Raw genomic sequence first — 72,089 nt, 5'->3', positions numbered from 1 at the left:
TAAATATCCCTACTAAGATACCCTATAACTGTTACTACCTCTCCGTGTTTGTACCTAAAGTATAAACGATAAATGGCGCCTCTGTTCAACGGTGGCTGTTCCTAAATCACCCTAGTTCCCCCTATGTTTAACAAAACACCCTGTTGTGGGTCCATTGGTATAGTTAAAGCGCAGAGAGCAGAAACAGGTGTCCGGTATGAACAGCCAAGGTTAAAGGTAGTAATTAGTGATGAGCGAGCACTAAAATGCTCGGGTACTCGTTGCTCGGGTCGAGCAAATTGGAATACTCGGGTGCTCGACCCGAGCAACGAGCCCAATGTAAGACTAGGGGAAACTCGAGCATTTTTCAGGAGGCTCCCCCGGCGGTCTGCAGAGGACCTAAAAATTGCCCAAATCGATGGGAACAGTGCTCAAATGACCCCTGGAAGCATCTCTGACTCCCAGATCACTGCTGTCAGCAAAGTAGTCAGAGTATTATGCCAGTTTTACGGACGCACAATAAAACGAAACCATAATGGATTTTCCTGGGAAATATGTTAAGGAACATCCTTTTCAGGGTAATGACTTGTATATAAGGCAAAATAAATAACCAAAAACAAAAATACTCCTCCACAACTTGGGCTATTTTCACACGTAGCGTTTTTGATGCGTTTTTGCACTTTTGAATTGCTTTCAACCAAGACAAATGCATTCACCAGGAAATGTCATTTTAACATTGTACAACTTTATCCGGCCATGTGCTGTGTGTGACACATCATCAGACACATGCATACAGTGCTGAAAAGACATGGGAACAGCATGCGGAAGACCTTTGGAAGCATCTCTGATTCCCAGGTCACTGCCTAAAAGTGTGCCCATCATAAGTGATCCTTGGCGCATGCGAAGATGCCTCCCGCCATGCACCTGTCATTGCAGACTTGCAACAATCACCGTCCACGTCCTTGTCCCACTGCAGCGTTCAGTTGTCCCTACCCCATTCCTTGGAATGCAAGCGCAAGTATGCAGGCACCCACCGACCCACAGGCTGCAATACTATACTGCCAAATTTTTGACAGCTGCTTGCACTTGAAATGTGGCCTTTTAGGCTCGTGGAGGTGGCAGCTTTTCACAACCTCATGCCGGCGGCGGCCGGGTGTCCATACTCGGTCCCCAGCCGCCACTATATTTCCCGGTATCGCCTCCGCCTTCCACAAGCACAGGTCCCACAACATTACCCGTGCCCTCCCCAGTGCACTTACTGGGAAGGACCGCCTAACCACAAACACGTGGACAGGTGAATGTGGCCAGGGACGGTATGGAGCCAGTCCACAACTTTTTTTGCTGAGAGTTGTATTTAGCTCAGTGAAAGGACTGGCATAAAGAGAAACAGTATCTACCCAGCGTGTCATTTCTTCCAGGAAGTTCTGTAACTGAACTTGTTGCAGAAGCAATGGCAGCCCGTCCAACATCAAGTCGCACTTGTCGGTGGTGCTTTGACACACACACATCTTTCTTTGCGCATTTAATTTATTGAGTTGGACAATGGCCTGATCTGTAATGCGTTTGAGAAATAACATGCAAAAGCATGGCCGATCCACATTAAAAAAGCAGCCATAGTGTTCGGGAACCTTCCCCCACACTTTTCTTAGCCAGGGCTGCTTTTCGGCAGGGTTGGACGGGCCCACCAGAGAACCAGAGACTCCTCCAGCGGGCCCTGGCTTCTCCTTCAGGAGAGTTCATAGTGCCGAGGTGAGGCCATGATGATGACACCATCTGCTTAGTTTTCTGTTACTTGGAATGCAAGTGCAAGTATGCAGCCAGCCACCCACCCACAGGCCGCAACACTAAAATGCCAGACTTTTGGGCAGCTCTTTGCACTTGAAATATGGCCTTTTAAGCTCGTGAAGGCAGAAGTTTTTCAAAACCTCATACCGGCAGCGGCAGGATGTCCATACTCGGTTCCCAGCCGCCACTATATTTCCCGGTATCGCCTCCGCCTTCCACAAGCACAGGTCTCACAACATTACCCGTGCCCTCCCCAGTGCACTTACTGGGAAAGACAGCCTAACCACAAACACGTGGACAGGTGAATGTGGCCATGGACGGTACGGAGCCAGTCCACAACTTTTTTGGCTGACAGTTGTATTTAGCTCATTGAAAGGACTGGCATAGAGGGAAACCGTATCTGCCCTGTGTGTCATTTCTCCCAGGAAGTCCTCTAAAGCTGCTTGCAGTTGAAATGTGGCCTGAACATTACTGCTGCTACTTTTCTGTGGGAATTTGCTTGCCTCCTACCAGCCTGGAATATTTCCAGCAAACTATGGTATGACACCATGGTATTAGTACTGCCCCCAGTACCAGTAGCTAAGCCATCCCCAATTTCCTTCTCAGAAATTTTATTTGGTAGACTGAGTGGCTGCCCAAATACATTTTCTCACAAAGGAGCTGAAGATAAAGTGGCAGTAGGTGCAAGTTTCTCCAGCCTATTAGATATTAGAGGGTGAAGGGCAGCACATTGGATCAGTGGTTAGCACTGAAGCCTTGCAGCACTGGGATCGTGGGTTCAAATCCCAGCAACGACAACATCTGCAAAGACTTTGTATGTTCTCCCCGTGTTTGCGTGTTTTTCCTCCTCAGTAAAAAAGCAGCCATAGAGTGTCCGGGAACCTTCCCACACACTTTTCTTAGCCAGGACTGCTTCTCGTCAGGGTTGGACGGTCCCACCAGAGAATCCTCTGGTATGCCTTGGCTTCTACCTCAGGAGAGTTCATGATAGCGCTAACTTTGCAGTTGCTATGGGGCTCATGAGCGAGTGAGAAAAGTTGTCCATCAGAATCAAATCCTCTGGTGGGCACAATGTTTTTCAATCTGAAACAGCTTCTCAATGGGAGTTGTATTTCACCACAGCCATATTCTTTAGCTCGGTGAAAGGACTGGCATAGAGGGAAACTGTATCTACCCCGGCTGTCATTTTTCCGTCACTAGGTTCCGCCCATTGTCACACACGACCATGCCTGGCTGCATGTTCAGCGGGGAGAGCCACAGATCAGGCTGCTGTGTTACAGCTTTCAACAACTTTGCAGCGCTGGGCGGTTTGTCAATTAAGCATTAAGCATGTTATCTTCAGCACAGCCTGTTGCCGCTTGGCCAAGGCAGTGCTGCAGTGCTGTCAGCTTGTGGCTGATGCGGTCATTTCGGAGATGGAGGAGGAGGTGCATGAGCTGAACAATGGGATTACATTGAGGTTAAATTGGTGACGCTGTTTTTTATTCTAAAGAAAGATCCTATTGTTTTGTTTTTTTTATGTTATTTTTTAGGACAAATGCATTCACCTGGAAATGTCATTTTAACATTTTACTACCATATCTGGCAATGTGGTGTGTGACACATAATCAGACACATCCTTTTTTATTTATGATGGAGGGACTCTGAAAGTCATAAAGCCTATTTTTATAGGGACATCAGATGGCCCTTACTATTCTTAAAAGGCCAGCAATTGGCCATAGCTATTGTTAGAGAGCCATCAGCCGGCTATGCTTTGTTGTTCCCATTATTAACAAGTGGGTCTCCTATACTATTATTGCGTATCCAGTGACTGCAAGGGCTGCCAAAAATTTGGACGCAACCCAATACCCCTTTGAAGAGACATAGAGGAGGGTCTCAGTAAAAAAAAATGTTCCTATTATAAAGGAGCGGGTCTCCTATAGTGGTAATGCCCATGCTGTGACTGCAAGGGCTGCCAAACTTTGGGAAAAACCCCATTAAGAATTTAAAGACACATGGAGCAGGGCCACAGTAACAAGGTACGACATGTTCCCATTATAAAGGAGTGGGCCTCCTATACTTGTAATGCCCATGCACTAAATGTATGGGCTGACAAATATTTACCCCTGGGGGGTATACATGAACATACTGTATGAAAATTTTTTTTAACGGGCATCATAAATACCCTTTAAAAAAATTATGTGGGCGTTGCATCACGGACCACGGTCACCCTGGTGATATGGTGGTGGAGGATGAGGAGAAGGAAGAGGACAAGAGCAAATAGACAAAATCAGGAAGCGTATACCCATGTGTGGGTGTGAACAGGTGCATGGGAATATACCTCCCAAGAAAAGACACTGGATTTGAGTTTATGTTACGCTGCTATCATTCGGTGGTGTTGAGAAGTCTGGCCCAATCCAACCCTTGTTCATTTTTATAAGAGTCAGCCTTTCAGCATTTTCAGTTGACAGGCGGATGCGCTTATCAGTTATAATTCCACCAGTGGCACTAAAAACCCGCTCTGATAAAACGCTGGCGGCAGGTCAGGCCAGGACCTCCAAGGCATAGAGAGCCAGTTCATTCCACTTATCCAGCTTGGATATCCAATAATAATAAAGCACAGAGCAATCACGGAGGACGTTGGTACGGTCGGCAAGGTACTCCCTCAGCATCTTCCCAAACTTTGCACTCCTTGTGAGAGTACCCCGTGTCTCAGGGCCTGTGCGATGGGAGGGTCTGTGAAAACTCTCCCAGAACTTAGACAGTGTTCCCCTGCCTCTACTGGATTGAAGTTGTGTCTCTCTCGCCTGTACTCCTTGGTTGTCCAGCGAAGTGTGCCCTCTGCCGCCAGCGTTGTCAGATGGGAATTTTTTTAATAGTTCCGCAACAAGGGCCTTCTGGTACTGCCCCATTTTTGTAGACCTGTCCGCCTCAGGAATAAGAGATATAAAGTTCTTGTAGCATGGGTCTAGAAGTGTCACCAACCAGTAATGACTGTCACCCAAAATTTTGAGACCGCGAGGGTCATGGGAAAGGCAGCGTAACATAAACTCAGCCATGCGTGCCAGACTGCTAACAGTCAAGACTTCCGTGTCCTCAACAAGAGGATGACTGACTATGCTGTCCTCCTCCTCCTCTCTGTCCTCTGGCCATCCACGCTGAACAGACAGTATGACAGCTGTGTAGGTAGTACCGTCTATAGCGCATGAAACTAGCTCCTGTCCTTCCTCCTCCTCCTCCTCCTCTTCCTCATTGTCACCCAATCCACGTTGGGATGAGATGAGGCTTGGCTGTGTGTAATCACCTGTATGGTTCCTTGCTCCATCTCATCGTGCTCTGCCTGCAATGCATCCTCTGATTGTGAGCAGAGAGCATTTCAGAAGACAGAGAAGCGGGATGGTGACGCTAATTATGGCATCATCGCCGCTCACCATCTTGGTGGAGTCCTCAAAGTTTTGGAGGATGGTACATATGTCTGACATCCATGTCCACTCCTGAGGTCTTATGTGTGGAGTCTGAACTGAATACCGACGGCCTTGTTGATGCTGGTACTCAACAACTGCCCTCTTCTGCTCACAAATCCTTCCCAACATCTGCAGTGTAGAGTTCCAACGCGTGGGGACATCACACACCAGTCTGTGAGCCGGAAGCTGCAAACGCTGCTGAAACACTGCAAAGGCGGCGGAAGCTGAAGCTGACTTTCTAAAATGGGCACACAGGCGGCGTAATTTATCAAGCAGATCCGGCAACTCCGGGTAGGATTTGAGAAATCGCTGAACCACGAGTTTAAGCACATGGGCCAGGTGTGAGCTCGCCTCACCTCAGAGCCACCACCAGGTTCCGGCCATTGTCACACATGACCATGCCTGGCTGTAGGTTTAGCGGTATGAGCCACAGATCTGCATGCTCTTTCAGAGCTGTCCACAACTCTTCAGCATTGTGCGGTTTTTCACCTAAGCATATTAGCTTCAGCACAGCCTGTTGCCGCTTGGCCGAGGCAGTGCTGCAGTGCTTCCAGCTTGTGACTGATGTGGTCATTTCGGAGATGGAGGCTGAAGAGGAGGCTGAGGAGGATGAGGTGCAGGAGTTATAGACGTGGGGGCAACCCTGATTAACCTAGGGCCCGTAGTCCTTGGCGCCGGATGGGGGTGTTCCATCCCAAGGTCAGACTTGGTCCCAGTTTCCACTATGTTAACCCAGTGTGCCGTCAGCGAGATGTACCATCCCTGCCCACAAGCACTTGTCCATGTGTCCGTGGTTAGGCGGACTTTACCGGTAAATGCATTGTTGAGAGCACGGCTAATGTTTTGGGACACGTGCTTGTGTAATGCGGGGATGGCACACCGGGAGAAATAGTGGTGGCTGGGGACCGAGTACCGAGGGACAGCCGCCGCCATCAGGTTGCGGAATGCTTCCGTCTCCACGAGCCTAAAAGGCAACATTTCGAGCGCAAGCAGTCGTGAAATGTGAGAATTTAGTGGTGTGGACTGTGGGGAGTTGGCTGCATATTTGGGCTTGCGTTCCCAGGACTGGGGTATGGACAACTGAACGCTGCGCTGGGACAAGGGCATGGACATGCTTCCTGATGCTGCTACATGAGAGTGTGCAACGACTGGTGCAGGGCAGGAGGCATCTTCACATGCACCATGGACAGGGGATTGGCTTGCAAGCACAACAGCTGAAGAAGCAATGGTGCCACCTGCAGACACTGTTCCTGGACCCTGGGGTTCGGCGCACAAAGTCGGGTGCTTCGCTGCCATGTGCCTGATCATGCTAGTGGTGGTCAGGCTGGTTGTTTTGCCACCCCTGCTGATACTGGCCTGGGAGGTGGTGCAAATGGCCTTTTTGGGGTTATCGGCAGAGTCTTTAAAAAACAACCAGATTCGGGAAGACCTAACAGTTGTACTGGCAACTTCCTTCATGTTGGTGTTACGGGGAACGATTGCCTGCCTTCTGTCTGCGGCCACCACACTGCTTCTTCCTACCTGTTGGGGTGCTCTGCCTCCCTCCCCCTGTGTGCTGCTGTCCTCGCTGCCAGATTGGGTCAGTTACTATATCATCCACCACCTCGTCTTCCACTAACGCACCCTGGTCCTCCTCCTGACTTTCTGGCAATTGTGTCTCATCATCGTCCACATCTTATGACACTTTCCCACCGTCGCCTTCATGTGACCGTGGCTGCTCAAATATTTGGGCATCGCTACACGCGATCTCCTTTTGCCCCGCTTCAAGTGGACTGGGCGAGAGGCCCGAATCTATAAATGGAAAAGTGAACAGCTCTTCATAGTGTCTAAGTGTGGGATCAGTTGTCTCTGGGTACTCGGCATGGTGGGAGGAAGGAGGATCAGGGTGAGGAATATGCGGTCCAGACTCACGGCTGCTGAGACTTGACCGTGTGGAAGACAGGGTGGTGGTGATGGTGGCTAAGTGACTGGAAGCATTATCTGCTATCCAACCAACAACCTTTTGACACTGCTCTGGGTTCAATAGTGGTGTGCTGTGGTCCCTTAGAAATTGGGACAGAAAGGTCAGGCGAGAAGATGTGGGTGTTTGTTGTGGCACAATTTCGGCTTGCCCATGACCTTGTCCTGGGGCTCGGCATGCACCATTACCATCACGTCCAGTTCCCCGTCCCTTGCCACGTGCCTTGCCCATTTTAAATGGAGGACAGTATCTTCCCCGCTCACTACAAATGACTGAGTTTGGAGCGAACTTATATGTGATCCATGTGATAGAGAAAACAGAGTTTTAAATACCTGGCCTGTAGGTAAGTAGTTTGAACAGCAAACTGTGGTGAATTACTTCAATGACACACTAAAGGAAATTTTTAATGGAGGCCAGAAATGGCAGTATTTTCTGACAACATATATGTGATCTGTTTGACGGAGAAAACAGTTTTGAATAGCTGGATTTCTACCGCTCTAATATGGAAAGTGTAACGGGTCCGGGAGGCGGAACCTCTGAGCTACTATACAAGGGGGCGGCCCTAGTAAGGGAGCGGGTGGCAGTCTCTGGGTGAACGGACAGGGAGTTACGGCAAGTGATCAGGGCAGTCTCTGGGTAAGGGGTAGGTACGACCTGTGATGGCAGAGCCTCCGGGTAGGCTAGCAGGCAGATGGTAGATGTGTGCTCCCAGGTGAGCAAGCGAGAGTCTCTGGAATAGCAGGTGGTCACGGCACGTGACGGCGGAACCTCCGGGCTGGCAGGCAGGTAGGTAACGGAGAAGCGCTCCCAGGTGAGCGGGCAAGAGTCTCAGGAATAGCTGGTGGTCACCGCACGTGACAACGGGACCTCCGGGCTGGCAAGCAGGCAGGTAACGGAGATGCGCTCCCAGGTGAGCGGGCAAGAGTCTCTGAGATAGCTGGTGGTCACAGCACGTGACAACGGAGCCTCCGGGCTGGCAAGCAGGCAGATAACGGAGAAGCGCTCCCAGGTGAGCGGGCAAGCTGGTCCATAGACAGACTGACCGGAGTAGTAAGGCAGACCGTCGGACCTCAGGCAAGCAGGCAGGTAGCTGATATGCGCTCCCAGGTGAGCGGGCAGGCTGGTCCTTTAGACAGACTGACAGGAGTAGTAAGGCAGACCGTCGGACCTCAGACTGGCAGACAGGTAACAGGTATTCAGGCAGGAATCAGGCAGGTAACTGGCAGGTAACTGGCAGGAAACTGGCAGGAAACTGGCAACGGGACCTGAGGGCTGAAGCACAGGTGAGACACAGGTGCAAACAACATTGCTCGGGCACCTCCATTTTGGAGGAGGTGCCTTATATATGATGAAGTCCTCCGGCCATTGGCCGGGGACTCTTTAGGGCGGCGCGCGCGGCCCCTTTAAGAGGAGGGGAGCGCGCGCGCGCGCGCCCTAAGCACAGGGGCCGGGAAGGAGCGCGCGCTGAGAGCAGAGCAGGAGGAGGACGCCGGGACGGAGCGCGCGCTGACAGCAGAGCGGGGGGAGGATGCCGGGCACGGAGCAGAGCGGTGAGGGGAGCAGCGTCCCTGCCTAGCAGAGGGCAGGGACGCCGGCACTACAGTACCCCCCCCTTTAGGCCCCCCCTTTTTTAGGCCAGACAGAAATTTAGCTAGGATGAGAGGGGCATGGATGTTCTCCCGGGGCTCCCACGTTCTCTCCTCAGGACCAAACCCCTTCCAATCTACCAGGAAAAAGGTCTTTCCTCTTACCCTTTTGGTGGCAAGAATGTTCTCTACCTCAAACTCGTCCTCAGCAGAAACCGGAGCAGGAGGCGTACCTGTAGACTTGGAAAAAGAGTTAAGCACCACAGGTTTGAGGAGAGACACATGGAAGGAGTTAGGGATCCGTAAGTTGGCCGGGAGTTTCAATTTATAGGCCACCGGGTTGATCTGACTGATGACCTCCAGTGGGCCGATGAACCGAGGCCCTAACTTATAGGAAGGGATCTTGAGCCGGACATATTTGGACGAGAGCCAGACTTTATCCCCAGGGCGGAATTGAGGAGGGTCCAGACGTTTTTTGTCAGCGTGTCTTTTCATACGCTCGGATGACAGAAGGAGTGCGGACCGGGTACTCTCCCATATGGAGGAAAATTTGTTAACAAGAGATTCCGCAGCCGGATTGTCCGCCGAGGTGGAGACGGGAAACGGGATCCGAGGATGCTGACCGTAGACTACAAAAAACGGGGATTTGGAGGAAGACTCGCTCTCGTGATTGTTGTACGAGAATTCGGCCCATGGCAGGAGATCCACCCAGTCAGAATGGTGGGCATTAACGAAGTGCCGAAGGTAACTGGTCAGGTTCTGATTGATCCGCTCCACTTGACCATTAGACTGTGGGTGGTAAGCGGAGGAGAAGTCCAGGGTGACGTCCAGCAATTTACAAGTGGCTCTCCAGAAACGGGAAGTGAACTGTACCCCACGATCCGACACGATGTGACGGGGCAGGCCATGAAGACGGAAGATGTGGCGGATAAAGTCTTTAGCCAGCTCGGGTGCAGACGGAAGACCTGGCAGTGGAATGAAGTGAGCCATCTTGGAGAAGCGGTCAGCGTCCACCCAAATGACCGTACAACCGGCAGAGACGGGCAGATCAGTAATGAAGTCCATCGCTATATGCTGCCAGGGGGCAGCAGGTACTGGCAGAGGTAGGAGGCGGCCGGCCGGCAGGTGTCTCGGAACTTTGTTGCGGGCGCAGGACACACAGGCAGAAACAAAGTCTATTACATCCTTGTGTAGGTTAGGCCACCAGTAGTGCCGGGTAATAAGCTGGAGGGTCTTTTTCTGACCGGCGTGGCCAGCTAGTTTAGACGAATGACCCCAGTGTAGGATCTTCTCCCGATCAGGTACTGGTACGAACGTCTTACCAGGAGGAAGACGATTTAGACTCACGGGAGCCACCTGCATTACTCTGGCGGGATCGATGATATGTTTCGGATCCTCCTCGAGATCAGACACCAGAAAGGATCGAGACAAGGCGTCCGCCTTGACGTTTTTGTCAGCCGGGCGAAAATGAAGGACAAAATCAAAACGAGCAAAAAACAAGGACCACCGGGCTTGGCGCGGGTTAAGTCTCTGGGCATGCTGGAGGTAAGCCAAGTTCTTGTGGTCAGTGTAAATTATTACCGGGTGAAGAGCCCCCTCGAGCAGGTAACGCCACTCCTCCAATGCCAGTTTGATGGCCAATAACTCTCGGTCTCCTATGGAATAGTTGCGCTCAGAGGAGGAGAAGAGTTTAGAGAAGAAGCCACAAGTTACCATCCTCCCGGAAGATGATTTTTGAGTAAGTACCGCTCCGGCTCCAGAGGAGGAGGCGTCAACTTCCAGGAAGAACTGCTTGTTGCCATCTGGGCGATGCAGCACCGGGGCGGAAGAGAAGGCCTGTTTAAGGGAAAGAAAGGCCTCCTCTGCTTCGGGTGGCCACTCTTTGGGATTAGTACCTTTACGGGTGAGCGCAGAAATTGGGGCCGTCCGGGAAGAGAAGTGTGGTATGAAGAGGCGGTAGTAGTTGGCGAAGCCCAGGAATCGCTGAATGGCCTTCAACCCCTCCGGTCGGGGCCATTTCTCGATGGCAGACAGTTTCTCAGGATCCATTTGTAGGCCGGTTTGAGAGATAATGTAGCCCAGAAACGGAAGCGAGGTCTGCTCAAAGTGGCACTTCTCAAATTTAGCGTAGAGATGGTTCTGCCTTAGCCTGAGCAGGACCTGACGAACGTCCCTCCGGTGAGTCTGGAGATCCGGAGAGAAGACCAAGATGTCGTCCAGGTACACCACTATGCAGGAGTAGAGAAGGTCCCGGAAGATGTCATTGACCAACTCTTGAAAGACGGCAGGAGCGTTACAGAGACCAAAGGGCATTACCAGGTATTCATAGTGGCCGTCCCGGGTGTTGAATGCCGTCTTCCATTCATCCCCCTGACAAATACGAACCAGGTTGTACGCCCCACGAAGGTCCAGTTTGGTGAAGATCCTAGCCCCCCTCAGACGATCAAATAATTCTGGAATGAGCGGAAGGGGGTACTTATTCTTCACCGTGATCAGGTTTAGGCCTCTATAGTCTATACAGGGACGGAGAGAGCCGTCCTTCTTTTTGACGAAAAAGAAGCCTGCTCCCGCCGGGGAGGTAGATTTCCGGATGAATCCTCTGGCCAGATTCTCCTCAATATATTCGGACATTGACCGGGTCTCAGCAGCGGATAAAGGATAGATACGCCCACGGGGAGGAGTAGTACCGGGTAACAGATCGATGGGACAGTCGTATGGTCTATGTGGTGATAATGTCTCTGCCTCCTTTTTATTAAAGACATCTGCATAAGACCAATAAGGAATCGGAAGTCCAGGTAGATTAGCTGGGGTAGGAGAGGGACGGACGGGATGGACGGGAACCAGGCAGGTTTTATGACAGTCTTGTCCCCAGCGAAGGACTTCTCCGGTTTGCCAGTCAAGCACGGGTGCATGTCTCTGGAGCCAAGGCAGACCTAGCAAGAGGGCGTGAGAGAGTCCAGGCAGAACATGAAAGGAGATACTCTCAGAATGCAGCATTCCCACCTGCAGAGTAATGGATTCGGTGATGAGTTGGATGGGGCGTGGTAAGAGCCCCCCATCCACGGCAGCCACAGACAAGGGTACAGCCAGAGGTTTGGTGGGGATGCGGTATTTCTCTACCAGGGACTGTGAAATAAGATTCCCGGCTGCTCCAGAGTCCAGTTGGGCTAGTTCGAAATAACGGTTCTCCCCGCAGACGATTGAAACTGACAACAGCAGGGATGGAGAGGATTTATTCTTGTCTAGGTGGACCTCTCTGAGCGAACCTAGACACAGGCGTTTCCCGACCTTTCCGGGCAGGCACGGATCTGGTGCTCCTTACTGCCACAGTAGAAGCAGGTCCCCTCGGCACGGCGTAAGTCCTGACGGGTCTTGACCATCTTGGTCTGGTCGACCTGCATAGGCTCAGGAGGGTGTACCTGGTTAGAGACAGAAGGAGTGACGGGTTTCTGAAAAGTAGGAGCTAGACGTGGTAACCTCCTCTCACGGGTGACCTCTCTGGCACGCTCCTGGAACCGTAGGTCAATCCGGGTGGCAAGAGTTATTAAGTCATCGAGAGTGGTAGGAGTGTCCCGACCGGCAAGTTCATCTTTAATACGGCCGGACAGACCCTCCCAGAAGACGGAAACCAGAGCGTCGTTATCCCAGGTCAGCTCCGAGGCAAGGGTACGGAACCGTATGGCATATTGGCCCACGGTGAGACTCCCCTGACGGAGGCGTAGCAACGATGATGCAGATGAGGTCTTCCGTCCGGGTTCGTCGAAGACTTTCCGGAAAGCCGTGAGAAAAGCAGGCAAGTTGGACACCAGGGGGTCTCCTCTCTCCCATAGAGGATTTAGCCAGGCCAGGGCCTCCCCGGTGAGATGGGACATGATGAAGGCAATTTTGGCCCGGTCGGAGTTAAACTGGTAGGACAAAAGTTCAAAATGCAGGGTGCACTGATTTAAGAAGCCCCGAGCCTGGACGGAGTCGCCTCCGAAGCGAGGAGGTGCAGAAAGCCGGGGTCCGGGGTAGGATACCATGGTATTAGTGGGCAGCGGAGCTGCCGGATTGCAAGATATGGCACTGGCGGAGGTTGTTGGTGGATCAGACAGAGTGTTCAGGCGAGTATTAACATTCCGCAGGTGACCCAGGATGGCCTCCTGTTGGGACCTCTGACGGGACAGTTCAAGACAGAGGTCCGAGAGCGAGGGAGCTTGGGTGCCACCGGGTTCCAGGGCCCGAGCAAACTGTAACGGGTCCGGGAGGCGGAACCTCTGAGCTACTATACAAGGGGGCGGCCCTAGTAAGGGAGCGGGTGGCAGTCTCTGGGTGAACGGACAGGGAGTTACGGCAAGTGATCAGGGCAGTCTCTGGGTAAGGGGTAGGTACGACCTGTGATGGCAGAGCCTCCGGGTAGGCTAGCAGGCAGATGGTAGATGTGTGCTCCCAGGTGAGCAAGCGAGAGTCTCTGGAATAGCAGGTGGTCACGGCACGTGACGGCGGAACCTCCGGGCTGGCAGGCAGGTAGGTAACGGAGAAGCGCTCCCAGGTGAGCGGGCAAGAGTCTCAGGAATAGCTGGTGGTCACCGCACGTGACAACGGGACCTCCGGGCTGGCAAGCAGGCAGGTAACGGAGATGCGCTCCCAGGTGAGCGGGCAAGAGTCTCTGAGATAGCTGGTGGTCACAGCACGTGACAACGGAGCCTCCGGGCTGGCAAGCAGGCAGATAACGGAGAAGCGCTCCCAGGTGAGCGGGCAAGCTGGTCCATAGACAGACTGACCGGAGTAGTAAGGCAGACCGTCGGACCTCAGGCAAGCAGGCAGGTAGCTGATATGCGCTCCCAGGTGAGCGGGCAGGCTGGTCCTTTAGACAGACTGACAGGAGTAGTAAGGCAGACCGTCGGACCTCAGACTGGCAGACAGGTAACAGGTATTCAGGCAGGAATCAGGCAGGTAACTGGCAGGTAACTGGCAGGAAACTGGCAGGAAACTGGCAGGAAACTGGCAACGGGACCTGAGGGCTGAAGCACAGGTGAGACACAGGTGCAAACAACATTGCTCGGGCACCTCCATTTTGGAGGAGGTGCCTTATATATGATGAAGTCCTCCGGCCATTGGCCGGGGACTCTTTAGGGCGGCGCGCGCGGCCCCTTTAAGAGGAGGGGAGCGCGCGCGCGCGCGCCCTAAGCACAGGGGCCGGGAAGGAGCGCGCGCTGAGAGCAGAGCAGGAGGAGGACGCCGGGACGGAGCGCGCGCTGACAGCAGAGCGGGGGGAGGATGCCGGGCACGGAGCAGAGCGGTGAGGGGAGCAGCGTCCCTGCCTAGCAGAGGGCAGGGACGCCGGCACTACAGTACCCCCCCCTTTAGGCCCCCCCTTTTTTAGGCCAGACAGAAATTTAGCTAGGATGAGAGGGGCATGGATGTTCTCCCGGGGCTCCCACGTTCTCTCCTCAGGACCAAACCCCTTCCAATCTACCAGGAAAAAGGTCTTTCCTCTTACCCTTTTGGTGGCAAGAATGTTCTCTACCTCAAACTCGTCCTCAGCAGAAACCGGAGCAGGAGGCGTACCTGTAGACTTGGAAAAAGAGTTAAGCACCACAGGTTTGAGGAGAGACACATGGAAGGAGTTAGGGATCCGTAAGTTGGCCGGGAGTTTCAATTTATAGGCCACCGGGTTGATCTGACTGATGACCTCCAGTGGGCCGATGAACCGAGGCCCTAACTTATAGGAAGGGATCTTGAGCCGGACATATTTGGACGAGAGCCAGACTTTATCCCCAGGGCGGAATTGAGGAGGGTCCAGACGTTTTTTGTCAGCGTGTCTTTTCATACGCTCGGATGACAGAAGGAGTGCGGACCGGGTACTCTCCCATATGGAGGAAAATTTGTTAACAAGAGATTCCGCAGCCGGATTGTCCGCCGAGGTGGAGACGGGAAACGGGATCCGAGGATGCTGACCGTAGACTACAAAAAACGGGGATTTGGAGGAAGACTCGCTCTCGTGATTGTTGTACGAGAATTCGGCCCATGGCAGGAGATCCACCCAGTCAGAATGGTGGGCATTAACGAAGTGCCGAAGGTAACTGGTCAGGTTCTGATTGACCCGCTCCACTTGACCATTAGACTGTGGGTGGTAAGCGGAGGAGAAGTCCAGGGTGACGTCCAGCAATTTACAAGTGGCTCTCCAGAAACGGGAAGTGAACTGTACCCCACGATCCGACACGATGTGACGGGGCAGGCCATGAAGACGGAAGATGTGGCGGATAAAGTCTTTAGCCAGCTCGGGTGCAGACGGAAGACCTGGCAGTGGAATGAAGTGAGCCATCTTGGAGAAGCGGTCAGCGACCACCCAAATGACCGTACAACCGGCAGAGACGGGCAGATCAGTAATGAAGTCCATCGCTATATGCTGCCAGGGGGCAGCAGGTACTGGCAGAGGTAGGAGGCGGCCGGCCGGCAGGTGTCTCGGAACTTTGTTGCGGGCGCAGGACACACAGGCAGAAACAAAGTCTATTACATCCTTGTGTAGGTTAGGCCACCAGTAGTGCCGGGTAATAAGCTGGAGGGTCTTTTTCTGACCGGCGTGGCCAGCTAGTTTAGACGAATGACCCCAGTGTAGGATCTTCTCCCGATCAGGTACTGGTACGAACGTCTTACCAGGAGGAAGACGATTTAGACTCACGGGAGCCACCTGCATTACTCTGGCGGGATCGATGATATGTTTCGGATCCTCCTCGAGATCAGACACCAGAAAGGATCGAGACAAGGCGTCCGCCTTGACGTTTTTGTCAGCCGGGCGAAAATGAAGGACAAAATCAAAACGAGCAAAAAACAAGGACCACCGGGCTTGGCGCGGGTTAAGTCTCTGGGCATGCTGGAGGTAAGCCAAGTTCTTGTGGTCAGTGTAAATTATTACCGGGTGAAGAGCCCCCTCGAGCAGGTAACGCCACTCCTCCAATGCCAGTTTGATGGCCAATAACTCTCGGTCTCCTATGGAATAGTTGCGCTCAGAGGAGGAGAAGAGTTTAGAGAAGAAGCCACAAGTTACCATCCTCCCGGAAGATGATTTTTGAGTAAGTACCGCTCCGGCTCCAGAGGAGGAGGCGTCAACTTCCAGGAAGAACTGCTTGTTGCCATCTGGGCGATGCAGCACCGGGGCGGAAGAGAAGGCCTGTTTAAGGGAAAGAAAGGCCTCCTCTGCTTCGGGTGGCCACTCTTTGGGATTAGTACCTTTACGGGTGAGCGCAGAAATTGGGGCCGTCCGGGAAGAGAAGTGTGGTATGAAGAGGCGGTAGTAGTTGGCGAAGCCCAGGAATCGCTGAATGGCCTTCAACCCCTCCGGTCGGGGCCATTTCTCGATGGCAGACAGTTTCTCAGGATCCATTTGTAGGCCGGTTTGAGAGATAATGTAGCCCAGAAACGGAAGCGAGGTCTGCTCAAAGAGGCACTTCTCAAATTTAGCGTAGAGATGGTTCTGCCTTAGCCTGAGCAGGACCTGACGAACGTCCCTCCGGTGAGTCTGGAGATCCGGAGAGAAGACCAAGATGTCGTCCAGGTACACCACTACGCAGGAGTAGAGAAGGTCCCGGAAGATGTCATTGACCAACTCTTGAAAGACGGCAGGAGCGTTACAGAGACCAAAGGGCATTACCAGGTATTCATAGTGGCCGTCCCGGGTGTTGAATGCCGTCTTCCATTCATCCCCCTGACGAATACGAACCAGGTTGTACGCCCCACGAAGGTCCAGTTTGGTGAAGATCCTAGCCCCCCTCAGACGATCAAATAATTCTGGAATGAGCGGAAGGGGGTACTTATTCTTCACCGTGATCAGGTTTAGGCCTCTATAGTCTATACAGGGACGGAGAGAGCCGTCCTTCTTTTTGACGAAAAAGAAGCCTGCTCCCGCCGGGGAGGTAGATTTCCGGATGAATCCTCTGGCCAGATTCTCCTCAATATATTCGGACATTGACCGGGTCTCAGCAGCGGATAAAGGATAGATACGCCCACGGGGAGGAGTAGTACCGGGTAACAGATCGATGGGACAGTCGTATGGTCTATGTGGTGGTAATGTCTCTGCCTCCTTTTTATTAAAGACATCTGCATAAGACCAATAAGGAATCGGAAGTCCAGGTAGATTAGCTGGGGTAGGAGAGGGACGGACGGGATGGACGGGAACCAGGCAGGTTTTATGACAGTCTTGTCCCCAGCGAAGGACTTCTCCGGTTTGCCAGTCAAGCACGGGTGCATGTCTCTGGAGCCAAGGCAGACCTAGCAAGAGGGCGTGAGAGAGTCCAGGCAGAACATGAAAGGAGATACTCTCAGAATGCAGCATTCCCACCTGCAGAGTAATGGATTCGGTGATGAGTTGGATGGGGCGTGGTAAGAGCCCCCCATCCACGGCAGCCACAGACAAGGGTACAGCCAGAGGTTTGGTGGGGATGCGGTATTTCTCTACCAGGGACTGTGAAATAAGATTCCCGGCTGCTCCAGAGTCCAGTTGGGCTAGTTCGAAATAACGGTTCTCCCCGCAGACGATTGAAACTGACAACAGCAGGGATGGAGAGGATTTATTCTTGTCTAGGTGGACCTCTCTGAGCGAACCTAGACACAGGCGTTTCCCGACCTTTCCGGGCAGGCACGGATCTGGTGCTCCTTACTGCCACAGTAGAAGCAGGTCCCCTCGGCACGGCGTAAGTCCTGACGGGTCTTGACCATCTTGGTCTGGTCGACCTGCATAGGCTCAGGAGGGTGTACCTGGTTAGAGACAGAAGGAGTGACGGGTTTCTGAAAAGTAGGAGCTAGACGTGGTAACCTCCTCTCACGGGTGACCTCTCTGGCACGCTCCTGGAACCGTAGGTCAATCCGGGTGGCAAGAGTTATTAAGTCATCGAGAGTGGTAGGAGTGTCCCGACCGGCAAGTTCATCTTTAATACGGCCGGACAGACCCTCCCAGAAGACGGAAACCAGAGCGTCGTTATCCCAGGTCAGCTCCGAGGCAAGGGTACGGAACCGTATGGCATATTGGCCCACGGTGAGACTCCCCTGACGGAGGCGTAGCAACGATGATGCAGATGAGGTCTTCCGTCCGGGTTCGTCGAAGACTTTCCGGAAAGCCGTGAGAAAAGCAGGCAAGTTGGACACCAGGGGGTCTCCTCTCTCCCATAGAGGATTTAGCCAGGCCAGGGCCTCCCCGGTGAGATGGGACATGATGAAGGCAATTTTGGCCCGGTCGGAGTTAAACTGGTAGGACAAAAGTTCAAAATGCAGGGTGCACTGATTTAAGAAGCCCCGAGCCTGGACGGAGTCGCCTCCGAAGCGAGGAGGTGCAGAAAGCCGGGGTCCGGGGTAGGATACCATGGTATTAGTGGGCAGCGGAGCTGCCGGATTGCAAGATATGGCACTGGCGGAGGTTGTTGGTGGATCAGACAGAGTGTTCAGGCGAGTATTAACATTCCGCAGGTGACCCAGGATGGCCTCCTGTTGGGACCTCTGACGGGACAGTTCAAGACAGAGGTCCGAGAGCGAGGGAGCTTGGGTGCCACCGGGTTCCAGGGCCCGAGCAAACTGTAACGGGTCCGGGAGGCGGAACCTCTGAGCTACTATACAAGGGGGCGGCCCTAGTAAGGGAGCGGGTGGCAGTCTCTGGGTGAACGGACAGGGAGTTACGGCAAGTGATCAGGGCAGTCTCTGGGTAAGGGGTAGGTACGACCTGTGATGGCAGAGCCTCCGGGTAGGCTAGCAGGCAGATGGTAGATGTGTGCTCCCAGGTGAGCAAGCGAGAGTCTCTGGAATAGCAGGTGGTCACGGCACGTGACGGCGGAACCTCCGGGCTGGCAGGCAGGTAGGTAACGGAGAAGCGCTCCCAGGTGAGCGGGCAAGAGTCTCAGGAATAGCTGGTGGTCACCGCACGTGACAACGGGACCTCCGGGCTGGCAAGCAGGCAGGTAACGGAGATGCGCTCCCAGGTGAGCGGGCAAGAGTCTCTGAGATAGCTGGTGGTCACAGCACGTGACAACGGAGCCTCCGGGCTGGCAAGCAGGCAGATAACGGAGAAGCGCTCCCAGGTGAGCGGGCAAGCTGGTCCATAGACAGACTGACCGGAGTAGTAAGGCAGACCGTCGGACCTCAGGCAAGCAGGCAGGTAGCTGATATGCGCTCCCAGGTGAGCGGGCAGGCTGGTCCTTTAGACAGACTGACAGGAGTAGTAAGGCAGACCGTCGGACCTCAGACTGGCAGACAGGTAACAGGTATTCAGGCAGGAATCAGGCAGGTAACTGGCAGGAAACTGGCAGGAAACTGGCAGGAAACTGGCAGGAAACTGGCAGGAAACTGGCAACGGGACCTGAGGGCTGAAGCACAGGTGAGACACAGGTGCAAACAACATTGCTCGGGCACCTCCATTTTGGAGGAGGTGCCTTATATATGATGAAGTCCTCCGGCCATTGGCCGGGGACTCTTTAGGGCGGCGCGCGCGGCCCCTTTAAGAGGAGGGGAGCGCGCGCGCGCGCGCGCCCTAAGCACAGGGGCCGGGAAGGAGCGCGCGCTGAGAGCAGAGCAGGAGGAGGACGCCGGGACGGAGCGCGCGCTGACAGCAGAGCGGGGGGAGGATGCCGGGCACGGAGCAGAGCGGTGAGGGGAGCAGCGTCCCTGCCTAGCAGAGGGCAGGGACGCCGGCACTACAGAAAGGACATAGCTGTATTCTGCAGTGCGAACAAGCAAATGGCGCAGAAAAAAATGGTGTTCTCTGGATTGCTTTTTAAGCAAGTAATGAGGATTAAGATCCAAAGAAAAGTATTCCTGGCCCCTGAGACCTGGGCCTTTGTATAGAAATATCTAACAGCAGCAGACGGCAGAATTGGAATGGAGCTGCTTGTGCTATATGCACTGCAGTCTGCTGTATACATTGCCTGCCTATGCACCCTGCCTACCTGATATCTCTGCAGATGGGTTAGTCCTCAGAAGGACTGTTTGTTAAGATGGATATGTGTAATGTACGTTTTTTCTCCCTACACTACCTAATACATAAGCAAATCTGTCCCTGACGCAGCAGCACCTCTCCCAAAACAAGCAAATGGCGCAGAAAAACGGTGTTCTCTGGATTGCTTTTTAAGCAAATAATGAGGATTAAGATCCAAAGAAAAGTATTCCTGGCCCCTGAGACCTGGGCCTTTGTATAGAAATATCTAACAGCAGCAGAAGGCAGAACTGGAATGGAGCCTCTTGTGCTATATGCACTGCAGTCTGCTATATACACCGCCTGCCTAAACACCCTGCCTGCCTGATATCTGTGCAGATGGATTAGTCCTCAGAAGGACTGTTTGTTAAGATGGATATGTGTAATGTATGGTTTTTCTCCCTACACTACCTAATACACTATCAAATCTCTCCCTGACACAGCAGCTGCTCTCCCTGCACTGTCTGATCCGGAGTGACTGTGACGAACATGGCGGCGCGAGGTCTGATATAGACCTGATGACGCTGTGCGGCCAGCCAATCACTGTAATGCCCACAACCAACATGGCTACGGCATTACAGTGCATGGCAGGCAATCCCTGCATGTTCATTGTTTCTCTAAAGAGCGCCAAACATGTAGTGAGGGGACCAGAGTTCCCGCCCGAGCAACCCGGAAATACTCGGTGAGTGCCGATCATCTCGAGCAGTGAGATGCTTGGGCGAGCACTGAGCAGTAGCAAGCATGCTCGCTCATCACTAGTAGTAATACAAAAAGTTCCTCTGTAAATTCAGAATAGGATAAATCATGGTTACTTATCGTTAACCAATATGCCTTGACACGTTTCATCTGTTCCTCCACCAATCATTTCGCCTCCTGATGAACCTTCATGGGGAAACATGTCGAAGGCATTTGTTTTAAGGGTTCGTTATGATTTTCACCAAAATCCCCAAGCGTTTCATGCACAAGCAATGTCATGTTGCGTGCAGTGATGTCATGATGCTGTGACCTTTCATACACTTGGTCAGAATCCTCCCAGGCCTCATCAAAGACAGAGATTTCAGCATGAGCTTTAATAATTTGGAGATGTGTCAAGGGCCAGATGGGTGAGGCAGGGCTGGAGAGATGAGCGGTAAAATGAGTATACAGATTTTATTTTTAATTTTAACATTAACCTGCAAATGATTGTAAATAATGACGACCTACATACATGACACACACATCACTCATATATTATATACATGACACACAAGCCTTTCACATATAACATGCATGACACACAAACATTATTCACATATTACATATATGATGCACACATATGCCTCACACATTGTATACGTACGTCACACATACATTTCACTCATACATCACATAAATGACACGCACGTCACTCCCACTATATAAATAATGCATACATATCACTCACACATTACATACATGATACACACATTACCTACATGATGCACACACATCCTTGAGACATTAAATACATGACACACATCATTCACACATTACATACATGACAAGCACACACCATTCACTCACGACACACACGTTATTCACACATTACATACATGATACACAGAACACTCACACATTACATACATGATGCACATGTTACATATCATATACAAGACATATACTGTATATGTCCCTCACTAATTAACCCCTTTCCGACCTTGTCAGTAATAGTACGTAGCTGCGCCCTGGGCCTTATGGACCAGCTACGTACGATTACGCATAATGCCATCATGCTCGCACACAAGCGGTGCTGGGCGATCGCTGCCGTGTGTCAGCTGATTGTCACAGCTGACACCCGGTGCTATGTGCCAGGAGTGGGAAAAATGTGAAAATTTTATTTTTACGGGTCAATGTTATAAATTTCTGTGAAGCACCAGGGGGCTCAGGGTGCTCACCACACATCTAGATAAGTTCCCTGAGGGGTCTAGTTTCCAAAATGGTGTCACTTGTGGGGAGTTTACACTGTTTAGGCACATCAGGGGCTGCCCAAATGCAACATGGCGCCCGCCAATTATTTAAGCAAATTTTACATTCAAAAAGTCCATCCCTTCCGAGCCCTGCCGTGCGCCTAAACAGTGGTTTTCCCCCACATATGGGGTATCTGCTTACTCAGGAGGAATTGCACAACAATTTTTTTAATGATACCCTTGCGAAAATAAAAAAATTGGGTTCTAAAGTAACATATTTGTGAAAAAAAAATAAATGTTCATTTTTTTCTTCCACATTCCAAAAGTTGCTGTGAAGCACCTGAAGGGTTAAAAACCTTCTTGAATGTGGTTTTGAGCACCTTGAGGGGTGCACTTTGTAGAATGGTGTTACTTTTGGGTATTTTCTGTCATAAAGGCCCCTCAAAGTCACTTTAAATGTTATGTGGTCCCTAAAAAAAAAAAAAACTGTTTTGTAAATTTTGTTGTAAAAATGAGAAATCGCTGGTCAACTTTTCACCCTTATAGCTCCCTAACAAAAAAAAAATTTGGTTCCAAAATTGTGCTGATGTAAAGTAGACATGTGGGAAATGTTATTTATTAACTATTTTGTGTGACATATCTCTCTGATTTAAGGGCATGAAAATTCAAAGTTTGAAAATTGCAAAATTTTCTAAATTTTCGCCAAATTTCCATTTTTTGCACAAATAAACGCAAGTGATATCGAAGAAATTTTACCACAATCATGAAGTACAATATGTCACAAAAAAACAATCTCAGAATCTCATAATCCGTGGGGTCCGTTGAAGCGTTCCAGAGTAATTACCTCATAAAGTGACAGTGGTCAGAATTGTAAAAATTGGCCAGTTCATTAACATGCAAACCACCTTGGCGGATAAAGGGGTTAAATACATGACACACATTACCCACACATTATATAAATAATACACAACGGTCACTCAGCTTACATGACACACACATCACTGACACAGTAGACTCATATCACACCCACATCATTCGCACATCACATACATGATGCACACATGTCCCTCACACATTCTATACATGAAAAACACACATCACTCACACATAACATGCATGTCACACAAATGTCTCACACATTACATACATGTGTGTACGGCATGTATGTAACATATGAGGAATGTGTGTGCAACATGTATACAATGTGTGATTAATGTGTGTGCATTATGAATATAATGTGTGAAGCACGTGTCATGTATCTAATGTGTGAAGGATGGGTGTCCGTCATGTATGTAATGTGTGAACGATGTGTGAGTCATATGTGTGATGTATGAGGGATGTGGGTTTGTCATGTATGTAATGTGTAAGTGATGTCTTTGTGATATGTATGTAATGTATGAAGGATGTATGTGCGTCATCACACAGTGCAATGGATTTGCCTAATAAGAGCCACATAGTAGTGCCCCCCAACAAATACACGCTTAACAACTATTCTGAAATCTCAGGGAGGCTTCTGGAAAAATAGAGACATCCTGGATTCCTGAAGGCATTGGCAATTCACCTAGGTGCTTGCCATCATCTTACAAAATCAAGAGATTCTGGAGGTCTCTTTGTATATGATGCGGGGATGCTCTGTTATTAGATGGAGCCTCAGCATTTAATTATGTATTTGGGCGTCATGTGACATGGCTGTATATGTCTCAAGAGGCTGGGTGTTGGAAATTATGACTAAATAGTAGCAATAATTTAGCAGTGTCTATTGTCCACTAGTAACAATGTGGTAGTGCCAGTCACTGCTGGACTATATTTTTGGATAATGTTTTTTTCACTGCTGAATTATATTTAAGCCACAGAAGGACAAATTTAAATTTGGGTTGGATTGGACTATAACTTATTGGCTTCCTACTTCTAAATCACACGTGTCAAACTCTGGCCCGTGGGCCAAATCTGGCCCGCAGGGTGGTTTCATTAGGCCCTCGACACCAGAACCACCGTCCCTATGTGGGGCCCATTATTCTGTATGGAGGAGTATGTGGGGCCCATTATTCTGTATGGAGGACTATGTGGGGGCCCATTATTCTGTATGGAGGACTATGTGGGGCCCATTATTCTGTATGGAGGACTATGTGGGGGCCCATTATTCTGTATGGAGGACTATGTGGGGCCCATTATTCTGTATACTGGTTGGTCCGCGGCTTTGTCCAAGTTTTTCATTTTGGCCCTCTGTGTGTTTGAGTTTGGCATTCCTGTTCTAAAAGGAGGCACTAAGCAAGCGAGTGTTATTTTTTTCATTGGAAATTTGCAAACATTACTACTTAATCTCAATAGCTCCATAACTAATCCAGGAGTGCACTTGTGCTTTACTCGCTAAATCAACAAGCATGATTGCTGCTGAGTTTTACCATAGCCCAGAAGCCATCAATGTCCACCTGTACTACAACAGCCATTCTCCCATTAGCAGATGTCTTTCTCTGTGGTTACCTTTCTGCATGCAACCTGGAGGTGGGCAACACGTATTTTGATTCCCCATCCGATTCCCATTGGTCACAGAACTGTGTTTCACAGCAGATGCAAATAGGAGACTTGCACTATAAAAATCCCGATATAGATGGTTTGAGGAGTAGTTTATCTTTAAAGCACCACTCCAGCGTTTTTTCTATTGCACCACTGGAGTGGTACTTTAAATGTAAGTACCCTGCTCTATGTCGGATACTCACCTTCCGGGATTTTCATCTGTTTGTCTCTGTTGAAAATATACCGCCTGCAGGTCCAGTGTTTCATGGAGCTACGCGGAGGTCACTTTTAAATACAAGTCGATAAGACCTCGTTCTGGCCCTCATAAATGTTCAATGAGCGCTTTTAACGTAGCTTCTAACTTCCGGCCTGTCAGAAGCTGCGCTCACAAGGTGGCGCCACGAGACTGGAGCGGTGCCGAAAAACAGAGAAGATGCTGGATGGTGAGTATATGACCGGGGGCACGGTGCTTAAATTTATAGCGCCACTCCAGTGTTGAAAAAAAAACAAAACCCTGGAATCATGCTTTGATGAAGGTTTTGACTTATATCATCAGCTGGGTTGTAATCCTCATGTATGCAGAGATGAAGGAATGCCCTGCAATAGTTAATATTTTAGCCAGGCTATAGAACTGGTCTAGAATAAACTTGAGAAATTACCCAGATGTATAAAAACTAATTATCACAAGGCAGATCGTCAGAGGCAATCCAGCCTCAATTAATTGAACTCACCATTTATCACTCCAAGCTTAAAACATATTTTGATTCGCCTGCCAATATCTGGAAGCCTGAAAATAAAAACGCTCACAATGCAAATTCCCCTGCAGACCGAGTCAATGAATAGTTTTGTGGAGTGCTGTATTGTACACAGAAGGCCTATAAAAAGGAAACTCGATTGATTTACCACATTAGGAACCTGATGGGTTTCAAAGCACTCACAATAAAGAGAGTCTAAGTGATAGAATCAAACCTTTACTGACCTCAGAGGACTTCACTACAGATACCAGGTTTATTGCTTGTTACTCCAAGGCCATGCAGTACACATCTTGGAAATTTACTTAAAATTGGATTAGAATAGTTTTATCTCATCTATTTCTTCAAATAAAACTTCTTCATACTTCCAAGAAACCTCCGACAGTAATCAGTTTTCAGCTGGAGAAATTTCCACCTTCAAAGTGGTTTGTAAGAAAATGGTTTCACTGTGGTCTCTCACTGAAAAGAAACAAAGATTTTACTCGTTCTTAGGTCTTGGCAAAAAAAACAACATAGGATTTAGAAATCTCTCCTTGGTTGGCAATGCCATGAACCATGCATCTAGAATCTAGTTGGAAACCTTCAAAAGGAGCCTGAAGTCCCACCTCTTCTGACAAGTCCACAACCTGCAGTAACCCTCGCTCCACCACACCGCTGCATGATCAGCTCTACCCTCACCTACTGTATCCTCACCCAGATAGATTGTGAGCCCTATCGGGCAGAGTCCACGCTCCTCCTGTACCAGTCGCTATCACATTGTGTTCAAGATTATTGTAATTGTTTTTGCTATGTATAGCCCTTTTTCACATGTAAAGCACCATGGAATAAATGGCGCTATAATAATAAATAATAATAATAGTTGGCAGACTCTAGCATTACCTGGTTTTATTAATTATGATGATAGCTGGGATCAACACATGCCAGGTGCCAATAACGCCATCTCTTCGGTCCATTATGGTCTACCAAGAAAGATCCAAGTAATGGGAAAAAAATATATAATTTTGCTTTGACAATTTTAGGTTGACAATTCTTAAAGGCGTACTTCCACGGGCTAGGTTATAAATGCATCATCACTGGCTGTTCCTAAATCCAGTGGTTCCAAGTGCCTTGTGTGAATGGAGCTGTGGGGCATTTTTTCAACCACCACACCATTTGCTTCTATATGACTGATCACCATTCCATCAGGCTTATAGATGTAAATAGAGTGGTGGTAGATCTTGTGCACCAAAGCTTCATGTACGTAGGAGACTTTGTATTCCCTATTCTTGGGATAATTTGAGTCAGAAAAAGATTTGTAGGGAATTATTGGGACTATGTAGTGGGTACACATTAGGTTTCTAGAGGGGGTTTCTAGTTTTTTCACGCTGAACTTTTAATCAGTATAATACAATGTATGTGTAGCACCCTGAGGATTCGGCTGCTACAGGGGTATTGCACCTCAACCCAGAGGTGTGATATTCCACTCCCGGGTAAGGATGGAGTGTGGGACTGAGCTCAGATAGACTGCATGCACTACATACATCCCATTCCAGAGGAGCAGGCCGACGGTACTCCCACTTGGAAATGTGCAGGTACAACCGAGCCTGTTCCTGGCTGGAGTGGGAGGGGGGTGGTACATCCCATGTAGTGTAGGGGCAGATAGGGGGAGCAGTCTGGGTAGTGTTAGGAGCTCATTGGGTGCTGGTCACCTGAGCTCACACAGAGGGATATATAAGGAGGGCACCAACTTAGAATCAGGGTCAGACGCAGAGAGTCAGTCAGCTGCAGAGGACAAGTCTGATGCAGAGAGCAGGAAACAGCAGCCCTGGAGAGAGAGAGAGTGGAGCAGAGAAAGACCCAGAGGGGGAAGACTGAAGGGACCCAAGAACCCAAATTAGAGCACCGGGTGAGGAGTCAGCATCAGGGTACCGGAACCCAAGCTGGTGGGGGCAAAAACAATCCCCAGCCAGAGACCGGAGACCGTGGGCAGTGTCTGTCACGGTCACCCACCACATTCACCCCGAAGGCACACCACATGCAGGGTCAGGGAACCCAGGGCCAAGGGTGTCCCAAAAGAAGGCCCGAGGGAGCTGGACCTAGGTGAATCCCTGGTGGGGACGGCTGAAGAAAGGACAGAGGGAGAGCTCAGGGCCACGCTCCGGACTTGTTTGGGGGTTGGCTGGATCCAGGACCTGGTGGACGCAGCACGGCTCGGGTGGTCACTAGCAGCTGGAGTGACCGAAACATCAGCAGTAAGTAAACTCCCTTAACTGCACAACCCGAGTCTGTCTTCATTGCCGGCTGCACCACACCACCACAACCCCCATCCTCTGCGCCTGTCCCCTCTGAGGCTATACCCCTCCCGTTGGGGGTTATCCCACCAAGCTGCGCATCCACCATCAGCCTCAGCGGACCCTGCTGCAGCGGCGGCCACAGTGACCGCATCACAACGGGTGGCGTAGTCGACACAAAAGAACTTTAGTAACATCTGTAAAGCTGCCACATAACACTGAGCTTGACGCCCTGGGCACGGGGCCGGGTCACAGCCGCTCGGAGACTACAACCCCCCATCTGATCCGGTGCCGGGTATTCCCCTCAAAAAGGAATATGTCCCAGGGGGCGCGTCAACTTTGGCGTAGTCGGCAGGATTACGTGCCCGCAACACCCGGGTACTGCGTGCCTGAAGAAAAGTGCAAGTTTACCTCAGAAAGAAGTCTCCCGCCAGTTCCGGAGGGTCCACGCCATCGGACTCCATCACCAGTCGTTTCCCGCCGATTGTCCGCCATTTCCAACTTGTTCCCGCCATCTGCAGAGCTTCCCGCCACTGGGCGACGCTTCCCGCCAAAACCGCAGATTTCCCGCCTTGGAAGAGCAGCGGACGCCATTATGGGCGTGCCAAAGGAGGGCAAGAGGCCACCTCCCATCGTGGGCCAGGACAGAAAATGGCGCCAAAAGTGGAAACCGCCCCCACCAACAGAGACTGTGATGCTGGAGGTGTCTGTCAGCGTGAAAGAACTCCCCCTGGAGCTGACAGTCACCGAGTTGCCCCGGGACCGCCCTCGAAGTGGGAGGAGACGAAAGAAAAGAGCGAAGATGGGTGCCGCCTGGAGCAGTCTGGAGCGAGCGCACCCGGAGGCAAGAGGTCTAACAAGGAGCAGCGGAGGAGCTCACCCGGAGATGGAGAAAGAGCAGAACAGCACCGGCCCGCTGGCCAGGAGTCTGCTAGAGACCGAGGAAGGAGGGCAGAGCAGCACCGGCCCGCTGGCCAGGAGCCTGCCGGAAGCAGAGCAGAGCAGCACCGACCCGATGGTCAGGAGCCTGCTAGAGTCCACAACCCCGCTAGGTCTAGCGGAGATCCTAGCGCAGCTCCCCCGAGACCGGGAGTGTGCACAAACTGCCCTGGAGGGCCTCGCAAGGAGGATGGCCCGGGTACAGCGCGAGGTACTGGCGGAGTGGAGCCGGGAGATGGCCCAGCAACCAGAGACCAGTCAACGGAGCACGCTACCCTGGAAGAGGAAGCAGACCGCCTCTGAGGATGGCGCAGGAGGACCCAAGGCCGGAGACGGCGCCGAGGAGGGAGCCGAACGCATGGAGGCAGGTAAAGGGGACGCCTATACCCCAAGCCGTGACACCGCTTACCTGCCCCAGCTCCCCGTCGCAGAGCCCGAAAGTCCCCCTGCTGTGCCCGTAGCCGCCAGGTCACCGCCATGGACTAGGCCCCGACCGGAAGCCGCCGCCGCGACCCCTGTGACGTCACGCGCCTCGACCCGGAGCGTGACAAAACAGGAATTACCACCAGCCTGGTCGCAAGGCCTAGTACCCCCGGGCGCCGCATCACCAACAGCGCCCCCTACCTCCGCGGAGCCTCCGGCCTGGCCGCAAGGCCAGGTAGCCCAGGGCGCCGCCGTCCTAACGGTGCCCTTCACCTTCCAGGTGCCCCAGGCCTGGCCGCAAGGCCTGGGCAACCCGGGCGCCATCACCACCGCGCCCGCGCCCGCAATACCAAGGGTGCCACACCTGGGGGAGGACCTCTTCAGCCAGCTCACATGGCCGGACGGGCAGCCCTTCATCTGGCCCGAAGGATACCATGAGCTGGGGCGGCAACAGAGACGAGGGCCCTTGTGTGAGCCCCTGATCCCGGCTCCGAAGCCCGTGACTCGGGTCTCGCCTCCTTTGGAAGACGCACAGTTTGAGTGGGACCCCACCGGAGAAGATCTAATGGGGTTCACTCAGGAAACTCGGGCAGTCGCCGCTGAGCGGACTGAGTGTTGTCGTCAGCAGCTAGCAGAGTTTACGAGAGAACGGGAGGAGAGGCGGGCCAGAGAACAACAGGCCCAAATCCGGAGCGCGGAGCAGAAGAGCCGGACTAGGAGGAACCCCCGTGCAGCGCATTGTCCCCGCACCATCGGGACAGTGATAAAGTTCAACCCGCAGCATGGGTGGGGCTTTATTCGGGACCGTAACAACCGCGGTGACGTTTTTGTGACTCGCAGAGACGTCGAGTCTCACCTGCCGGAAGGTCACAAAGGCCGTGACCTCTACGTCGGAGACGAAGTCACTTTCACCCGGCACAAGTGTGCCAAAGGACCTTACGCCCTCCACGTACACCGCTTGACGGAGGAGGAGTTGCGGTACGGAGAGGAGGAGCCAGAGGACCCGGACGGGTCTGAAGCAACACCATATCAAGAAAGAGCAGGAGGAAGACGCCGTTGAGTGCGGCCGAGAAGTGATGTAAATAGTTACCCAATCGGGGTATAAAGGAACTGAAACTGAAACTGGAACTGTTGCTGCTGCTAAAATAGTCCCCGTTGGGACCAGTGAACTGTTTACCCGTTAACCCCTTCATCCTACAGGCTGAGGACTGTGAGCAGCCATTCCCTTTCCTCTAACTGGCCGAGGACTGAGAGCGGCCAACTTCCAACTTCCCTGTATATAGTTGCGCGTCCTAAAGCGCCCCCTACCGGTTTTATAGAAAACCAGATTTTCTAAGAGACTGTCGCACTTTTCCCGGACACACGTTGCACAGTGTCCGGAGGAGGAACCAGAGACAAGAGAAGTCTACGAGAAAGTTTTATCTGATAAGATATGTTATATATATAATGTTTTATATGTTTTATATGTTTATATGAAAAATTTGTATGTTTTGGTGTTTTATGTCTTACAGCCCGAGGACGTGCTGTGATTTACCAGGGGGGAATGTAGCACCCTGAGGATTCGGCTGCTACAGGGGTATTGCACCTCAACCCAGAGGTGTGATATTCCACTCCCGGGTAAGGATGGAGTGTGGGACTGAGCTCAGAAAGACTGCATGCACTACATACATCCCATTCCAGAGGAGCAGGCCGACGGTACTCCCACTTGGAAATGTGCAGGTACAACCGAGCCTGTTCCTGGCTGGAGTGGGAGGGGGGTGGTACATCCCATGTAGTGTAGGGGCAGATAGGGGGAGCAGTCTGGGTAGTGTTAGGAGCTCATTGGGTGCTGGTCACCTGAGCTCACACATAGAGGGATATATAAGGAGGGCACCAACTTAGAATCAGGGTCAGACGCAGAGAGTCAGTCAGCTGCAGAGGACAAGTCTGATGCAGAGAGCAGGAAACAGCAGCCCTGGAGAGAGAGAGAGTGGAGCAGAGAAAGACCCAGAGGGGGAAGACTGAAGGGACCCAAGAACCCAAATTAGAGCACCGGGTGAGTAGTCAGCATCAGGGTACCGGAACCCAAGCTGGTGGGGGCAAAAACAATCCCCAGCCAGAGACCGGAGACCGTGGGCAGTGTCTGTCACGGTCACCCACCACATTCACCCCGAAGGCACACCACATGCAGGGTCAGGGAACCCAGGGCCAAGGGTGTCCCAAAAGAAGGCCCGAGGGAGCTGGACCTAGGTGAATCCCTGGTGGGGACGGCTGAAGAAAGGACAGAGGGAGAGCTCAGGGCCACGCTCCGGACTTGTTTGGGGGTTGGCTGGATCCAGGACCTGGTGGACGCAGCACGGCTCGGGTGGTCACTAGCAGCTGGAGTGACCGAAACATCAGCAGTAAGTAAACTCCCTTAACTGCACAACCCGAGTCTGTCTTCATTGCCGGCTGCACCACACCACCACAACCCCCATCCTCTGCGCCTGTCCCCTCTGAGGCTATACCCCTCCCGTTGGGGGTTATCCCACCAAGCTGCGCATCCACCATCAGCCTCAGCGGACCCTGCTGCAGCGGCGGCCACAGTGACCGCATCACAACGGGTGGCGTAGTCGACACAAAAGAACTTTAGTAACATCTGTAAAGCTGCCACATAACACTGAGCTTGACGCCCTGGGCACGGGGCCGGGTCACAGCCGCTCGGAGACTACAACCCCCCATCTGATCCGGTGCCGGGTATTCCCCTCAAAAAGGAATATGTCCCAGGGGGCGCGTCATATGATCATAGCTCAGGGAATGTATTAATGTAACCAATTTCAGTTGATGGAGCTTAGCTTAGAAACATTGACAAATACTTATGCCTCGATGATCTTCATGCAGTTTTCTTGTATCCTCTCGGACTATAGCAGATAGTGTCCAAATTATAATCATGTAAAGTAAAAACAACAAGAAAGTGATGCTCAGGTGAAGGTGTGAAAGGAAAAATTCCAAACATATAAATTAAGTGTGGATATGGGTTCTTGGTATAAATAGGTAACCATATGTCTTGGGTTAAAAGGGTTGTCCAGGTCTTTTCTTTTTGTACCAAGCAAATAAAAAAAACAACAACAAATTCTCCTGCTGATACCCATCAAAACTGCTTCTGACGATTTCCGAGCAATCACTTTAAGTCTAGCAGTGTTAGATATCTCATTCCTTTTCTTAAACACTGTAGATACCCAATAGATGTGAGGTCAATGACAAATGGTAATAGAAGCAAATAGCCTTAAATAATCTTAGCACATTTTTATATAATTTAGCTAATGAACTGACCAACCATGAACTGACCAACCATGAACTGACCAACCATGAACTGACCCGTCACCATTCACTGTTACGTCACAGATACAAACAGGCTCCTATTCTAAAGCTGGTCGCATACTTAAAAGAAAGGGGGCCATATGGAAAATTCTCCCAACCTCAATGTTTTCGCACAATGCAGATTCTCTTAAAAGCTGCACAAGTTCTAAGCGACTGTCACTTTATTTATCCAGATGCACGAATGACATGGACCGAATATCATTGTATAAAAATGACTCGCCCCCTGGGCCGTGGGGCACTCGGATCCGGGCAATAGGGAAATGGTGGGAGTAGTAGTGGCAACCCGGTTCCGTGGCTCAGGGTGGTCAGGCCAGTGGTAGTCCGTTATGTGCTGATGATAATGTCCGACTACGCCACCCGTGGATTGCGGTTATTAGGAACTGCCGCTGCATGCAGACCGCTGGGGCTGATGAGGTGTGCAGCTAGGGTAGTGTGTCTCCCCACGGGAAGAGTGCAGCCCCAGGGCAGTATAATGGATGGTGGGAGTGATGGTAGTGAGAGTCCCAGTGCTAATAGTGCTGGAGGAGCAAGGAGCACACAGACAACAGGTTGCAGTCCAGGGTCTTTACTAGAATAGGTAAATTGACCCACAAACAGTCCCAGCTAGGAGGGGACCTGGATGTCTGAGAGCAATGGGGAAATTGGCCCTGGTCAGGGTGAGGGTGTAGGCCTACCGTGCTTTCTGCGCTCCTTCTGGCTATCTCCTCCTTATAGGGTAACAGCCCACGTTTCCGAGCTTTCCGTGTATTCTCGCCTGTATGGCCTGCGACGTGGGTTCCTTTCTGCTCCCAGCCTGGTACGGCTTTGCTGGTCCCTTCTGTTGTGGCAGGGCCTCCAGGCTTCTTAGGCCAAGGAATATACAGTCCCCTGCGGACTGGTTATCTGCTGTAGGATGTGAAATCCTCCCAGCCTCAGACACCAAAGTCTGGTAGATTAAGTCCTCTATCTGCCAAGACAGGCTCACTTCGCCTCTTGTCTCTGGCTTGTGGCTCTCCTCCTGCCACACTTCCTCTTAGGTGCAATACAACTTTCTGTCCCTGCTCTGCTCTGGGAAACGTCTCAGTGCTGAGACAGGCCATCAAGTTCTCCCTAACCCTGCCCTCAGCACGAGCTTTTATAGGGGCAGCCTGCTCCCTCTACTGGCCTGAGACAGGAGGTACTGCATGCTAATGTTCCCCTGACTAGAGAACCTCCCCCTTGCTCTCAGACACAGCTTTATTACATTTTGTGCCATCCAGGCCAGGGTGACACATTCCCCCCTAGTGAAATTTAGTACTCCGGGACTAAACAATAAACAAAGACAATATGCATACCATAAAACATTAGTATACAAGTGACGCACAGATTGAGTTCTTAAGGTCACAGTGTGGTCTGTGACCGGGTGTCCATATCACCAATACAACGGGGAGCCTTAACCAGGTGGGGGTCTGTCCTACCCCAAATCTTTTACAGTCTTAGTTCATTTCCAGGTTAGGCTCCGAACGCAGTCCATACAAGGTCCCGGTTATAAAAAGTCCATAACCTTTGAGTCCTTACGATAGCTGCAAGAAACTGAAACACAGAATTACCAAACATGCATGTAACTTGGCAAACATTTCAACATTTGGCAACAGGGTTATTTACAATTCTAGTACACTCTATATTCTCCAGCGAGCGGGTATCTGTCCCTTTGTGCTCCTGGTTGACCTCCTTAACCCACTGTCTGGTGGTGGACCAACCTGGCTTTCCCCACTAGCGTTAGGGGTACAGCTACCAGCTGGGTGTACAGGTAGGGCAGGCAGCTGTCTGCGGGTCCTTTGGCTTACCGCAGGCATGGCAGGCTCACTGTCAGCAGAGGGTTGACTCTCCTGGGCTGCTGGTACAGGTTCTTCTGCCTCTTGAACCGCTTGCTCCTCTTCACCTTCCGGCTCTGGTGTTGGTTGTTGCTGTGCCGGTTGCAGGAAATGCAGGACGGGTACCACTATGGCATCATTTATGCGAGTCCAGGACTGAGGGAACTCTCCGAGAACGGTGCTGATCATTTCTTCCTTGTCCTCTGCGGGTTCAAGGTCACTCTGATCCTCTTCTGCACTACGGAGTTGCTCGGGGCACCTTTTGAGGTGGTCTCTGGAGACGACACTAGTGGTTTCTCCTCCGTCCTTGGTGATTACACACACCTTTGGGTTGTCGTGGTCAGACTGCAGTACGGTGTAGGGTTCCCTTTCCCACTGGTCGTCCAACTTATGTAGCCTTCTTTTTCGCTTTAGGACTTGCTCACCAGGTTCTAGGGGACCAGCAGGGGCGTGTTGATTGAAGAGTTTTTCTTGCCTCTCTCTCACCTGGGCCAGGCTCTTCTCCACACTCTCCTGTACCTTCTTGTACTGCAGTTGCCTTTCCGTATCCCAGTCCGCATCCGGGGAGGTGTCCTCAGGTATTAGAACTCCCATCTCCAGGTCTACGGGCAGCTTACCTGGTCTGGCTCGCATCAGGTAAGCCGGGGTGCAGTTTGTAGCATTCACCGGGATATTGTTGTATAGGTCTATCAGGTCCGGCAGTTTTTCTGGCCACAGGCTGCGTTCCTCCAGGGGCAACGTCTTCAGGAGATCAATGACTATATTGTTCATCTTCTCACACATCCCGTTGGTTTGGGGGTGGTAAGGAGTTGTACGAAACTTCTTACAGCCATAGAGGTTGCAGAACTCCTGGAAGATTTCAGCCTCGAACGCTGGACCCTGGTCTGTCAGGACCTGTTCCGGATACCCGTGTGGACGGCAGAAATATTGCTGGAAGGCTCTGGCTGCTGTTTGGGCTGTCAAGTCCTTTACCGGGACCACCACGAGAAAACGGGAATAGTGGTCCACGATAGTCAGGGCGTAGATGTACCCTGACCGGCTTGGAGCCAACTTGACGTGGTCTAGAGCTACCAGCTCAAGAGGCTGCGTGGTGACGATGGGCCTCAAGGGTGTCTTCTGGCTGGTGCGGTCCTTCCTCCTTAGGTGACAAGGGCCACAGTCTCTGCACCACTTTTCTACAGCTCCTCTCATGCCGACCCAAAAGAACCTTCCTCTTAGCAGGAACTCCAGTTTCTTCCAACCGAAGTGTCCCACTCTGTCATGGTAAGCCCCCAGGACCATAGCTGCATCCCGCCTTGGGACCACGACTTGCCAGGTCAGCTCGTGCGTCCGGTGGTTAACAATCCTTCTGCACAACTTGCCTTCGTAGAGGAACAGCTTGCTCTTCTCCTTCCATAGCTGCTTGGCTTCCTCTGGGGCATCTGGATCTAGGCGGGCGTCTTCCCGGGTCAGCAGATCTTTCACCAGGCGGACTGCAGGGTCACTATCTTGGGTCTCGGCCCAGCTGTGGTGAGGTAGGGGATTGATCATCACAGTTGTTAGATCCTCCTCCTTCACGCGGTGAGAGTGTTGAGCGGCTCCATACCGGTGAAACGCGGGGAGTTCTACCTCCTCCAGCTCTTCTGGGTCTTCGTCACCCTCAGGTAAGTGAGGCATTCATGATAGGGCGTCCGTGTTGGCATTGGTTTTGCCTGCCCGGTACTTGATCACGAAGTCATAGTTGGAGAGACGGGCCATCCACCGCTGTTCCAGGGCACCCAGTCTTGCATTGTCCAGGTGTGTCAACGGGTTGTTGTCCGTGTACACGGTGAACTTTGCGGAGGCCAGGTAATGCTTGAAGCGTTCCGTCACTGCCCACACCACCGCCAAGAATTCTAGCTTGATGGAGCTGTAATTCTCCGGGTTCCTCTCGGTGGGCCTCAGCTTCCGGCTGGCGTATGCGATCACCCGTTCGCTGCCCTGTTGGTTTTGGGACAGTACGGCTCCCAGTCCCACATTACTGGCGTCTGTGTGGAGAATTAAAGGCTGGCCGTAATCAGGGTAGGCCAGGATCTCATCCCCCGTGAGGGCCATCTTTAGCTGGCGGAAGGACTCCTCTTCCGGTTTATCCCACTTGAAGGGTGGCTTTTGACTTCGGGACTTAGACTGTCCTATCAGGAGGTCCTGCATAGGAGCTGCCATCTTAGTGAACCCGGGGATGAACCTTCGGTAGTAACCTACCAACCCGAGAAACTGTCTCACCTCTTTGATGTTCGAGGGGCTTGGCCAGCTCTTGATTGCCGTGACCTTGTCAGGGTCGGGGGCCACTCCTTCCGCGCTTACCACGTGCCCTAGGTACTGGACCTTTGTTTTCAGCAGGTGACACTTCGATGGTTTCACCTTCAGGCCATAGCCTGCCAGGGCTTCGAACACCTCGGCCAGGTGCTTTAGATGGTCCTCGTAGGTTTTCGAATAGACGATCACGTCGTCCAGGTAAAGGAGGACCGTCTCGAAGTTTCGGTGCCCTAGACAGCATTCCATCAGCCGCTGGAAGGTCCCTGGTGCGTTGCAGAGCCCGAAAGACATACAGTTGAATTCGCTCAGTCCCATCGGGGTGGTGAAGGCGGTCTTCTCCTTGTCAGCCTCTGCCACAGGAACCTGCCAGTACCCGCTAGTAAGGTCCAAAGTAGAAAAGAAGTTAGCTGATTTTAGTGCGGCTAAAGACTCTTCTATTCTAGGCAGCGGATATGCGTCTTTGTGGGTGATATGGTTGATTTGTCTATAGTCCACGCACATTCTCATGGTGCCGTCTTTCTTTTTGACCAGAACCAAGGGGGCTGCCCAGGGGCTACAGCTGTCTCTAATTACCCCAGCTTCTTTCATCTCTCTTAGCATGCCCTTTGCGTTCTGATAATGTGCAGGGGGTACAGGTCTGTGTCTTTCTTTTATCGGTGGGTGGCTCCCTGTGGGGATATGGTGTTCTATCCCCTTTACTCTGCCGAAGTCTAGCGGGTGCTTACTAAAGACTCTCTCGTACTCCTGTACTACCCGGTAGACTCCTTGTTTTTGGTGCAAGGGAGTGGAGTCAGCACCCACATGGAGTTTCTGGCACCAGTCCTCCTTTTGTTTCTGGGAGCCATTACCCTCCGCCTGAGGAGATGGAGGCAAGGGTTCCACGGCCCTGATAGCTTTGTGTTCGACCACAAACAGCTTGGCGAGTGTAGCGTACCTGGGTAAGTGTACCTCCCTCTCCCCAATGTTGAGGATGCGGACGGGCACCCTCCCATGACGGACATCAACCACCCCCCGGGCTGTCAAAATGGTGGGCCTGCTGTCTGAGTACACGGGTTCTACCATGGCTTGGTAGTCTCTACCTCTCAACCCGATTGCAGTCCGACACCAGATCATCATTTCACTTTTGGGAGGCATGGAAATGGGGAATGGGTCACTCAGTCTTACGCTACCGATCTCACCACCCGACAGTTCTACCTGCTGCCGTCTCAACAGGGCTTTTATCTCCTTGCTGAGGACTCTCTGTTGGCTGGAACTAGCATTCACCGCCACCTGTTGTAAGATTACAATTACCTCTGAAAGACAATTTTCAATTACGTTAGTATCCACAGTTATTTTAGGGTGACTTTCACGACGGTCAATGTCCACAATAATCACTCCCTGTGCCGGCAGTTCAACTTTACCAATTTTAATGGTCATCTCCTTGAACCCCATCTGCGGCACGGGTAAGCCATTACTGGCGATGATGCTCAAGTCACTGTCTGGATACCGTGTGATATCAGCATCAGTCCAATACTGCTTAAAAAGTACATAAGGAATAGTGGTTACTTGTGACCCAGTATCCAGCAAGGCGCTCATGGGGATACCGTCCAGCACCACGGGTAAAACCGGGCGCCCCCCAACGTACTTATTACGCCATTTGTAAGGGCCTGGTGATCTTATGCCTGGGGGTTGGCCCTCTGCCCCAGGTTGGACCCGTTTAAATTACAGTACCTGGAAATGTGTCCGGGCTGGTTGCATCGACGGCAAATGGGCTGTCCATCCTCTGCGTAGCAGTCTGTGGGCCTCCCTCGGAATGACGGGATCCTCCTCTGTCGACGCCACGGGACATCCTCCGGACTTGAAGCCAGCTCGATGGGTCTTGCCGGGTCCACTTGCAACGCCTGGACGGTCTTGGTCAACGCCGCGACGCTCCTGGTCAGCTCCTGGACTTGGTGGTGCAGGTCTTTTGACGGGGCTTGGTTCAGGGCCTGTGCATCAGCCCCCACGGGGTCCATAGAGGAGGGCGCCGCCTCCTGGTGGTAGGTGAGAGCAGGGCGCCGGGGGTTTATAGCGCCACTGGTTGCAGATTCACGGAGCACCCTTATAGCCCTGTCCTTAAATTGGGCAAAGGTCAGGTCGGGGTTCTGAAAGAACATGAGGCGCAGTTGGGCCCTGTGGGCGCTAGACAGCAGACCTTCTATGAATTGTTCTGTTAGCAGCTTATCCGTTTCCTGCACACTGCCAGGGTCAGTTTGTTGAATAGCCCTCAAGGCTTCCTGCAGATTTAGGGCATAGTCTCTGATGCTGTCCTGTGCCCGCTGCTTACATCCATAGAACCTCATTCTAATCTCAGCGGAGGTACGTGTGTCAAGGTACCCCGCAGCCGGGCCAGAATACCCTTCACAGTCCTTTTCTCCTCAGTGGGCCATGATTTTACCTCCCTTTGGGCTGCGCCAGTTAACTGCCCTGTTAGTATGCTGACCTTCTGTTCCTCTGTCAGGGGGTAAACCTGGAACAAACTGTACAGCCTTTCCTTAAAGTCAGTTAGGGCATGGGGCTCCCCTGAGTACTTGGGCAGCCAGGCCGCTCCAGGGATGTAGGGCAGGGAAAAGGGCATCACCGCTGTTGCAGCTGCGGTGGTGGTAGTGGGCGCCTCTGTCTCCGACATCTTCCTCCCCCCTAGTTAAGCGTGGCCTACCTTCCGACGATCCTCTTCTGTAGGCCGCGGCTCCGTTGCTGCTGCTCTGGACGAGGACCTTGCGTCGCGTCCTGATGATGTCAGCGTCGCTCTCTCTCCCTTCCAGGACCTTGCGCAGCGTCGGTGCGTGGGGCGGAGCTTCGGGTCTCACGTGCTTTCGGCGTCCACGCCCCTCTTCTTCCCGCGCGGCGTCCTGAAGATGGCGTCCGACGGCGGGAAAACAACTTCGGATGGCGGGAAAACAGCTGAAGATGGCGGGAACCGACTGAAGATGGCGGGAAATGGCTCCGGATGGCGGGAACCTTCACCACAGCAGGTATGACAGTCTTTTGAAGGCACGCAGTACCCGGTGGTTGCGAGCACGAAATCCTGCCGACTACGCCAAAGCTGACTCGCCCCCTGGGCCGTGGGTCACTCGGATCCAGGCAATAGGGAAACGATGGGAGTAGTAGTGGCAACCCGGTTCCGTGGCTCAGGGTGGTCAGGCCAATGGTAGTCCGTTATGTGCTGATGATAATGTCCGACTACGCCACCTGTGGATTGCGGTTATTAGGAACCGCCGCTGCATGCAGACCGCTGGGGCTGATGAGGTGTGCAGCTAGGGTAGTGTGACTCCCCACGGGAAGAGTGCGGCCCCAGGGCAGTATAATGGATGGTGGAAGTGATGGTAATGAGAGTCCCAGTGCTAATAGTGCTGGAGGAGCAAGGAGCACACAGACAACAGGTTGCAGTCCAGGGTCTTTACTAGAACAGGTAAATTGACCCACAAACAGTCCCAGCTAGGAGGGGACCTGGATGTCTGAGAGCAACGGGGAAATTGGCCCTGGTCAGGGTGAGGGTGTAGGCCTACCGTGCTTTCTGCGCTCCTTCTGGCTATCTCCTCGTTATAGGGTAACAGCCCACGTTTCCAAGCTTTCCGTGTATTCTCGCCTGTATGGCCTGCGACGTGGGTTCCTTTCTGCTCCCAGCCTGGTACGGCTTTGCTGGTCCCTTCTGTTGTGGCAGGGCCTCCAGGCTTCTTAGGCCAAGGAATATACAGTCCCCTGCGGACTGGTTATCTGCTGTAGGATGTGGAATCCTCCCAGCCTCAGACACCAAAGTCTGGTAGATTAAGTCCTCTATTTGCCAAGACAGGCTCACTTCGCCTCTTGTCTCTGGCTTGTGGCTCTCCTCCTGCCACACTTCCTCTTAGGTGCAATACAACTTTCTGTCCCTGCTCTGGGACACCTCTCAATCCAGAGACAGGTCGTCCAGTTCTCCCTAACCCTGCCCCCAGTTCCAGCTTTTATAGAGGCAGCCTGCTCCCCCTACTGGCCTGAGACAGGAGGTACTGCTTGCTAATGTTCCCCTGACTAGAGAACCTCGCCCTTGCTCTCAGACACAGCTTTATTACATTTTGTGGCATCCAGGCCAGGGTGACACAAAACGCTGAGACAAACGGGTAAAGTAGGAAAATGTTTCTTAGGTTAATAATATAGACTGGAGTGCAATTCAGATTTTATACTGAGAAGGCACCTTCTTAGGCACTGCCATAGGTGCCATTAGTGACATCTGTTTTACATGTAGAAAACTAAGGTAAAAGGAATGGTAAGGAAAAAAATTAAATGTACCCATTTAGGCAACCAAGTTTTTCTCTTGTCATAATACAGTACATCTCAACTAGTAGAAGTGAAGATGACGGCACTCACCACATCATGGAAAAGTCTTCTTTATTATCTCATAGCAAGCGAAAAAAATCAGATGGGGCGCGTACAGACAGCCAAACAGCAGTCTATGGCAGTTTCATGTCTTCTGACATTTCTACATCTAAGATTAAAAGATTTTAACAAGCATTTTGAGACAGATAGTTGGGTCAAAGCATTTAAGATAAGGTACTCCTCTTCTTCTTGTGTTCTTCTACATGAAGCGTATTTTAACTTATTATATAGGTGGCACTTCACACTAGTAACACTGCACATAGTCTTTATTTCACATTTTTTGGGAATGTCGGTAATAAGATCTCTAAGGACTGAAATATCTGAACTCATTTCAAGAATCACCAAACTTAATGTTAGGCTATGTTCACACATGTTGGGTTTTTCAGCGTTTTTTGCTGCAGATTTTTATGCAAATTTTCAGCTGTGTTTTGCAGAACCAGCAAAGTCTATGAGAAACCAGAATTCTCTGTTCACACATCTTGTCTTTTTCTGTTGTTTCGTATTTTGTGCCTTGGTTGGGTTTTTGGAAAATAGAACATGTCACTTCTTTCAGCATTTTATTTCAGCGTTTTTCACCCATTGGAAGTAATGGGTAGTGAAAAAATGCTGAAAAACCATGATGTGTGAACAGGGGCGGACACAGACTGTAGTGGGCCCCTGTGCAAGAAATTTTGGGGGGCCCCCCCTGCCCTTCATAAGGCAACAAAGTTATGTAAACATAACCCCCCATGTGCATCTCTCACCCCCCCATGTGCAGCTCTCATCCCACCCATGTGCAGCTCTCACCCCCCCCATGTGCATCTCTCATCCCCCCCATGTGCATCTCTCATCCCCCCCATGTGCATCTCTCACCCCCCCATGTGCATCTCTCACCCCCCCCATGTGCATCTCTCACCCCCCCCGTGCATCTCTGATTCCCCCCACTCCTAGTTAATTAATTGTATTTAAAAAAAATAAAACTTGTTATACTTACCCCCATGCAATCCCTGCAGAATCCTGGCGCTCGTCCACGTCGCTGCCACCAGGTTCTCCTGACGTTCGGCCATGTGACGGCGCCACATACATAGCCATCAGCTTTTGTTTTGGCCAAAAGATTTTTAAAGCCGCCACCACGATAAGGTAGACTCTTCTGGGCGGGCCCTACTGTAACCTATTAAAATTTTCTTAAAATATCCAATACTCTTTTTAGATATATTTTTATTTAGTTTTCTTTAAGGGAATGTGTCATATACATTTTTTTTTTAAATGACCAATAATACCACATACAGGGAATACCGCCACACCATGACCAGACCACATATTACCACAACATAGTGACCGAATAATACCACACAGAAGGGAGAAAAACTGCCACACCATGACCAGACCACATATTACCACTACATTACTAATATTACCACCACATTACTAATATTACCATAAGTGTCATTATACACGGGAGCTCTATACATGGTATGTATAACGTAAGTGTCCAGGTAATCTAGTGATCACCAGTGAAATTATACACAGGAGCTCTGTATATAGTGTCAGTGTACAGGTAATACAGTGATCACCAGTGACATTATACACAGTGTACATGTAATAGACTGACTCACCGGTGACGTCTCTAGGTGAAGTCCTTCATCTTCGCTTTTCTCCTTCATCCAGCACAGACCGCCATCACGTCTTCCAGCCAGGACTCGTCTCTGCATAAAATAACACAGTTATCTAGAGCACATTCCCCAACTTCTACATTACGCAGCTGAATACAGACGTGCATCCACCATCAATATATGGTTAGTTATTAGGCAACCTACCATTCCAAATATAAATTGTAATCCACCACTGTGCCCCCATTAACTGTAAATAGGCACTTAATATATAATTTAATTAGAACCTCTACTCTTTCCGCCAATTTGTTACCAGTCACACTCCTGCATCCGCAACGCCCCCTACTCTATACTTCCTGCTCCCCGCATTCAATATTTACATGCACCCCCTGCCCCAATTCATTATATCATGTCCGTGCTCTCCCCACCCCATCATCATTTATCATTTACTCTCCCCCACCCCACATTCGTTATGTGCAGCTCATTATCCCCCTACTCCCAATTCCCCCATGTGCAGCTCTCAAACCCCCCCATGTGCAGCTCTCATCCCCCTCCATGTGCCCCTCTCTCATCCCCCTCCCCCACATGTGCCCCTCTCTCATCCCCCTCCCCCACATGTGCCCCTCTCTCATCCCCCTCCCCCACATGTGCCCCTCTCTCATCCACCTCCCCCACATGTGCCCCTCTCTCATCCCCCTCCACCACATGTGCACCTCTCTCATCTCCCCCCACATGTGCATCTCCCATCTCCCCCCCCACACATGTGCATCTCCCATCTCCCCCCCACACATGTGCATCTCCCATCTCCCCACACATGTGCATCTCCCATCTCCCCCCCCCCACACACGTGCATCTCCCATCTCCCCCACACATGTGCATCTCCCATCTCCCCCCCCACACACGTGCATCTCCCATCTCCCCCCCCTACACACATGTGCATCTCCCATCCCCCCCCACATGTGCATCTCCCACCCCCCCCACACACATGTGCATCTCCCATCCCCCCCACACACACATGTGCATCTCCCATCCCCCCCCCACACACATGTACATCTCCCATCCCCCCCACACACACATGTGCATCTCCCATCTCCCCCCCCTACACACATGTGCATCTCCCATCTCCCCCCCCACACACATGTGCATCTCCCATCTCCCCCCCCACACACGTGCATCTCCCATCTCCCCCACACATGTGCATCTCCCATCTCCCCCCCCCACACACGTGCATCTCCCATCTCCCCCCCCCACACACATGTGCATCTCCCATCCCCCCCCCACACACACATGTGCATCTCCCATCCCCCCCCCCACATGTGCATCTCCCATCCCCCCCCACACACATGTGCATCTCCCATCCCCCCCCCACACACATGTGCATCTCCCATCCCCCCCCACACACATGTGCATCTCCCATCCCCCCCACACACACATGTGCATCTCCCATCTCCCCCCCCTACACACATGTGCATCTCCCATCTCCCCCCCCACACACATGTGCATCTCCCATCTCCCCCCCCACACACGTGCATCTCCCATCTCCCCCCCCACACACATGTGCATCTCCCATCTCCCCCCCCACACACACACATGTGCATCTCCCATCTCCCCCCCCACACACATGTGCATCTCCCATCTCCCCCCCCACACACACACGTGCATCTCCCATCTCCCCCCCCACACACACATACACACACACACACATGTGCTTCTCCCATCTCTCCACTCTTAGTTAATTGTATTTTAAAAAAAATAAAACTTGTTATACTTACCCCCATGCGATCCCTGCAGAATCCTGGCGCTCGTCCAAATCGCTGACAGCAGGTTCTCCTGACTTCTGGCCATGTGACGGCATCGTCACATGACCGGAAGTCAGGGGAATCATGAAGGCGCTGCTGCAACAGCGCAGCTCAGCGCTGAAATGTCCCGGACCCGGCGCATAGCATGGGGCCGGGGGCCCCATGAGGAGAGAGACGCACAAGAGGGGGGCCCCCGAGGGGGCCCCTACCGGCCGGGCCCCATACTGGAGTCAGGGCAGTCATGCCCTGATGGCGGCCCTGCTGGAGGCTGGAGGGGCCCCCTCTCCCTCGGGGCCCCCGTTCAATGAACCGGCTGCACGGGCGGTAGTTCCGCCCCTGTGTGTGAACATGAACATAGCTATCACGTTTTGCTGCATTTTTAGTGAAAATAAGCAAGTTCAGCAGTATGTGAAACTTTATTTTTGTGATTTTACCATCTTGTCTTGGTAAAATGGTTGTTTGTATTAGTACAGTGTAATTAAATTTGTGATGTGTACTATGTAAACATTAGCTGAGCTACCTGTGAGATTGAACCATACCTGTGGCATAAGCAGGGGTGAAATTGAACAATGCCTGTGGCCCAGTGAGGTGTGAAACTTTACCATGCCCCGAAAAAAGCTGAAAAAATGCACAAAAAACGCAGCAAAACCTGCATTTTTGATGCAGCTGATTTCCTCACAGAGTTGAGTTTTGCTGCAGATTTATAACGCTGAAAAAACCCAACATGTGTGAACATAGCCTTAATCTTACAACGAATTGTTATCTTGCATTGTTATCTCTTGGTATACAAGATATTCCTTTTCAATTTATACATATAATTATTGATATTTTATTGGTCACTAAATTACTGATTGCTTCAAGGTGGAAACAGAAGGATATTTCCAAAATTTCAGATATTATAGAGAGAATTTCTACTCCTAGAGTTTTCGAACTCTCGCTTGCTTTAAGAGAGAACACAATTATAACCTATACCAAGAGATGGCAGCTTTGGAATAACATTTTTCCTCCTTCCTCTTAGCTGGATGTATAGATATATGTTGATTAACCTAGAACAGGACAAGACAAGTTAAGTTTCATCATCATCCTCGACAAACTCAACTATTAAAGGACTTTTTCAGAATCTAAAGTTCAATACACCGGTTGGACATATGATCCCTAATGATACATGCAGTACTTGATTTTCTGTTTGAAATTAGATTGGTTATAGAATATAAATTTACCAGTAGGACCTTTAGTAGTTTGTTTCCACATTTCCCTTCTATCTCCCAGTTCTTCACCTTCCTAAACCTTTCCTCCTTCCTCACACCACCCTCCTCCCCCCGTCTATTAGTATTAATGATATTGTTTTGTATTGTTGTGTATTGTATTCTAAAAACTTCAATAAAATTCAGTTGATAAAAAAATGGAGCAAACTTGCAACAGATCTTTAAGAGAATGTGTCATCTCATCAGTATATGATCTACTTTTTGAATCAAATTTTATATTAAAAATAAAAGCAAAGCCACAAAAAGAGGAATAAAAATCCTCCAACAATTCAAGAATTAACACAGCAAGAAAAGGGGCAGCAGTATTTACCTGCCCAGATCTCAGAACTAATGCACTACCAGGATGCCGCAAACCCATATAGTAAAGATGGTGGCTACACAGGTGCAAAATACTGATGAGACAACCACTCACTCACAACCCACCTTTAATGGAGGAGGTGATCACTTAGCATTAGAACTGCACAAAAGCCAGTTGTATAGGGCGCTGGTCACACACCGGTAGTGCACAGTATCTGGCTTACAGCCTATTAGTGTCACCCATACTATTAGATTAGACGGGCTGCCCAGCACTAACTAAATGTATCCCATGAGAATAGACACCAAAGTTTACAAGGCCAACAATAATGGGCTTAAAAAATGATGTGCAAAAATAAATAAATAATATATGAGGTATTATTGTTGGCCTTGCAAACTTGGGTGTCTGTTTTAATAGGGTGCACTAAGATAGTGCTGGGCAGACCCGCCTAATCTAATAGTATGGGCGTAACCATAGCTTTAAGCCGGATACTGTGCACTACCCAGGTGTGAACAGCGCCCTATACAAGCTGCTTTTGTGCAATTCTAATACTAAGCAATCACCCCCTCCATGAATTGATAGGTTGTGAGTGATTGTCTCATCAGTATCTTGCACTTGTGTTGCCACCATATTTACTACATGGGTTTGTTGCATCCTGGGAGTGCATTAGGTCTGAGACCTGGGCAGGTAAATACTGCTGCCCCTTTTTATGCTGTGTCAATTTTTATATTAAATGCATTTTTTTTAAACTTAGGTAATGTTTCTTTTTTTAATTTACAATCTCATGATGTGTAAAAAAAGTAATAAAAATCTTGCAATTTTAACACGTGCACATGGGGTTATTTTAGACTTATACTTCTTGTTCTTTCATTCTTTCAGGATTTCCACATGTAAATTAGCATCAATAGGCTGATTCTGACCTTATGTCCTATCTTGAAGCATCTAATGAGCGTGTGCAAAGATCATTAGGAATGGAGGAGGAGCAGGGTCAGCTGTTCTATTACTTACTGTGAATGGAGGATTTTGTATTACCTGCTGTGCATATGTGACAAGCCCTGCCCTGGGAAGATGCGGTACTCGGAGCCGGGTCAGATGTTGAGAACGGGGATGCAGTCGTGGCCTGGACCCGTTCCGTGCCCAGGGCCATCACATTGAAAATTATGTTAGGGCTTTCCGGGTTGAGTGTTAATTGTCGACTACGCCACCTGTGGTGTCTGGTGATGCGCCACCAGCGCCGCTACAGTCCTCTGAGGCCCGATGTCATGGCGGCTAAAGTTCTCCCTGCTCCCCACAGGCGGAGCGCGGCCTCAGGGCAGGCAAGGCAGGATGAAGGGGGTAGTAGTAGTAGCGCGGGGAGTGCGGGCACCGCGTCGCGTGGTATGGCGCGTAATGAACAGTTCGGAGGCCATAGGGATGAACTTCCAAGGCTTTACTCACAGTTCTCTCAAGCAGCGCAAAGCTTCTCCCTGCTCCTCGCGGAGTCCTGCGGCCACCAGGGACGGGGGTCCGACTACCTCCGAGGAAATCCAGTGTGAGGTAGCATCCCTACACCAGAGTGTTCCTGCACTACAGACTTTACCCCTTCCCGTCTGTGCGTGTGTAGATAGGCCGGGTCTCCCTCTGAGCTCCTCTCAGGTGTAGGGGTCGGGTGGCAATTCCTCTCCATCCGAAGCCTGCCGGGATCCCCAGGGCCTAACCGGGCTTTCCCGTCCTGGACATAGAGTACGAGGTCGGGTGTCGGGGGCTGGTACCCCTCTTGCAGCCGGAATCCCTCTGAATAGATCAGGTAGGCGAGGACAGGTGGCGTACTCCGCTCCGTCTGCATCCTCCCCGGGACCCATTTGCTGGGGAGCCACACTCTAGAGCTCCTGGGCCTTCTTGATCCTGGTCCTTGGCCGGGTTGAGACATTTCTCGTCTGCAACCTACCTCTCGTCCCATAGATCGGGGTACGAGGGCTGTGTCCCATGCCGGTGCAGGCCCACACAGGATCTGCGCACCCGGAGGGAAGTCACTTTACACACAGTATTTTGACAGCACAGTACGACCACTTGACAGGACAGGTCCACACAGGACCAGGTTTGAACCAGCAGAAAGACCGGACAGAAGGACCAGAAAGAACCAAGATCAAAGATGGCATACTATTAAATATGAAATTAGAAGTGTAACTGACTAACTGTTCCTCCACCCACACCCACTAACTGGTTCCTACCACTTTGTGTTCCCCAGGCTCCCTGTAACCAGGGGAGCAGCACCTAGTGCATACTAGCTCCCTCTGGTGGAAATGTGGTGTTGGATGCAAAAGGCTGGAACACTACCATCACACCAGGCTTACCTCAGAGGAGGAACACCACACTCCATTAAAGAAGTGCAGCATTCCTGTGGCGGTCGAACCCTCAGGGGCGCCACACATAGATGTTACTTCTCATTGTAATCCTATCATTGATGATGATGATGATGAAATATCTCAGTGCCCAGTGTATAAGTTGCAAGATTTCAGGGTTTATTTATACAGGATTTTACACACTTACAGTGCCTTGAAAAACTATTCAGACCCTGTGATATTTTACACATTGTTTCACATTACATCCATAAACTTAAATGTATTTTATTTGGATTTTATGTGATATACCAACACAAAGTAGCAAGTATTTGTGAAGTATAAAGTTAAAAGGATTGTCCAGTTCTTTTCAAATGGAAAAAAAAAAAAAAACCTATTCACCAGTTGACACCCATCAAAACTGCTTCCCGAATTCCCTGCCGGTCCCTGAGCCTTCTCTTTAGGTCTTGTAGTATATTAGATATCTCATTCCTTTTCTAAAACTTCACAGATACCCAATAAATCTGTGGCTAATAACAACAAAAAAAAGAAACCAGATTATATATCTATGTGTATATGACGCGCCCCCTGGGCCGTTGGGTACTCGGTAGCCGGGCCGGTCGATGCTGGGAGATGTCACAGTGGCGGTGACCTTGTCCGTGACCCAGGGCGGTCAATAAAAGGGGTTATTTACAGGGGATTTATAGTTCTTGTATAGAGTTTGTGACGCCACCTGTGGAATGCGGCTAAAGGGAGCAGCCGCTGCGGAGCAGGTCCTCTGGAGCTGTTGTTAATGCAGCAGAGTTGGTTTAGCTCTCCACATGTAGAGCTTAGCTCCAGGGCAGTAAATGGTGATGTTCAAGATGTGTTGTGCAGGGGGTGATGGCGCAGCCGGAGTAATTCACAGAGACAGTGGGGTGCAGTCCTCCGGATTTACTCAGAGTTCTCACTTTGCTCCTGGTTACAACTGCAGATCATAACTTCCCACGTCGTGCTGCGTTCACCGGGCAGGGGCTCAGCCAACCCTCAGGTACCCCCGGAGTACATAACGGGACACCCTTCTGTATGTTCTTTCTGGCCGTCTCCCTGCACCTCACACCCAGTGTCCCAATCCAGTGACCGCGGACCTTGTCGGGCGACGTCTTCTCTGTCCCCTGGGTCCTCTATGGCCACCTTCTTGGTGAGATAGATGTGGGTTTTTTTGGGATGCATCACCTGAAATGCTGCACCCTCTGGTTATCTAGTAGAATATTGCAATTCTCACTAGTTAGGGGCCGGTCCCCTCTGCGGCTTGATCCCTCCACCGCCTGGTAGACTCGGGCATACGGGTGACCTCCAGCACTGCCCGTACCCCTGGGATCCTTTCTTCACTCCTGGAGCCTTCTCTCTGCTCCCGTTCCTTCATTCTCTCCATCTCCTGGGCCTCCTCACTCAGGCCCGCGCTTCCCTGAGCAGAGCTCCTGCAGAGCTCCTGCTCCCAACTCTTCCTCAGACTCAATCTCCTCAGAACTCAGACTCCACTGACTCTAGAATGTTCCACCCTCTCTTTTATATCACTTCTTACTGAGCTCCCCTAAACTGCTTCCTCCACCCACACCCACTACATGGTTCCCCTCACTCCTGCCAGGGACACGGCTCAGCAGAGGAGCAGCGCATCTTGCCCCTCCTGCTGGTCTGGAGTAGTGTAGTGTTGGATGCAGGTGTTAGGGTCCCGGGCAGTACTCCTTCCTTACCTGAGAGTGAGATATCACACCTCTGTGTGAGATGCAGTACCTCTGCGGCGACTGAACCCGCAGGGGCGCCACATATACATTTTTTTTAAAAGTAAGTATAGCTTACTGAGTATTAATATAATCTAGATCATATGTTTTTATTGTCTTTATGTATCTTCGCCATAATGGAGTGCTGCTGTGCTTTCTTTATACATATATGCAGTTTCTGCAGCTGGTACCTGTTCACACCTAGGATGTGCTGATCAGTTTTCTTATTACATATTACTATGGATGTTAGGGGGACGGTTGCAAACACTTTATTAAATAGGAACGCAACCGACCCTGGGGTCTGCGATGCAGCCTGGTGGACTGCTGCCGAACTCCTCCCGGGTGAGAAGGGAAGACAACCAACTAAAGATAACCCTTCCGTGGTAACTTCACACAGGACAGGGTATAGCGGTACGCTCTATCTCCGTTAACTGCACGGAGGGAGAGCGACCGGCGATGCACCTAACTACAATCTTAGCCCTTCGTGTTAAAGCACACGGAAGGGTAAGACGGTTCGCACAATCTCCAAGAACCGCAGGGAGACGTGCGGCCGTGGGAAAGCAGTAGCTCTGTCTTTGATACAGGCGCTACACTATGGGGATTGGCGCAAAAGCGGTTCACACTATCTCCAAGAACCGCAGGGAGACGTGTGACCGGACTAGGAGCAGTAGCCCTGCCTACGGTAGAGGCGCTACGCTATAGGAGACGACGCTAGTGGGCGGGAGTGATTTCCGCCAGGTACTCGTGCACTCAGCCAGCGTGCTACCGGACTGAGCCGACCCGCTCTATATGGCTCTTAGAGGAGCTCAGGAGAGATGCATGCACAACCAAACAACTAGCTCAAATGATATGAGCGCGCCACCATGTTTGTGGGCGGACCTTTTAAAAACTAAGCCCTGCCCCACTGTCGCACCATTGGTGACGTTGCCTGTGACCAATCAGACGGTGCCAGGTCACCGGGTCAGCTGGTTTCTGAACCACCAATCACGGTGCGCCATGTCACGGGCATGCTCAGTGCGATGCATTTTAGACTTAGGCTGCGGTGGCCTAGTCTCTCTCCACAACCTGTGCTTCATGTTGCTAGACACAAATACACAAGATACCACTTGTACCTGTCATGCATTGGCTAGGTGTTTGGACCGACAGCGATGCTGAGCAGCATCAGCCCTGGCTGAACCAGAATAGGAGACCACAGAATCCACTGATGATTCAGAACCCATTTCTGATCCAGCAAGCGCCTGGCACCTAACAATGGGAGGTTGGAATTGCCTTTTGGCTGATCGTGCACTCCTCCCATTTAACTAGCAGGTGACGTATATTCTATTCTACCAGCCCATTAAAGGGGTTGTCCAGTACTTTATATTACCCCCCCAATGTATCCCCCCGAGGTCCCTAAGACTTTTTGTAAATATCTTATGCTGCAGATAATGCCTGTGAGCAGCGCTATCACTGACCGCTCACAGGCATCACGTGACCCCCGGCTGCAGCCGGCTCTGACATCCGCTGATGTCACGACAAGTGCTGGCAGCAGCCGGGGGTCTCTGTCTTCCTCGTCCCAGATGGATGCCAGGCTGTGGGCGGGGTTACCCCCGCGTCACACCCAGCATCCACCGCGTTCTCTGCCTCTCCCCATCCATTGGGAAAGCGCTCGGTGGATACTGGGTGTGACGCGGGGGCTAACACCCCCACAACCCAGCAGCCACCATGGGGAACCCAGCGCTGAGTCACGCCTCACTTGTCGTGACGTCAGCGTGGGGTCACGTGATGCCTCTGAGCAGCCACCTATACCGCCACTCACAGGCATTATCAGCAACATAAGGAATTAACAAAAAGTCTTAGGGGCCCTGGGGGTATACATTGGGGGTTGGGGGGGGGTAACTGTCTATTCAGTAGGACTATCAGCTGTGTATCCACCAGACTTCAGCACAACACAACTGATGGTCCCAACCCCATTTATAAGGCAAGAAATCCCACTTAATAAACCTGACAGGGCACACCTGTGAAGTGAAAACCATTTCCGGTGACTACCTCTTGAATCTCATCAAGAGAATGCCAAGAGTGTGCAAAGCAGTCATCAAAGCAAAAGGTGGCTACTTTGAAGAACCTAGAATATAAGACATATTTTCAGTTGTTTCACACTTTTTTGTTAAGTATATAATTCCACATGTGTTAATTCATAGTTTTGATGCCTTCAGTGTGAATGTACAATTTTCATAGTCATGAAAATACAGAAAAATCTTTAAATGAGAAGGTGCGTCCAAACTTTTGGTCTGTACTGTATATATATACAATATTGTGGTAGATCGCTCACTCAGCTGCACACGGAAGTCAAACAGGAAAAACAAAGCAAAATGGCAGCACAAAAGCACAGTCTTTGTGGACGCGGGGATCCGCCTGCTCAGAGTGAAGGTACTCCGTGTGGTTCAATATAGTTCCACACAAACAGATCTGGAGTTTCTCACTTCAGACATACTGAACACTCAATGCCTCAGCTGGCTAAGTATTTAAAAAAAAACAGACCACACCCTGAGGTGGAGATATGGTGAATGGCCTCCCACCAGCTCTATGACCATTCACAAAAACCACTCCCTTTTACTATGGAGTTAACCCGTCTCAACACATAATATGCTGGAGGACATTTAATGGTTTTAGTTCACTGACGCCAACAGTCTCAGGGAAACATATCTCCCCTCCAGCACTTTACCAGTGACTTTGAAAATATTTTGGATTCGTTAAGCAAGGTACAAAACCAAGTATGAGGATACGAAGGTCCAATATACTGAGTTCTGTAAAAAGAAGCATGGTGTAGGGTACAGACAATACACTAGAAATGCTGAGGGATTGTAATGTTAAATGAGGAACCTTCACTATTACAATTAGAGAGAGAATAGCACATTTCTATAAAAAAGGGAAAACAGCGTTTGTGATAAAGCTAATTAGAAATTATGATTTTACAGCTTTCAGCTGCTGACTCATGTTTGCATACAAAGCAGTCATTGCAAACAGATTATCTTGGGATGGAGGCAGCAAACCATACAGAGCTTAGAATAATTGGCTGCATAGATTTACACTGGCAAGGAGGTTATACTGAATGTGAGCTTGTTTTCAAGCTTCCAGTAAAACTCATAGATAGTAAATTCTTTTTTTTTTATTTTTTAACATTTACTCTCGACTGATTCAATAATGGCAAGCTAGAGCAGTGGACTCCACACCCAAGACTCAATGATACATGCACCACTACCACAAGTAACAAGAGAGTTATATTAGCACTTGAGGAACGGTTGTTAGTCATGCCATTGTACCTATATTCGTACATACTATAATAATGTATAGCACTGTACGTGTTTGAACACATTGGGGGAGTGGTGGGGAGTAGGGATGAGTAGACCCGTGGATGTTCGGATTCGTAGGGTTCAACCAAACTTTAAGTCAAAGTTCGGTTTGGGTACCAGAGCTGCACCCGAACTTGAACCCGAACCCCATAGAAGTCAATTGGGACCCAAACTTTGGGGCTGTAGAAGGGCTGTAAAATGGTCATAGTAAGAGCTAGGAGGCTACCAAAGGAAGCAGAGTACCCCCACAGAGTCTCTCTCACTTCCGAGCTCTAAAACGGATTTCTTGGAGAAAACCATGTTCGGCGTTCAGCACTAGACACTAGGTGTCCGATATGAACCCAAAACTTACAGTTGATTTCTAGTGGGGAGGATTTATTAAGGCTTTAGCATCTGTGTTTTGACGTAGAAAAGGTTATACAATTTGTTGCTCGAGACTTTCTGCAAAAATTTTGGTGGGAAATTAGCTATGCAAAAAAGTCTAAATTAGATTTATGAATTGTGACTATCAAAAAAGTAGCAAAAGAGTTGCACTTCTCACACCAGTAAGGGGTGGAGCAAAAAATGGAACATAGCTCTAGACAGAGTGTTATAAAGGTACCCCAAAGTTATCAAACATTGTATGACTAGAGATGAGCGGATCGCTTCAAGAAACCCTGGTCCTTGTTCTGGGTCAGTGCTCTCAGGCAATGGACACCAGCTACTCGAAATTCTTTATCTTCTGTATTCCCTAGTGTGGTTTTTGATTTGACAGCCTGGCGTGACCTCATCTGTACAGCGCACTGCGCACGGTCATGTCTGGTAAAGTGGCGGCAATCAAACAGGGCCAGCGGCCCTGCACAGATGCTGGGAGAGCAGCCTGGGCCCCTATGGTGAGTAGGTCCTCAGTAGTGCGACCAATAATGCGACTGTGGGCAGGGCTTAGTCTTTAAATAGCCCGACCACAAGCATGGCGGTGTGCTATGATCATTCCGTTTAGGTTGTGTTCTTGTGTGGACGCTTGTCTGTTTGGGCTCCACATGCTCCCTAGCTGCTCTCTCCGTGACCTGCCGATGCCAGAGTTCGCTCGGCTGATTAGCACAGGTCGCATAGGCAGGCTCCACCTGATCACTAGCTGCTTTTTCCGTGACCTGCTGATGCCAGAGTTCGCTCGGCTGATTAGCACAGGTCGCTTAGGCAGGCTTAGATGTGCTTATGCAGGTAGTTCCCGTTTGGCAGTCTGGCTCCGGCAGCTATACACCCAGAGCAGACAGCGGGTTCCGTATCCCTGGCACCGCCTGTTAGCCACTTGGAGAGTTACGCCGCAGGCCAGTCACACACTTGCTGGGAACACGTATACTCCGGCGTGAGTCACACACACTTCCTAGCGCCTGCTGCATAGTCTCTGTGCAGTCAACAGAGCTATGGCTACGTTATTTGTCACACACCTTCCGTGCAGTTAACGGAGATATTGTGAATCCTTTCCCGTCCCGGTGTGTAGTAACACTGGAGGGAGTTATACTTTAGTTGGTTGTTCTTCACTCTTACCCAGTGGGTGTTCGGCCGCAGTCTACTAGGCTGCATCGCGGACCCCGGGTTCGGTTGCTTGCCATTTTAATAAAGTTGTTGCAACCGTCCCCTTAACAGATACAATAGAAAAACAGAACCTAATATTTGGTACAGAAACCTACAGAGGTCAAACGTTTCCTGTAGTTCTCGACCAAGTTTGCACACACTGCAGCAGGGATTTTGTCCCACTCCTCGATACAGATCTTCTCCAGATCTTTCAGGTTCGGGGCTGTCACTGGGCAACATTGAGTTTCAGCTCCAAAGACTTTCTATTGGGTTCAGGTCTGGAGATTGACTGGCTAGGCCACTCCAGGACCTTGAAATGCTTCTTACGGAGCCACTCCTTAGTTACCCTGGCTATGTGTTTCGGGTTTCTATCATGCTGGAAGACCCAGCAATGACCCATCTTCAATGGTCTTACTGAGGGAAGGAGGTTGTTGGCCAAAATCTCACAATACATGACCCCATCCATCCTCCCTTCAATATGGTGCAGTCGTCCTGTGCCCTTTGCAGAAAAGCATACCCAAAGTATGATATTTCCCTCACCATGGTTAATGGTTGGGACATTGTTCTTGGGGTTGCACTCATCCTTCTTCCTCCAAACACGGTGAGTGGAGTTGATACAAAAAGTTCTATTTTGGTCTCATCTGACCACATGACCTTCTCCCATGCCTCCTCTGGATCATCCAGATGGTCATTAGTGAACTTCAAATGGGCCTGGTGTGCTGGCATGAGCAGGGGGACCTTGCGTGCCCTGCAGGATTTTAATCCATGATGGCGTAATGTGTTACTAGTGATAATGTTTGATACTGTGGACCCAGCACTCTTCAGGTCATTGACCAGGTCCTTCTGTGTAGTTCTTGGCTGATTCCTGACCTTTCTCAGAATTATCCTTACCCCACGAGGCAAGATCTTGCATGGACCTCCAGATCGAGGAATATTGACAGTCATCTTGTGTTTCTTCCATTTTCTAATAATTGTGCCAACAGTTATTGCCTTTTACACCAAGCTGCTTGCTTATTGTCCTGTGCAGGCTTGTGCAGGTCAAAAATGTTGTCCCTGGTATCCTTAGACAGTTCTTTAGTCTTGGCCATAGTGGAGAGGTTGGAGTGTGATTGATTGAGTATGTGGACAGGCGTTTTTTATACAGGTAACGAGTTCAAACAGGTGCAATTAATGGCAATGCAATGTCAGGCAGGGTAGTCAAACATTCCGGAGTCAAATACCAAGATATATATAGTAAACAAAAGGGAAAAGACAATGGCAAAGTCAGGTCATGGTCCGAGGTCAGAATACAAGGAAAATAGTGAATCAGAGAAAGAGGGTTGAGCAAATGGATGGTCAAAACGAGTTCCAAAGTCAGGAAGCAATAGATCAATCAACAGAGCACAGAATTACCAGGCAAACAGCACCTCTAAGAGAATGGCTATGATTGGCAGACATCTGAGGCTGAGAGCTCAGCTAAGTAGCAAGATAATTATTTAGAATCAGGGAGTACCTGCAAGAAGCTCAGCACCTTCGAGCCTCGAATTGGACGGTTGACCTGTCAAAGTACCGACAGCTCAGCTCACCCCTGCACTGGATTAGATGACTGAGCTGTCTATCAACACACTGACAGCTCAGTATGCCCCTGTTCCCGATTGGATGACTGAGCTGTTACTCACTGTGCCCATGACCATTGAGGGGAGGAATCATGATACTTTTTCTATTTGTGTTGACATGAATATGAACATTTAAAATGCTGAGTCCTTTAGAATCAGAAATGTAGTTTTTGTATATTTTGTAATTTATCTCAAAATTGCATGGTGTAGCGCCGGCAGAGATACCGATCCCCTTACCGCAGTGGCCCCTGTCCTGCTTCCACCGCTCCTCCTCCTGTCTCCCACGTTGTGACTGCCCGGGGTGTGTGCACCGCGCACAGATCCCCGGGCACTGTGCTTAGGGTGCACGCACTCCCTGCTTCTTAAAAGGACTGCGAGCGCCATCCTATAATGTCCCTGGCCAATGGCCGGAGGAGATATTTTATTTAAGGCACCTCCCCCAAAATGGAGGTGCCTGTGCAATGTTGTAGTTTGTGCGCTAACACTCTCTCCAGCCCTCAGGTCCCAGTGCTGCCCACCAGCCTGTCCTTCAGCCATGCTCGCCTGTCCGCCTACTAGCAGTGCCTGCCAGCTTACCAGCCGTGCTCATCTGCCAACCTATCTGCTGTGTCAGTCAGTGTCTGTCATCAGTCCCATGGGAGTCGCCTGTGCTCACACGGTGATGAACTTTAAATTGTTTTGAATTTGACTTATAACTAGTGTTGAGCGAGCATGCTCGACACTGCTCGTTACTCGCCCGAGCATCTCACTACTCGGGATGTTCGGCGAGCACCGAGCATTTCCGGGTTACTCGGGCGGGAGCTCGGGTCTCCGCCCTGCACGTTTGGCGCTCTTTACAGAGCCAATGAACATGCAGGGATTGCCAGCCAGTCACTGTAATGCCGCAGCCATTAGGCATTACAGTAATTGGCTGGCCGCACAGCGTCACCTCGAGTATTAAAAACCAGGCGCCGCCATCTTGGACACAGTCGCTCCGGATCAGACAGTGTAGGGTCAGTGCTGCAGAGCTAAGGAGAGATTTATAGTTAGTGTAGGGTTTCTAAAGCCTGCCAAATCAAACAGACAGTCCTTCTCAGGACTAATATCCATCCCAGATATCAGGCAGGCAGGCAGGCAGGCTGTATAGGAGACGCAGTGGTTATACCAACAAACACTGCATTACAGTCCTGTGTGCTCCTGCTGGTCAAATTTCTAGACTTAGCCCCAGGTCTCAGGGGCCAGGAAAAATCCTTTTTTTTCATCTAAATCCTGTTTTTTTTTTTTTCCCCTCAGTCAGCCTGTAAAAATACCTGTCTTATTAACCTTTTGGTATTCCCCCTCCCCCCAAAAAAAAAATAATTGAGTGTGTCTCTGACTGTTCAGACACAAATATATCTATTTTAACAAGTCTGGTATACACCAGGAAATTATAACTGTGGTTTTGCAGTTCCAAGGTTCCACATTTTCAGTGTCTCGCTGACTGTTCAGACACCAATATATCTGTTTAAAAGAGTCTGGTGTAGGCCAGAGAACTAGAACTGTGGTTTTCCTCTTCCACGGTTCAAATCTCTTTTCTATTACCCTTTTGCCATTGATAGTGTGAGTGTAAGCTATTTTACTTCATTTACAATGGGCAAGGCGTGAGCAAGGGACGTGGAACTGGACATTCTGGTGATGGTGCGTGCAGAGGATGGGGCCGTGGCCAAGGTGAAAATGTGCCACAACCAACAGCCACTTCTTCTTGCTCCCAGTTCTTGACCGAATTACTAGGGAAGTGTGGCGCCCCTGAGGGTTCGACCGCCACAGGGATGCTGCACTTCTCTAATAGAGTGTAGTGTTCCTCCTCTGAGGTAAGAACAGTGCGATGGTCAGGACCCCACTTCCACATCCAACACCACACTTCTCCCACCAGAGGGGGCTAGAAGGCACCAGGCGCTGCCCCTACTGGAATTGGGAGACTGGGGAACCAAGAGATAGGGGAACCAATTAGTGGGTGAGGGTGGAGGACTCACATTTTAGTGACACTTCAAATTTCGTATTTAATACACAGCCATTTTGGTTCTTGGTCTTTTTGATGGGTCTTTTGATGGTTCTTTGATCGTGATCTCCCTCTCTGAGTGTGGATCCTGTGTGGACCTGCAGAGGATGGAGACACGGCCCTCGAATCCTGGCCTTGGGTCGAGGGGCAGGTTGCAGATAATGTATGTCACAGCCCGGTCAAGGACCATTACCAAGAAGGCCCGGAGCTTAGGAGTGTAGCTCCACCGCAAATGGATCCCGGGGAGGATGCAGACGGAGCGGTATACGCCACCTGTCCTCGCCTAACTGATCTATTCAGAGGGATTCCGGCTGCAAGAGGGGTACCGGCCCCCGACACCTGACCTTGCTACTCTATGTCCTGGTCAGGGAAGCCCGGTAGGCCCTGAGGATCCCACCGGCTAACGGAAGGAGCGGAGCTGCCACCCGTACCCTTTTTCTGAGTGAAGTTCAGAGGGAGACCCGGCCTATCTACACATACACAGACAGGAAAGGACTCGGTCTGAAGTTTAGGAACACTCCGGTGCGGGGCTCTGATTGAACACTGGACTTACTCGGAGGTTGTCGGACCCCCTCGTCTCTGGTGACCGCAGAACTCAGCGAGGAGCAGGGAAACGCCTTCCTACTGCCATCTCCATCGTGAGTAAACATCCTGGAAGTTAACCCCTATGGCCTCCGGACTCTTTATTCTGCATTACACCGCACTACGTAGCACCAGACTTCCTAGACTACAACCCCCTCCATCCTGTCCCTCTGCCCTGAGGCCCTGCTCCACTTGTGGGGAGTAGTAACAGCGGCGGCTGCAATAACACCTTGCCTCAGCGGACTACAGTAGCGCTGGTGGTCTTCACCAGGTGCCACAGGTGGCGTAGTCAAGATCAGCCACTCAACCCGAATAAGCCCATACCATCCTTTTTAATGTGATGACCCTGGGCACGGAGCGGGTCCGGGCCACGGCTGTACCCCATCAACAACATAGGACCCGGCTCCGAGTCCCCCATCTCCCAGGGTAGGGCTTTCCAGCGTCACACAACCTGGCGTCACAGAAGCACACAACAGCACCACTATTGCGAACTGATCAGTGTGAACAGGTTATTAATTGGATAGCAGATAATACTTCCAGTCACCTGGGCAAAACCACCTCTGGTCTGTCTTCCACACAGTCAAGTGTTAGTAGCCGTGAGTCTCGACTGCATACTCCTCCTCACCCTGATGCTCCTTCCTACCACCATGCCGAGTGTCGTCAGACAGCAACTGATCCCACACTTGGACACTCTGAAGAGCTGTTCACTGGTCCATTTCCATATTTGTGCCCCTCGTCTGCTCAGCTTGAAGTGGTGGAAGAGGACATCCCATGTAGCGATGGCCAAATATTTGAACAGCCACAGCCACAGGAAGGTGACGCTGGCAATTTGTCACAAGAGGTGGACGATGACGAGACACAATTGCCACAAAGTGAGGAGGAGGACCGTTGTGCGGAAGTGGAAGAGGAGGAGGTGGTGGATGATCTAGTAACTGACCCAACGTGGCAGGAGGATACGCAGAGCGAGGCCAGCAGCACACAGAGGGAGGGAGGCAGAGTACCCCAACAGGCAGGAAGAAGCAGTGTGGTGGCCGCAGACAGAAGGCGGGCAACCATTCCCCGTAACACCAACACAAGGAACGATACCAGTACAAGCGGTAGGTCTTCCAGAGTCTGGAATATTTTTAAAGACTCTGCTGATAACCTCAAAAAGGCCATTTGTACCACCTGCCAGGCCAGCATCAACAGGGGTGACAAAACTACCAGCCTGACCACCACCAGCATGATCAGGCACATGGCAGCAAAGCACCCGACTTTGTGGGGCGAACCCCAGGGTCCACGACCAGTGTCAGCGGGTATCACCACTGCTTCTTATGCTTTTGTGCGTGCAATAGAACCCCCTGTTGTGTGTGCAAGGCAATCCCCTGTCCATACTGCATGCAAAGATGCCCCCTCCTCTCAGTCTTCACTTGTTATGGCAGTTTCTCAAGAAACAGCATGAACGTCCACGTCCACGTCCCACCGCAGCGTTCAATTGTCCATATCCCAGAGCTTTGAACGAAAACACAAATTCGCATCCAATGCCCCACAGGCCACAGTCCTAAATTCGCAAATTTCACGACTGCTTGCATTGGAAATACTGCCTTTTAGGCTGGTGGAGACGGAATCCTTCCGCAACCTTATGGCGGCGGCCGTCCCTCGGTACTTGGTCCCCAACCGACACTATTTTGCCCTGTGTGCCATCCCCGCACTACACAAGCACGGGTCCCAATACATCTGCCGTGCCCTCAACAACGCAGTTACTGTGAGAGTCCACCTGACGACGGACACGTGGACAAGTGCTTGTGGCCAGGGACGGTACATCTCCCTGACAGCACACTGGGTAAACATAGTGGAAGCCGGGACCCAGTCGGACCTTGGGACGGAACACATCCTCTCCACACTGAGGATTGTGGGCCCTATGTCAGTCAGAGTTGCCCCCACAGTGTACAGCTCCTGTGCATCATCCTCCTCATGTTCAGCCTCCATCTCAGATATCACCACATCAGTAACAAGCTGGAAGCACTGCAGTACTGCCTCAGCCAAGCGGCAACAGGCTGTGCTGAAACTCATAAGCTTAGGTGATAAACCTCACACTGCTTGTGAGTTGTGGACAGCTGTGAAAGAGCAGGCAGATATAGGGCTGAGACCGCTGAACCTACATCCAGGCATGGTCGTGTGTGACAATGGCCGTAACCTTGTGGCGGCTCTGAGGCGAGGCGAGATCACACACGTACCATGCCTGGCTCATGTGCTTAACCTCATGGTTCAGCGGTTTCTTAAATCGTACCCCTCGTGAAAGTACGCCGCCTGTCAGCTCATTTTCGCAAGTCGGCTACAGCTTCCGCCGCCCTTGCTGTGTTGCAGCAGCGTTTGCAGCTTCCGTCACACCGACTGGTGTGTGATGTCCCCACACGTTGGAACTCTACCCTCCACATGTTGCAAAGGATTTGTGTGCAGAAGAGAGCAGTTGTGGAGTACCAGCTGCAACAAGGCTGTCGATATTCAGGTCAGACTCCACACATAAGACCTCAGGAGTGGACCTGGATGTCTGACATATGTACCATCCTGACAAACTTTGAGGAGTCCACCAAGATGGTGAGTTGTGAGGACGCCATCATTAGCGTCACTATCCCACTTGTCTGTCTTTTGCAACGCTCTCTGCAGAGAATTAAAGAGGAGGCATTGCAGCCAGAGTATGATGAGATGGATCAAGAAGCCATAGCGGGCGATTACACACAGCCCAGCCTCATCTCATCCCAACGTGCATTGGGGGACAATGAGGGAGAGGAGGAGGAGGAAGAACAGGAGCTAGTATCATGCGTTGTAGACGGTAGTACCTGTACAACTGTCATACCGTCGGTTCAGCATGGGTGGGCTGAGGACAGGGGGGAGGAGGAGGAGAGCATGGTCAGTCGTCATCTTGGTGAGGACACGGAAGTCTTGCCCGTTACCAGTCTGGCACGCATGGCTGACTTTATGTTACGCTGCCTTAACCGTGACCCTCGCGTTGTCAAAATGTTGGGTGACAGTCATTACTGGTTGGTGACACTTTTAGTCCCCCGCTACAAGGAGAACTTTCACTCTCTTATTCCTGAGGTGGAGAGGTCTACAAAAATGGGGCAGTACCATGCTGCAGAACTGTTAAAAAAATTCCCATCTGAACACGCTAGCGGCAGAGGTCACAGTTCGTTAACCAACCAAGGCGTACAGGCGAGAGAGACGCAACTCCAATCCAGCAGAGGCAGGGGAACACTGTCAATATCCTGGGACAGTTTTCTGAGGCCCGCCCAGCTTACAGGCCCTGAGGTGCGGGCTACTCTCACAAGGAGTGGAAAGTTTCAAAAGATGGTGAGGGAGTACCTTGCCGACCGTTCCCGGGTCCTCCGTGATTCCTCTGTGCCTTTTAATTATTGGGTATCCAAGCTGGACACTTGGAATGAACTCGCTCTATATGCCTTGGAGGTCCTGGTCTGCCCTGCCGCTTGCGTGTTATCGGACCATGTTTTTAGTGCCGCTGGGGGAATTATAACTGATAAGCACACTCGCCTGTCAACTGACAATGCTGACAAGCTGACCCTTATCAAAATGAACAAGGGCTGGATTGGGCCAGACTTCTCATTACCACCAAATGACAGCAGAGTAACAAAGTCAAATCCACTGTGTTGTTTCGGGAGGTGTATTCCCATGCACCGCTTCACATCCACACGTGGGTATACGCTTCCTCATTTCGGCTGTTTTTTGCTCTACTCCTTATCCTCAGCCTCCACCACCACTATACCACCAGGGTGACCATGGTCCCTGTTGCCAGCATTGCAAGTTCCTCCGTCCTAATTTTGGCAGGTTTTGCTTGGACGGCATAGGCCAAGACTATGGGAGACCCACTCCCCAATAATGGAAATAATGTTTTTAATATGCCGTACTACATGGCTCTTGTAAGGGGCATTAAAATAGTCTTTTTATTCCACTGTGACCTCCACCACTCTTCCAAGGGGCATTAAAACCGTCTTGTTAAGCTACTGTGACCTCCTCGTCTCCTCCAAGGGGCATTAAAACTGTCTTGTTAAGCTACTGTGACCTCCACGTCTCTTTCATGGGGCATTAATATTGTCTTTTTATTCCACTGTGACCTCCACCACTCTTCCAAGTGGCATTAAAACCGTCTTGTTAAGCTACTGTGACCTCCACGTGTCTTCCAAAGGGCATTAAAACCATCTTGTTAAGCTACTGTGACCTCCACGTCTCTTCCAAGGGGCAATGATATCGTCTTTTTATTCCACTGTGACCTCCACCACTCTTCCAAGGGGCATTAAAACCGTCTTGTTAAGCTACTGCGACCTCCACCACTCTTCTAAGGGGCATTGATATTGACTTTTTATTCCACTGAGACCTCCACCACTCTTCCAAGGGGCATTGATATCTCTTTTTATTCCACTGTGACCTCCACGTCTCTTCTAAGGGGCATTTAAACCGTCTTGTTAAGCTACTGTGACCTCCACGTCTCTTCCAAAGGGCATTAAAACCATCTTGTTAAGCTACTGTGACCTCCACGTCTCTTCCAAGGGGCATTGATATTGTCTTTTTATTCCACTGTGACCTCCACCCCTCTTCCAAGGGGCATTAAAACCATCTAGTTAAGCTACTGCAACCTCCACCACTTTTCCAAGGGGCATTGATATTGTCTTTTTATTCCACTGTGACCTCCACGTCTCTTCCAAAGGGCATTTAAACCATCTTGTTAAGCTACTGTGACCTCCACATCTCTTCCAAGGGGCATTAAAACCGTCTTGTTAAGCGACTGTGACCTCCTCTCTTCCATGGGGCATTAAAACCATCTTGTTAAACCACTCTGAACTCCACAACTCTTCCAAGGGGCATTGAAATGTTTTTAATTAACTCTAACCTCCACGACTCTTCCAACGGGCATTGCATTTCCTCCTAATTTTAGTCAGCTTTTGCTTTTCAATGCATAGGCGAACACTAAGGGAGACCCACTCCCCAATAATGGGTAGAAGCTTTTTAGTATGCTGTAATCCACGTCTGTTTCAAGGGACATTGCAGTTCCTCATAATTTTTGGAAAGCCTTCCATTCACTGCTTAGGCCAACAGTGTGCAGGAGACCCAGTTGCTATAAATGAAAAAAACGGTTTAGTTAAGGCACTCTGACCTCCATGTCACTTCCAAGGGGCATTGGAGTGCCTCGAAATTTTTGGTAGGCATTGCACTCACTGTATGCCCTATAACTGTGTAGCCGAACCACTCCTTTTGGTACAGAAACATATCCTACAAGACATGTGTGGCTGACTGGCCTGATATTGATGTGAATGGTCCCTGTTCCTCCTGCTCTCTCTCATTTGCCACCACCTCATCCATCATTCATCACCTGAAGCTTTGTTTTAACGGGAGTCATAGAACTGGGATAGTAGCAGGAAAGCATCCAGCAATCCTCGGAGGAGGTAGGATATGCGCCAAAACGCTGACCACCTCAGGCCTAGCCGCTACTACATACATGCGCTTTCATTCCAAGGAACAGAAAGCTAAGGAGATGGATGGCCTCATGATCATGAATAATTTACTCATTGTGTAGGAGGCCGACCACTGCTGCTGTCTACCTTCTGAACTTTGTGTTGAAGCCTGATTGACCCAGGACCCGCAATCCTCTGTCTGGAAGACGTGTTGCATCCGAGTTTCCAACTGTGTCCCGGCTTCCACAATATTAACCCAGTGTGAAGGCGTCAGTGAGATGGACCATCCCTGGCCACATTCACTTGTCCACGTGTTTGTGGTTAGGCAGTTCTTCAAATAGGGGCGGCTGGTGACCGTTTATTGACACGCAGCCGCCCCCAGGCAGCTGGGGACCGTGCGAGGACATCCGGCCGCCGGACGGCTGGGGACTGAGTATGGACACCCGGCCGCCCCCTGCGGCTAGGGACCGAGTGTGGACACCCGGCCGTGGGGCGGCTGGGGACCGAGTATGGACACCCGGTCGCCCCCTGGTGGCTTGAGACCAAGCATGGACACCCGGCTGCTGGGCGGCTGGTGACTGAGTATGGATACCAGGCCGCCGACGCAGCCATGACGTGGTGGCCAGATTCCGCCTCCACATGCCTAAAAGGCCCAATTTCAAGTGCAAGCAAGCTAGCAGTATGGTATTGCAGCCTGGGGGTGGGTGGGTGGCAGGCTGCACACTTACGCTTGCATTCCAAGAAAACAAAGCAGATGCTAACTTCTATCATCATCATCATCATGCTCCTCACCTTGGCTCTCTCAACTCCCCTGATGGAGAAGCCAGAGCCACCGGAGGAGTCTGGTTGTCTGGTGGGCCCGGCCAATGCTGCCCTACAGCAGGCCAGGCTAAGAAAAGTGTGGGGAATTTTACCGGGACAAACAGGGGTGGCTGGGGACCGAGTATGGACACCCGGCCGCCCCCTGGCGCCTGGGGACCAAGCGTGGATACCCAGCCGCCAGGCGGCTGGGGACTGAGTATGGATACCAGGCCTCCGACGCAGCCATGACGTGGTGGCCGGCGTCTGCCTCCACAAGCCTAAAAGGCCTCATTTCAAGTGCAAGCAAGCTAGCAGTATGGTATTGCAGCCTGGGGTTGGGTGGGTGGCAGGCTGCATACTTGCGCTTGCATTGCAAGGAATGGGGGAATGGGGGAGGTACAATTGAACACTGCCCTGGGACAAGGACTTGCACGGGGATAGTTGCAAGTCTGCATCTTCTGATGCGGCAAGGTTCATTTCTGATGGGCACACTTTTAGGCAGTGACCTGGTGTCAGAAATTCTTCCAGGGGTCTTCCCCATGCTGTTCCCATGTCTTTTCAGCACTGTATGCATGTGTCACACAGCACATGGCCAGATAAGGTTTTAAAATGTTAAAATGACATTTCCCGGTGAATGCATTTGTCATGGTTGAAAGCAATACAAAAGTGCAAAAACGCATAAAAAATGCTACTTGTGAACATAGCCCAAGGTGTGGAGGAGTATTTTTGTTTTTGGTTATTTATTTTACCTTATACACAAGTCTTTACCCTGGAAAGGATGTTCCTTAGCATATTTCACAAGAAAACCGTTTCAGTTTCGTTTTTGAACGTTTTATTGTGAGCCCGTAAAAGTGGCTTAGTACCTCTGACCACGTTGTTGACAGCAGTGACCTGGGAGTTAGAAATGCTTCCTGGGGCGATCCCCATGCTGTCCCCATGTCATTTGAGCACTGTCAGTATTGTTTTGGGCACTTTTTAGGCTTTCTACAGACTGCTGGGGGTGCCGCCGCAAAAATGCTTGGGCTAATGAATAATTAATGACAATTGATTAACAGTACCAGGCTGCTACATTAAAATTGTACTTAATTTTGTACACTCTATTTCTGTCCAGTTTTTGTTAAATATATATAAACTGATGAATATACAGTATATTCTATTGGTTAGCTTTTATTATCAAATTTATGAGTGTGTGAGGGCTATTGTTTTAGTATTATATGGCACAAATAACATGTTACCTTTTATTTTGTGGGTCATTATGACAACCACTCCCAGCCTGCTCCCTAGTTACTATGCTTGGTTCTTCAATATAAATTGTCTATACCACCTCACCCAAACAATTTCATGGATCTACAAGTATTTGCTTGTATGTTATGGTTGATACCGAGGATTTCCCAGCAATGGTCCTTACTGAAGCGACAGAACCAATGCAGTCATCTATCCCAAACTACTTAACGCGTCAAACTCCACAATTACATAATATAGACATAAGGCAAAACATGAGTAAAAAAACAAAAGTTAAAACACATTCATACTCTCAAAATGGGCATAGTAATTACTCTTCATTAATAACTTATCAGAAATTATTAACATTATCTTGGATTTGTTAATTTATTGATCACTACAATCTTGAAATTCTGCTGAATATATGAACTTTGAATAATCATTTAACTATTCCTAATTATAAATCCATTAGTTTTTGCTTGTGTACCCATCATTATGTGTTTTTAGGATTTGTTCTAAAAATATAGGCTTATATGACAGTTAGTGCTTGATGCACTCAAAAACTAATTAATGATGCTTAGTTTTTCCAATTATCAGAAGAAATATTGTTTCATTTCCTGAGACATAAATTGACTTTTTAAGTTAGGTATTTATTGCATGCAATTAAATTAATGGAATTCAATGTAAAAATACTGATTGAATCCTAATCAGATTTAGTCTTTAAAGGGTTATAATTATCTAACAAAGTAATGGCATATCACTGGGATATGCCATTATTCAACCACCTACTCCAACAATTAAGGGGACCCGTAGCAGCAATCTGGGCAACCCTTCTGTGCAGGGAACTGCAACCTTCCACATTCACTTGTATGGAGCTGTGCTGCAGTTCTACTGCGCAGTAGATGGTTAAGGCACCAACGTGCTAGTTCAACATTGGTGCCTCTCCTTTCTAAGGATCTCCAAGGTAAGACCCGCACTCATCATAAAATTAAATTATGCCATTACTTTTTATGGAAATTTGGAGATGAGAGGCAATTTTTGGCTCTGAAAACTGTCATTTCTTCAAAGTCAAACCCTTGTTACACTAGGTCTTTGGATAATCATGGAAGTCGTCCAACCTTTGTCCACAATAGGCAAAAATCAATGGATTGTCTTTGTAAATGTTATGTTTCCTGTTGAGCAGTTGCACAAGAATGAATCAGGATTCATATTTCATACACACAGTCAATTTTTTACCATATTTAGGAATCTAAAGAGGTCAACTTTTCTAGTGGTCTGTCATAGATAACAGCTGTAATGATAAAGACTATGCCAACATCAATTTATCCTTTTCAATATTTGGTTGAGAAGCAAGGGGAATGTGAAGTGCATTGTTTACAGGTCAAAAACTTCTGTAGGGAAAGTTGGAGTGATATAGGTGAAAGAGGACGCCACTGTCTTTGCTGAAGCTTGGTCTCATTTTATTGACAGAAGCCTTTTTGCAGCATAACGGCAGGACCACCAGAATCAGCGCCAACAGGAGACAATACAGAGGATGGTGTTTCAAACAAACGTTTTCAATCCGCTTGTGCAAAAATTTTGTTTGTTGTCTTGTATTTAAAAACCCTGGCTAAAGTAGAATGACTTGGCACCTAGTACCCAAGGTACAGTCCTCCTAAATGCGGCTGGTTACCTTTCAGCCATAGAACTGAAACTGGAGAAAGAAAGCTGTAACAGATGTACAAAACCAAATAATTTAACTGGGCTAAAACATTGTACTCCAACATCTAAAGTACTGTCTTTCTGATTTTTATCCCAAATTTGGTGTGGCTTGGCTTATTCGGACTTCAAAAGAGAAAATCATTTTTTTTCATCTGAATTTTCATTGATCAAAATATTATTCTTGCAATTACAATACATAGTGAGATTGTATAATTGGTTGATCATGTTTATTTCTGTAATTATGTCTATTTTATTTAAAAAAAAATTCTTAGTGACTTACAGCTACGAGTAGTTGTTAAATAATATCAGATCTAGACTAATTACTAGTGTTGAGAGAACATGCTCGACACTGCTCGGTACTTGCCCGAGCATCACGCTACTCGGGATGTTCGGCGAGCACCGAGCATTTCCAGGTTACTCGGGCGGTAGCTCGGGTCTCCGCCCTGCATGTTTGGCGCTCTTTACAGAGCCAATGAACATGCAGGGATTGCCAGCCAGTCACTGTAATGCTGCAGCCATGTTGGTTGTGGGCATTACAGTGATTGGCTGGCAGCACAGCGTCACCTCGAGTATTTAAAACGGGGCGCCGCCATCTTGGACACAGTCGCTCCGGATTAGACAGTGTAGGGACAGCGCTGCTGATTTAGGGAGAGATATAAACTGCGAAATAGTTAGTGTAGGGTCTGTAAAGGCTGCCAGAACAAACAAACAGTCTTTTTCAGGACTAATATCCATCCCAGATACCAGGCAGGCAGGCTGTATAGGAGACACAGTGGTTATACCAGCAAACACTGCATTACAGTCCTGTGTGCTCCTGTTGCTGAAATTGCTGGACGTAGCACCAGGTGTCGGGGGCCAGGAAAAATCCTTTTTTTTCATCTAAATCCTCCTTTTTTTTTCCTCCTTCACACTGTACAAATACCCGTCTTATTAACCTTTTGGTGTGTGCCCCACCCCCCCCCAAAAAAAAGCGTGTCTCTGATTTTTCAGACACAAATATAACTGTTGAAAATAGTCTGGTGTAGGCTAGAGAAACAGAAGTGTTGTTTTGCACTTCCACGGTTCAAACCTCTGTATTATCCATTTTGGGCCATTTGTATCTAAAAAAAAAACAGTTTGAGTGTGTCGCTCACTGTTCAGCCGCAAATATCTCTATTTAAAAAAGTGTGGTATACCCCAGTAAACAATAACTGTGGTTTTGCCATCCCACGGTAAAAAATCTCTATTATTCAGGTTTTGGTAGTTTTTCCGTAAAGAAAAACAGTAGTGTCTCCTGACTGTTGTGACACAAAAATATATCTGTTGAAAATAGTCTTGTGTAGGCCCGACATCCCAGTGTGGTTTCGCAGTTCCGCGGGTCAAATCGCTGTACAATCCAGTTTTGGGCCTTTGGTATCTAAAAAAAAAGCAGTTTGAGTGTGTCGCTCACTGTTCAGCCGCAAATATCTCTATTTAAAAAAGTGTGGTATACCCCAGTAAACAATAACTGTGGTTTTGCCATCCCACGGTAAAAAATCTCTATTATTCAGCTTTTGGTAGTTTTTTCCGTAAAGAAAAACAGTATTGTCTCCTGACTGTTGTGACACAAAAGTATATCTGTTGAAAATAGTCTTGTGCAGGCCCGACATCCCAGTGTGGTTTCGCAGTTCCACGGGTCAAATCGCTGTACTATCCAGTTTTGGGCCTTTGGTATCTAAAAAAAAAGCAGTTTGAGTGTGTCGCTCACTGTTCAGCCGCAAATATCTCTATTTAAAAAAGTGTGGTATACCCCAGTAAACAATAACTGTGGTTTTACTCTTCCACGGTTCTAATCTACTCTTTATTACCCTTTTTCCATTGATAGTGCAAGTGTAAGCTATTTTACTTCATTTACAATGGGCAAGGCGCGTGGCAAGGGACGTGGAAGTGGACGTTCTGGTGATGGTTCGTGCAGAGGACGGGGCCGTGACCAATGTGAAAATGTGCCACAACCAACAGCCACATCTTCTCGCTCCCACTTCTTGACCGAATTACTAGGGAAGCACAGAACAACACCAGTATTGAGAACTGATCAGTGTGAACAGGTTATTAATTGGATAGCAGATAATACTTCCAGTTACCTGGGCACCACCACCTCCGGTCTGTCTTCCACACGGTCAACTCTTAGTAGCCGTGAGTCTCGACCGCATACTCCTCCTCACCCTGATGCTCCTTCCTCCCACCATGCCGAGTGTCGTCAGACAGCAAGTGATCCCACACTTGGACACTCTGAAGAGCTGTTCACTGGTCCATTTCCATATTTGGGCCCCTCGCCTGATACGCTTGAAGTGGTGGAAGAGGAGATCCCATGTTGCGATGCCCAAATATTTGAACAGCCACGGCCACAGGAAGTCGACATTGGCAATCTGTCACAAGAGGTGGACGATGACGAGACACAATTGCCAGGAAGTGAGGAGGAGGATCGTGGTGCGCAAGTGGAAGAGGAGGAGGTGGTGGATGATCTAGTAACTGACCCAAAGTGGAAGGAGGACATGCAGAGTGAGGCCAGCAGCACACAGGGGGAGGGAGGCAGAGTACCCCAACAGGCAGGAAGAAGCAGTGTGGTGGCCGCAGACAGAAGGCAGGCAACAGTTCCCCGTAACACCAACGCGAGGGACGTTGCCAGTATAAGCGGTAGGTCTTCCAGAGTCTGGAATTTTTTTAAAGACTCTGCTGATAACCCCAAAAAGGCCATATGTTCCACCTGCCATGCCAGCATCAGCAGGGGTGACAAAACTACCAGCCTGACCACCACCAGCATGATTAGGCACATGGCAGCAAAGCACCCGACTTTGTGGGGCGAAACCCAGGGTCCACGACCAGTGTCAGCGGGTGTCACCACTGCTTCTTCCACTGTTGTGCGTGCAATAGAACCCCCTGTTGTGTGTGCAAGGCAATCCCCTGTCCATACTGCATGTAAAGATGCCCCCTCCTCTCAGTCTTCACTTGTTATGGCAGTTTCTCAAGAAACAGCATCAACGTCCACATCCACGTCCCACCGCAGCGTTCAATTGTCCATATCCCAGACCTTTGAATGAAAGCGGAAATTCGCAGCTAACGCCCGACAGGCCACAGTCCTAAATTCGCACATTTCACGACTGCTTGCATTGGAAATGCTGCCTTTTAGGCTGGTGGAGACGGAATCCTTCCGCAATCTTATGGCGGTGGCCGTCCCTCGGTACTCGGTCCCCAGCCGACACTATTTTGCCCGGTGTGCCATCCCCGCACTACACAAGCACGTGTCCCAAAGCATCTGCCGTGCCCTCAACAACGCAGTTACTGGGAGAGTCCACCTGACAAAGGACACGTGGACAAGTGCTTGTGGCCAGGGACGGTACATCTCTCTGACGGCACACTGGGTAAACATAGTGGAAGCCGGGACCCAGTCGGACCTTGGGACGGAACACATCCTCCCCACACCGAGGATTGCGGGCCCTATGTCTGTCAGAGTTGCCCCCACAGTGTACAGCTCCTGCGCATCCTCCTCCTCCTCCTCCTCATGTTCAGCCTCCATCTCAGATATCACCACATCAGTTACAAGCTGGAAGCATTGCAGTACTGCCTCCGCCAAGCGGCAACAGGCTGTGCTGGAACTCATAAGCTTAGGTGATAAACCTCACACTGCTTGTGAGTTGTGGACAGCTGTGAAAGAGCAGGCAGATCTGTGGCTGAGACCGCTGAACCTACATCCCGGCATGGTTGTGTGTGACAATGGCCGTAACCTGGTGGCGGCTCTGAGGCGAGGTGAGATTACACACGTACCATGCCTGGCTCATGTGCTTAACCTCGTGGTTCAGCGGTTTCTTAAATCGTGCCCCGAGTTGCCAGATCTGCTCGTGAAAGTACGCCGCCTGTCAGCTCATTTTCGCAAGTCGGCTACAGCTTCCGCCGCCCTTGCTGTGTTGCAGCAGCGTTTGCAGCTTCCGGCACACCGAATGGTGTGTGATGTCCCCACACGTTGGAACTCTACCCTCCACATGTTGCAAAGGATTTGTGAGCAGAAGAGAGCAGTTGTGGAGTACCAGCTGCAACAAGGCTGTCGATATTCAGGTCAGACTCCACACATAAGACCTCAGGAGTGGACCTGTATGTATGACATATGTACCATCCTGACAAACTTTGAGGAGGCCACCAAGATGGTGAGTTGCGATGACGCCATCATTAGTGTCAGCATCCCACTTGTCTGTCTTTTGCAACGCTCTCTGCAGAGAATTAAAGAGGAGGCATTGCAGCCAGAGTATGATGAGATGGATCAAGAAGCCGTAGCGGGCGATTACACACAGCCCAGCCTCATCTCATCCCAACGTGCTTTGGGGGACAATGAGGGAGAGGAGGAGGAGGAGGAAGAGGAGGAAGAACAGGAGCTGCTATCATGCGTTGTAGACGGTATTACCTGTACAAGTGTCATACCGTCGATTCAGCGTGGGTGGCCTGAGGACAGGGGGGAGGAGGAAGAGGAGGAGGAGG

The sequence above is a fragment of the Phyllobates terribilis genome, unplaced genomic scaffold (genome assembly GCF_046119375.1).
Source record: "Phyllobates terribilis strain yellow unplaced genomic scaffold, ASM4611937v1 Scaffold_7__3_contigs__length_470593459, whole genome shotgun sequence".
Taxonomy (NCBI): domain Eukaryota; kingdom Metazoa; phylum Chordata; class Amphibia; order Anura; family Dendrobatidae; genus Phyllobates; species Phyllobates terribilis.
Note: the sequence above shows the minus strand (reverse complement) of the source record.